Source organism: Pipistrellus hanaki (genome assembly GCF_964339955.1).
Source record: "Pipistrellus hanaki genome assembly, chromosome: 1".
Classification (NCBI taxonomy): Eukaryota; Metazoa; Chordata; class Mammalia; order Chiroptera; family Vespertilionidae; genus Pipistrellus; species Pipistrellus hanaki.
In genome coordinates this window covers 134,638,021-134,710,109 of record NC_140503.1, presented here as the reverse complement: position 1 = coordinate 134,710,109, position 72,089 = coordinate 134,638,021, and the positions used below count along the sequence as shown (strand labels likewise).

The 72,089-nt window shown below is 41.3% G+C and overlaps 2 long non-coding RNA genes and 1 pseudogene across 3 annotated transcripts; 2 read left to right on the top strand and 1 right to left on the bottom strand.

The window, feature by feature from the left end:
- Positions 1–17,626: 17,626 nt before the first annotated feature.
- LOC311629399 lies at positions 17,627–37,081 on the top strand. The gene is made up of 3 exons (XR_014796184.1): positions 17,627–17,726; positions 34,311–34,479; positions 35,166–37,081. It is a non-coding gene; the product is annotated as an uncharacterized lncRNA (long non-coding RNA).
- Positions 37,082–44,095: 7,014 nt separating this feature from the next.
- Positions 44,096–44,560, top strand: LOC311629385 (large ribosomal subunit protein uL23-like; annotated as a pseudogene). Its single transcript has one exon. The product of its transcript is annotated as a large ribosomal subunit protein uL23-like (transcript).
- Positions 44,561–49,622: 5,062 nt separating this feature from the next.
- Positions 49,623–70,697, bottom strand: LOC311629396. Its single transcript, XR_014796183.1, has 12 exons — positions 69,643–70,697; positions 68,877–68,997; positions 66,569–66,742; positions 66,016–66,141; positions 61,934–62,239; positions 61,588–61,697; positions 60,817–60,906; positions 58,509–58,612; positions 57,496–57,632; positions 54,014–54,186; positions 51,302–51,431; positions 49,623–50,024 (listed from the first exon to the last, which is right to left on the bottom strand). It is a non-coding gene; the product is annotated as an uncharacterized lncRNA (long non-coding RNA).
- Between the last annotated feature and the right edge of the window lie 1,392 nt (positions 70,698–72,089).

The following is a 72,089-nucleotide window of genomic DNA, read 5'->3' as shown; positions in this document are numbered from 1 at the left end:
AGCTGGTGTGGCTCAGTGGTAGAGTGTTGATCCTGGAACCAGGAGGCACATGTAGGGCTTGTGGGCTGAATCCCCAAACGGGGGCATGCAGGAGGCAGCCAATGAATGACTCTCTGTCATCATTGATATTTCTATCTTTCCCTTCCTTTCTCTTTAAAATCAACAAAACATACATTAAAAACAAAAGACTTGATACTGAAGTAAAAACATGTATTTCAAATACTATGTAAATAAAGTTACTTGATCTATACCTTGTTTCTTGCTTCCATATTTTCCATACAGGAAAGTAGCTTTTCCACTATAGCTGTGTTGGTACCAAGGAGAGCATAGTGGAGAGCAGTGTTGCCGTGGATGTCCATCACATTTGGATTGGCACCATGGTCTAGTAGAATGGTGGCACATTCTTCTTGCTCACATTGTATGGCCTGTCAGTATTATGCCAAAAAATTGATGGTAAGTTTTTGGAATGCAAAGTAAACATTCTACAAGTTTCACAATGGCTTTTAGTTAAATAAGATAAACTCATTGTTATTCTAAGTAATTAAATTAAACCCATCTCATGTTGACACAGTTAGCTAATACATACGTGAATCAGAGCAGTTTTGTTGTCTATATCACAGAGGTTCAATAGGCAACGTCTGCGTGCTAGCAGTCTCACCACTTCTGGATGGCCACTGCCACTGGCCACGTGCAGAGCAGTCCTATGAAAGTGAGAGGACTCCTTAGGAACTTAGAGGGCACCAGAGGAAAACATACAATTGTCCATGTTATTGTAAATATTTCTCCCTATGCCTTCAAAACATATATTTATTTTTCTTCTGCAGACAGTACAATATTTATTAGTTCTTGTTACTCACCACATTAGTGAAGGAGAAGCCTATTTGAATAGAGAGGATGACCTAGAGATTCAGCTTAACTTGGTTCTGATCCTATTTTAACTGTCACTTATTGACTGTCACTTGGCCTTTCTGTGCCTCAATTTTCTCATCAGCAAAATGGAGATAAAAATAATAGATATCTCACATTACACCATTGCTGAGAATCTATGCAAAGTGTTTACTACAGTTCTTAGCCCAGAAAAAAACAAGACACAACTCAATAATTGTTAGATAATATCGTATCATTATTATTATTACTACCAATTTACAAAAACAACATTGCAATTAAGTAAAATGATGTCATTATACCTACTTTGCAGAACAATTATAAGCATCAGAAAAAAAATATTATTTCAATGATTCTAAAGTGCTTATTTTCTCACACTTTAACATCTCTGCCATTGGAATCCAATTTTTAATTCAGAATATCTTACAAGAGGACAAAAAAGGAAATCAAGAAAATTTTAAAAGATAATTCTTACTTTGATTTTTAAGAAAACAACTCAAAGGAAGGTCAGGATTCAAATATTTTGGATGGCTCATATTGTTCAATATTTAGATTTATAGATTGTAAGGAAAGTAGAAGTTCCCAATGATCAATATTACTATTTATTACTATTATGCATTGTCAAAGGGCAGTCAAAGATTATATTTTACAATTTCCTACCTTCAGAAATACTTTTGTTTGAAAGCAGGGAGAAAAAGCTTCAACCTGATGATTTCCTAACACTTCAATTATAAATTTCTCATTTTGCTCATATTAGACAACATGAAGATTGTAAGGATGAAAAGGGCCTGAGAGTTGGAGGGAAAGGGTCCTGAGTAGAATATTTTTATTATAGAATAGGTATTCAGGTTATATTTCATGTAAAAAAATGGATTGAAAGAATGGGTACACATAGTGGAAGAGTTCAATATTTTAAAATAATTCTTTATAGCCAAAACCGGTTTGGCTCAATGGATAGAGTGTCAGCTTGGGGACTGAAAGGTCCCGGGTTCAATTCCGGTCAAGGGCATGTACCTTGGTTATAGGCATATCCCCGGTGGAGGGTGTGCAAGAGGCAGCTCATCGATGACTCTCTCTCTTCGATGTTTCTAACTCTCTATCTCTCTCCCTTCCTCTCTGTAAAAAATCAATAAAAAAATATATTAAAAATAAATAAATAAAATAAATTTTAAAAAATAAAATAAAAGCAATCAGGCTGTTTGCTTTAAAAAAATAAAAATAAAAATTCTTTATAGATTAAAAAAACACTTCAGCATTAGTAATAATTTTTTACATTTTCTCTCTTTTTAAAAAATGTTTATGGTTGAGAGTATTACAGATGTCCTCCTTTTTTCCTTCATTGTCTCCCTCCACCTCGTTCCTGCCCCGCCTCAGGCATTCAACACCCTACTGTCTGTGTCCATTGGTAAAATCTTAGGTTAATCTCATCCTGCCTCCTCTGTTCCCCCTTGCCTCTGAGATACAGCCATGTTTCTATGCCTCTGGTTCTATTTTATTCATTGGTATTTTCTGTTTATTAGACTTCTTATTCATTTATTTTGATTTTTAGATTCAATTGATGACATCTACACTAATAAAAGAGAAATATTCAACTTGACTATACCTCCATGACACTCACCAGCCAATAAGGAGTAAGTATGCAAATTAACCCAGCAAAGATGACTGCTTAATTTGCATACACAGGTGCGAAGAGGCTGGGCGGGGTCGGATGCCTGCTATGACCGGGAGGGGGATTGTGGAGGGAGCTACCAGAGTGGAGCTCCAATCAGTGCAGAGAAGACTCAAGGCTCTGGCTAGAGTGAAGACTCCAACCAGTCAGAGCAAAGACAGAGGTGTCAGAGGAAAACTGATGCCGACAGCCAGGGGAAGGAAAACCTATTGCACAAATCAATGTGGACAGACCTCTACTATAATAATAAAAGCATAATATGCTAATTAGACCAAATGTCTTTCCAGACGACCTTCCAGGTGAAGCAGGGGCTATAGCCACAGGATCAAGGAAGCCACCATGGCTGTGAGGAAATGATTCAGGCAGCTGTTGAAGCTGCAAAGGCCTACTCTTGCTCAAATTGCATGCATCGGGCCTCTAGTAAATATATATTTATTGTCATATTATTGTTTATGTATTTTAACTACTCCTCCTCTTTTTCTTCTCCTTTAATGTTCTTCCTTAAGAATACCCTTCAAGCCAAAATCAGTTTGGCTCAATGGATAGAGCGTTGGCTTGGGGACTGAAGGGTCCCGGGTTTGATTCCGGTCAAGGCATGTACTTTGGTTGAGAGCATATCCCCAGTAGGGGGTGTGCAAGAGGCAGCTGATCAATGACTCTCTCCCATCCATGTTTCTAACTCTCTATCTCTCTCCCTTCCTCTCTGTACAAAAATCAATATTAAAAAAAAAAAAAAATACCCTTCAACATTTCATGCATTACTGTTTTAGTGGTTGTGAACTCTTTTAGGTTGTTTTTTTGTCTGTGATGCTAAGAAATAAATTTTAACACATTTTGAACCTATTTTTCACTAATGTAAGATCATAATCTGCTTGTGTGTATGTATAGCCATAATGAGTTTTTCTTATTAAGACATTACCTTTTTAAGAAGTACTGAGTGAAACAAACTATATAACTTAGCTTATTGTATAAATAGAATTGATGTGTATAAAGAATATATCTGTACTAGAGGACCAGTGCACAAAATTTGTGCATGTGGTGGGTCCCTAAACGCAGCCTGAACTCTCTCACAACTGAGACCCCTCAAGAGATGTCCAGCTGCCGGTTTAGGCCCAATCCCACAGAGAATCTATAATAATAAAAGGATAACATGCTAATTAGTCCAGACATCATTCCAGACAAAGCTGAGGTCATAGAGAAGCCAGCCCGGGTCCCTGGTGCCAGAGGGAAGCTGGTGCCAGCAGTCGGGGGAAAGGAAGGCCTATTCTTGCATAAATTTCATGAATTGAGTCTCTAGTATTAGTATATCACTTTTTTATTAGATCTCTCACAATCTGAGATTGCTGATTTCTAACACTCACCCTCCTGCCAAAATCCCTATGCAAATGTCAAAAGCAAATTAATTTTAAGCATTAGTATAAGGACAATCACTGGTCATCTTCACAAACTTTATGGATAGAAAATATTATTTTCCTCTTTTAACTTATTCCCTTTTTTCCAGGGACATTAAATATTTTTTCATTTGTCCATTGGTTAATTATACTTATGCAAAAAGAACTTTGTTCACGTTCAAGTTATAGTTTTTTGTTCTTGATTTCAAATACTACTCTGTAAAAGGATGACATCTCTTCTCTGATACACATATACTGCAAACATTTTCTTTTATTTTGCTGAGACCATTTTCTGGTAGACCGAGTGTTTGAAAATTTTTTAAAATATACTTTTATTGATGAGTAAAATATATTTTAATCAATGTTGAGAGAGGATTATTGATTAGCTGCCTCTTCCACACTCCTACAAAAAATAGAGCCCGCAACCCAGACATATGCCCAGACCAGTAATGGAAACATGATCTCCTGGTTTTTAGGTCAGCACTCAACTACTTAGCCATGCCAGCCAGGCTTGAATTTTTATATTGCTCAATCAACTTCCAGAAATTTTTTACTTTGAGTCTTTTTCAACATTAATATATATATATTTATATATATAGACATTTGTGTATTCTCCTGGTACTTCTCTTTCATTGTGCACTTTTCTATAGTATGTAATATGATATAAAAATGTGTACAGTACAAAATCCTATATAATAAAAGGCTAATATGCTGTCAGTGGTCAGTCAGCTGTTCAACCAATCAAAGTATAATATGCTAATGATATGCTAAGGCCACTCAACCACTCACTATGATGTGCACTGACCACCAGGGGGCAGACAGTTGAGTGGTCGACCAGTCTCTATGATGTACACTGACAGTGGGGACAGACATTCCAACTGGTAGCTTAGCTAGGGTCAGACCTTTCAGGACTGAGGGAGAGAGGCCATACATGCCCTACAGCCATCTCATGGCCCCACCCCACTGGACAACCTCTCGTGTCCTTCCCTGTCTGCAATTGTGCATTGGTGGGGTCCTTTGGCCTGGCCTGTGCCCTTTCATAATCTAGAACCCCTTGGAAGGTGTTTTAAAGCCATTTACTGTCCAATCCTGTAGGCCAGGCTGAGGGACCCCACTGGTGCACCAAATCATGCAGCAGGCCTCTTGTCAAATAAATTAAAAAATGTTGAATATACTTAATTTCATTTCCATTATTGATATGTAGTTAAATCACTTAAATGTTGTCAGTGAAGTGCTCTGCAAGAGGAATTATGAGTGAGTCCATGTGTTTTTATTTTTGCTGCTCCTAAATTTGGTCTGCGCACTAGACCTCAGGTCAGGTGTCCATCAGGGAGATGCTGCTAGGCCCTGGGAAGGAAGTCAACCCAGTGCCCTGGCTGACAGGAGGCTGCGCTCCACCCACTGAGACCTGCAAGGGTGCACCTCTCCCAGGTCCACCCACCTCCTCTCAGTGGACCCCAGGCCACCAGCCTCCCAGTCCCCATTACCTGCTCATCATGTCTCTATCATTCCGAATACTTTTCCTGAACAATAGGATTTGCTTCACTCTCCGCAGGTTGCCCACACTGGCAGCTTTGTGGATCTCTCCCATGTGCTGGTCTTCATAGTGTGGGATTCTGGTTCCCACGCCACTGGTCCCAGGTTGGGTGGGGGAGTCCATGGCCGCCATGCTGGGACTTCTCAGAAAAGAAAAATTATTTTCCATGGCAGAGCATCTAGGGCTTCAGAGAAGCCTCACCTTCCCTCTGCTTTTCTCACCTCCTGAGCCGAATACGAGCTCTCTAGTCAACCACCTCATGCCACAGCATTCAAGCAGGGCAGTTTGGCAGTTTAACATCTCCTCTCGGAATCATAGTAATCAAGCAACAGCCTTTGACATCACGACCCCTGCGAATAGAACCTTAAGGTCAAAGGTAGCCAGAACACATGTGCAAAGCCCAAATATCTCAAATCTCAGAGACTGTCCGGGTGGGAGTGTCCCCTGGTTAGAGCTTCCACCCCAGCACCAGAGGGTGGTGGGTTCCATGACTGGTCAAGGGCATGAACCAAAGTTGCAGATTAGAGCCCTGGTTCCAAGTTCAGGGCATGCTAGGGGCAGTCAACTCAAGTTTCTCTCGCACCCATGTTTCTCTCCTTCCTGCGCTCTCTCTCTCTCTCTCTCTCTCTTTCTCTCTCTCTCTCTCTCTCTCTTTCTTTCTCTTCCTCTCTCTCTCCCCTACTGCTTCCTCCATTACCTTCTTTCCACAAAGTAATAATAAATATTTAAAAATCTTAAAAATGGGAAAAATATCCTCAGGTCAGGTGTCCATCAGGGAGATGCTGTTATAACAAAATTAAAAATTTAAAAATTAACAAATTTTAAAATTAACAAAAATAAAAATTTATATATATCAGTTATTGCCTGTGGGCAGGTCTGGGTTCTGCTCAAACATCCCTGGGAGTTGGCCAAGTGTTCCCAGAGGCTTGCAACAGTTAGTTACCCCAGTGAAAAAGCTGTCTTTGCCTAAGAAAAGAGCGAGGGTGGTGGGGAACTTCAGGATGCTCAGGGAATTGTGACGCAGAAAGCTCCACTAAAAGACAATTACTGCAACCAAAGACATGCATATAACCTTTACCACTGGACACAGACACTAGAGAGTGAGAATATGTGCTGGGGGTGGGAGAGGCCAGGGAGAGACCGATGGGGGCAAAATCATATTGTAATAGCTATGTACAGTCCAGGGAGGGTACTTGAAATATCAGGGGAAGCACTCTGTAAAGTATAAGATTGCGTAACCACTATGTTGTACACCTGAAACTAACCCTATATAATAAAAGTGTAATATGTAAACAGAACAAATGATGGAACAACCAAACAACCCGTCACTGTGATGTGCGCTGACCACCAGGTGGCACAGCAGCACGTGGCATAATGCCAAACATAGCATGTGTCAGCCTGCAGAGGGGATAGTGGAGAGGGTTAGTGGGGCGCCAGACCAAGGCAGAGCTTTGGTCGCTGTCATCAGGGTGAGCCTCTGCTGGTTACTGAAAAGTCTTTGTTCTCACATACCTTGGTCTCACCAGCGCTCTTACCTGCTGCTGGCATCGGCCTCACTCATACCCACTGCTGGCACCTGGCACTGGCCCCAATCATTTGGTGCCATCAGCGGATGCGAGTGGGGCCAGTGCTGTCAGCACGAGGGAGTGGCAGTGGAGGGCGGGGGGATTCTGACAGAGGACTGGGGGCTGTGGCAGGAAGGGTCAGGTGGGGGTTGGGAGGATGGGCCTAGACCTGCCCCTGTGCCCACTGCAGCCTCGAGGCCCACAGTTTCCATCAAAGTTCACGGATTTGCGCGCTGGGCCCCTAGTACAGAATAATATTGAAAAAACAGGGGGGAAGAGGTCTAGATACAGAATCCTGCCCAAAATCAACTGCAAACACTTTATTTTGAAGTGTTGATAAAAGAGTGATTTTCAGAAACACTATTTTTCAATCTGGCAAAACTCAAAGAATTCAAAACACATGTGTTCTACTTTTATTCCCGGCAGATACCCTCTAACCCACAACATTTTTATTTCCAAAGCAAAATGGATTATGCTCACATGAGCACACCTTTATGGCTCCCTTGCCCTCCTCCCTAAACTGTAAGGAGAAAAATGAAACAAGTAGTGTTAAGGATTTTCTTACTATCCACAAAAGAATTGTAGTACAAAGATCTGAGATCATTTTGCTGATATATCTTTTAAAATAATTTTTCTGGCAAATATACCTTATAAATGACTTAGCAAAGTTGTAAGATATTAAATATTTTGTAATATATTGTACTTTTACTATTTAAAAATTACCAGTTTATAGAAATATTTTTTTTTTTTAATTCTAAATCTTCTTGTGCCTTGGTTCATGTCTATTCCATATCCATCTAGGCCCCAGCCAACCTCCAGGGAATTTAGCAGACACAGCAGTAGGATCTTTTCATGGTTACTGAGAAGTGTCTGCAAGTACAACTTTATGGGAAACCAGTGCTCGTTCTCCAGATGGAAGCACCTTTCTGCATTCACCTTATTCCTCCCCTTTTGGCCCACCTCTTACATTTATGTTTTATTACGCCCCAATACATCCTTAATCAATCCAAGACTTGTTTTGGAGCATGGTGTTCACATTTAAGAACTTTTGAATAAATAGCAATCCTCATGTCCGAAACCACTTTTTCTCACCTAGTTTAAATTGTTACTTTACGGTGCACTAAATTCTCAGGTTGTGTGTTTTGTTTTGGGGTTTTCTGTCCTACTCCACTGAATGGTCTACCTCTTTCTGCATCAGCACTGCACTATTGTAACTTCTTTATAAAATGTACCTAAGTATATTACAGTGCCAATGATTCACTTTCTTATTCTTTCTTTTCCATCATCTCCTGACAATGTTTACTTTGAAATTATTTGAGATGAATTTTTAATCAGTATTCCAAGTTTTTAAAAAATCTTAGTGAGACTATTTTAATTAGCTTGAGAATTAATTTTAACTGACAATCTCTTGAATCAGTATATCCAGGTACATGTTAAGTCTCTTAAATGATTTAAGACCTACTATATGTTCATCTTTGCTTTTGGTACTTTTTAAAAATAAATCTCTTAATAATATTCCTATTTATTTATTTATTTATTTACTAGAAGCCTGATGTACAAAATCTGTGCAAGAGTAGGCCTTCCTTCCCACTGCTGCTGGCACCGGCTTCCCTCTGCACCTGGGACCCAGGCTTTCCTCCAGCCCTGGATTCATCCAGAAGGATGTCCAGAATGATCTCCAGAATGACATCCAGTCTAATTAGAATATTACCTTTTTATTACAATAGAATATATACTAGAGGGCCAGTGCAGAGATTCAAGCACTGGTGGGGTCCCTTGGCCTGGTTTGTGGGGATCGTGCTGAAACCAGCTCTCCAACATCCCCAGAGTGGTCCCAGATTGCAAGAGGCTGGTTCTCAGGTGATGCACCCAGAACTGTGCTCCCTTCTCTCTGGTTCCGGGTGTGTCACCCGAGATCCACAGCTGCCAAGTAACCGCAGCTCAGCAGTCCCTGCACTGAGTGTCTACCCCCTGGTGGTCAGTGCGTGTCATAGCTACCAGCTGGACTGTCAGAAAGTCGGCTGGTCACTTAGGTTTATATATATACAAATTTATGCATTTATTTATGTATTTTTATTTAGAGAGAAAGAAACATCGATATGTTGTTCCACTTATTTACACTTTCGTTGGTTGCTTCTTCTATGTTCCTTGACTGGGGATCGAAGCCACAACCTTAGCATTTCCTAACAATGCTCTAACCAACTGAGCTTCCCCGCCAAAATGGTATTTTTATTTTTGTTTTTGAGATTATTTTTGTTGTTGTTATTATTACAGATGTGGTACTTCTTTTTCTTATGCAAATCCTGTCCACTTCTAGACATATCAGGGATTTTTCATTTTTTATTGTAATGGAATATTGTTTCATTATCATTATAGATGTTTATTGTATTAATATCTGTACAGTTGACAATCAGTCTGAAGAAAGCTGTAATTTTGTAACTGGTGAAGGAGTTGAGAGTCTATGGCACTTTTTCAGGGAAGGCAAACTGGATGGAAAGATTTCATCAGAAAGATATAATATTGCCAAATGTTATGATGCAGATGAAAAAACAAATAAAGTAAAAGGCAATTAAGAGGGGTTGTTTTTATTGAAGAGCAAGATAATTACTAAAAATAAAATTATATAAAATGCCTATTTTTTCCACAAATCACATTAGCCTAATTTTCAGTAATTTGTTTACTGACCTTATTATCTTCACCATTATGAAGCCTCTTGTGCTCCTTACATGTTCCATATTCTTTAAGATTTACAAACTTAAAATCTAAATATTCATTTCCCTTGCATCCTTTTTTTTCTCTATCAACAACTCCTGTCTTTCCATCTTTATTCCATTTCCTAGGAAGATAAAATAGGTTGACTCCATTTCCCACAGAAACTGGTATAAATCTGTGAGTGCATACAGAGACTCCTTTTAGTGTAGTTCTTGATCCAGCAACTCCAATTGGACTATACCTGCTCTGGTGGTGGGACACCCAGGAGCAGGAGCTAGCCCACAGCTACAGCTCATGGAAACCCAGCTAACTCAGAACTCACCACATTCCTATTACATTTGCTCATGATTTCAAGTACTAACCAAAATGAAAAGGGACAGAAACCAACACTGCACACAAAAAATGCACCAGAAAAAATGTGAGTGATTGGCAAACACATCTTACAGCAAGACAAATACATAGGTTTTAATTTATTCTCCTGAGGCTATTTATTGCCATTTTGTTCTTTGTTGCTTGAAAAGTTTGCAAAATTGTTTGGAAATGGAAACTCAGAAGCTGAGTGCCTGGACCTTCAGCAGAAATTGCTGCTGGTGATGGATTCCCCGCTGAGGGATGAGCACCTTCATTGGTAAAGGAACAATGAACAAAACCAACAACAAATTCTGAGGCCAAGCTTTTATAACTCAGCCTAGCTAGGCCAACTGTTTTCGGTGTGTATGTGAATTGGGTAAACTATGATCACCAAGCATTTGCCTCCTACAGAAGTCCAACTAGAATTGTCTATTTGCACCCTATTTGCTCCTCAGATTTATAGGAAAGGCTCTATGTAGTGACATATGAAGAGGAGAGTCTGACATTTTCTGATGCAGCCTATAACGAGGATCAAAGTCATGATCCAGCTGCAGAGAGGTCAGACCCACACACCAAGCCTCCAGGTCAGTTGACCCTAATGTTTCTCTATGGATCAGGAATACTCCAAGTACTTGTTATGCCAGCACTAAGTTTCTGTGTTTCCTTGGCCAAATGAGCAATTGGAATTTAAAATTTCCCATTCCCACATTTCTGTGGAAACTAATTTTGGATCCAGAGCAGATGCCCTGTAGAAAGTTGTTGCTTGAAACGCTCATGCTTATCTGAGACTCAAATAAGGCCCTGGTTCAGCCTCCCTGCACACCATTTGAGTTATGCTAATGGAATTAATAATGTGTACGCTAATATTTCCTTTGTGATGAAAAATAACTGAGAGATGGATGCCTTACCCAATCCCTAAGCAAAGGTTTTCCAATGCCAATTCAAAGGCTGTCATTAATGTTTTTTCCTTGTAAGAGTAACCAAGAAACATGTAGAACACTTTTCTGCAACTGATTCATTTGTTCTCTGGGATGTGCAAAACCAAGGAAAACTTGAACATCATCTGAACATTGAATGTACTGTGAGCCAACACACAGTTCCATCAGCAGCATGAACGTCCTGACTGATGTGGTGTGTAGAGAACCTGGGTCCAATCATTGGCTAAGTGCTAAGCAATTGCAAACACAGCAACAAAACTTAGGAAGCAAGATTTAATTATTTTAAAACATATTTTATTGATTTTGTTACAAGGGAGAAGGATAGAGAGTTAGAAACATTGATGAGAAAGAAACATTGATCAGCTGCCTCATGAACACTCCCTACTGGGTATGTGCCCGCAACCAAGGTACATGCCCTTGACTGGAATCGAACTTGGGACCCTTGATTTCTCAGGCTGACACTCTATCCAAACCGGTCAGGGCTAACTTTTTTTTTTTTAAATGAACAGAGACCTGAATGGCTGCACACTCCATTAGGGTCAAATTTCACAAATTTGCTGGAGGCAACTTATTAAATAAAACAAGAACAGCCCTCACCAAAGAAAATTGATTTTCCCTATCTTCCTTTCATTTCCTCTCTCTGAAATCAATAAAAATATATTCTTATTTTTGCAACACTAGCTGAAATTCAATACGATTTGAAAGCAAATAAATAAGAAAATGTGACCATTACTAAGGAAGAAAATAGAAACTATTTATCTCCTTCAGATGCTGGATGTCTCATAGACATAAAAAAAAAAAAAAAGCAATTATGAACATGTTCCAAGAACTGGTGGAAGCCATGTTTAAGTAAGTCCCAAATTTTTGGTTTAGTGTTTTTTTTTTTATTTGTTTGTTTTCCCCAAATAACCTATGTGCTCTGACAAGGACCTCCTGTCACTTGCTCACAGCACCTTGGTGGTGTAGAATAGGTCTCCTCTCTCTTCACAGTGCCATCCGCAATCTTCTCTCGAAGTGCCTTGCTGACCTCCACCTCATTTTCATAGACATATGCTGCATCAATGTGAGGGAAACCTGCATCAATTGCCACTTTGGTTGCCTCAGCGGCCTTGCTCTTAGGAACCTATAAAATATGAATAAGGATGGTCAGCAGTTGACTTGGCTCAGAGAGATGCAACCTATTTCCGTAAGAGTATGTTTGCCAGCTGTTTCTACATGTCTTCCATTTCCCTGTTTGATGGGGCAAGCTCTGGCAACAAACCTGTACCCTCGGGGCACAGACTAAACTCCAATGAATTAGTGTAATGGACTTCACCAGGCAACGTGGAAAATTAAGTCATTCAATAAAGAATTTGTTCCACAGGCACACCCTCTCATCCTCACTCCATGTTTCCCACTGGGGAAATTTATGTTGCCACTTGCTCAACTTTAGCATCTGCCAGATTAAAGAACCTGGTTCCCAGTGGAGGAAACCTTCTACCAGGTGACACAGGGAAGGGTTGAACCGACCCCAATGCCATGACTACTCCTAGTCATTCTGGGCTCACATGCCAGGAGAGCCTGAGTTTAACAGCAGATTACTATATGGACGAGGGTACTTGATCCTGCTTTTCAGAAGAAGACAGAGTGGCCTGTATGTGATGGTGGCAAGGAGGAGCATGTCTGGAGTTCAGACAAATCACTAGGGCGGCTCTTGGTGCTTCTACAATTGGTAATAACTATGAATGAACAATGTTAACAAGTACCTCTGGGCAAGGAAGGGTGAGGTAACTAGGTGTTCAGACCTGTCAGTGATATGCCCCATTAGGGAAGCAACCTAAACCAGCAGAAATAGTACCCGAGTGTGTCCAGGATCTAGAATGGCTGGCTGAGAGGGCAAGAAAGATTATAATAGCCATGGACCCAACTGAAGCAGTGGAGAGTGTCCGTGTTATAAGTCTTGATTTTGTTGTAGTTGTTATTGTATTTATGGAGAGGTAGACAGATTACTAAATGACAGCATCAGAAATAATATTTTAACCTTATCCCAACTTTTTTGTTGTTACTATTAATCCTCACCTGAGGATATTTTTAAATTATTTTTTTTTAGGGAGTGTGGATAGAAGGAAGGGAGGAGAAGAGAGAAACATTCATGTGAAAGAGACACATGGATTGAATTGTCTCTCATGTGTGTGCGATCAAACCTGCAACCCCGGAACATGCCTTTAACAGGAATCAAAAGGGGAGATGAGGACAATTATGTGATACCTTAATCAATGAAGACATTTTTTTAAAAAAGAAGTTGTTTTACACCCACACAAGCAAGGCTGTCTCAAGCATAGCGGGCACCTCAGTAGTTAGTTTGGGGGTGGTGAAGAAACTGCTAACATTCTGTAGATGAAAATTCTGCTCCCCAAGGATTCTCGCTGAGAGTGCTGGGGGAGGCGGGGCTCAGGGACAAATCCAGAACGCCCAGGAGGCTGCTATGCTCTCGGTTCCTGTGTGGATGCTCAGGGTTGGGTGAAGGAGGAGATGGGGCAAGGGCAGCGCTCAGAAATAGGGCTTTGGGCGCAGAGCACTGCCAGTCGCCTGCTCGGAGAGGGTTCCCTTGGAGGCTGGTGTGGTGCAGTGCATTTGCAATGCAACTGTCAGTGATTTTCTCCCATGAATTCTTCCACCCAAGTCACAACTTCTTGCACTTTAGGTTTCACAAAGTTTCCACGCTGATTTCTCTCCATTCTATTTTCAATGTAGTCATTAATTTCCATGTGCAAATTGTCTTTGAATGGCTTGTTTATTGCAATATCAAGAGTCTGGAGATAAGCCATCATTCCTGCAGGAATCATTATCTGATCTACTTTTCTTTCGTGAAGAAATGTCTTCATGTCTTTAGTGCGGTGAGTGTTGGCTGCATCCCAGGCTAGAAGACCTCTTTGGCTCCCTCCCATAACAAGCGGCAGCATTAAATCGACCCACTTCCTTATAACTGCTTGTGTGGCCTAGGCTTTTTCAATTTCAAGAATAAAAATACCCAAAACAAGTTCAATCTTTTTCTTCTTGCCCTTAGGAATGATTAAAGGTGGGATTTTTGTGCCATCCAGACGAATTGCCAAAATACAGGAAACACGTGCACTTACGTAAGCAATGGAGGGAATGTACACTAAGGAGGCACCCCACTGTTCAATTGTTGTTTGAGATTATTGGCCCATAAACACTGCAGTTTCATCCATAGCAATCATGTTGGAAAGATTGTATTTAGAGAAGTCAGCATCATCAATAAAGGACTTGAATGCAAGTGCTCGCTTAATAACTTGAGTATCTTCCAACCTAAACAATGTTATACTGGCAGATCTTCTTAAAGACAGTTCACTTCGCTGAAGGAAAGTATCTAGCCAGTGTTGTGATGCTTTGAAGTCTTCTGTGGTGTCATTGCAAGGGCAAATTCTTGAATCTGAGCCCTATTCATAACCAAAGCCTTTGCTCTCCTGTCAACAACCCATTCACAGATCAGGTCTTCCAGCTCGGAAAATAATGGTTGCTAAACTGATCCACACTTGTGCTTTTTAGCATTTCCCTTGTCCACTTGTTCAATGAGGTTACCATACTCTGCTCACCATTTTCAGACCAATTGGATACTCAACATCTTCTCTTTGCAGAAAGCAGTAAGATTTTGGCCCCAGGAGTCTTCCATGATTCCTTTCTTGTACTCCACAGAGTAGCTTTTTCTTTTTGCGTTCATTTCTAGGGGTAAAAAAAGGAATTGGGGTATCAAGATGGGGGGAGGGGGGTCACTTAAAATGACACAGGGGGGATCAGAGGGGTAATCAAAATGGCACAGGAGAATCAGAGGGGGGATTACCATTTTAGTAACCGCTTTTGATCCTCCTGTGTCATTTTGATTGCCCCCTCTGATCCTCCTGTGTCATTTTAAGTGATCCCCCTCCACCCACCCCTGTGCCACTGAACACCTTCCCCAGACATCCCCCCTAACCCTTTATCAGACATTTACCCCCCTGGGGCCTGCCTGGGGACCATCACTGGGCTTGCTGGGGCCTGGATCTGGGCTGGAGCAGGGTCTGCCACTGACTGAGAACTTTCAGTCATCATGAGGGCGGCCGTGAGCATCAGGTAGTGTCACCAGAGACAGACCAGCACTCACCATCTTCGCTGCATCCTGTCCACTCTAATTCTCCTGTTCTTCTACATGCATCTGAGAAAGTTTCCTCCTTTCTCCCGCCCTGTACTCACCGCTCACTCTGACCTCCGCTCCACCTCCACACAGCAGTGAAGTCAGGACTCCACTTAAGTCACTGGTTGCTAGACACCAGTCCGGGCGGCCCTAGCAACCAGTTTACAGTAAATTAATTTTCATTCTGAGACAGAGCCTAGGGGGGGGCCTTATTTGCAGGGGGATACCTTATATTTCACTCAGAAGGAAACCTGTAAGTAGGTCTTATTTTCTTTCTTTTTAAAAATATATTTTATTGATTTTGTACAGAGAGGAAGGGAGAGAGATAGAGAGCTAGAAACATAGATGAGAGAGAGTCATCGATCAGCTGCCTCTTGCACACCCCCTACTGGGGATATGCCCGCAGCCAAGGTACATGCCCTTGACCGGAATTGAACCCGGGTCCCCTCAGTCCCCAAGCCGACGCTCTATCCATTGAGCCAAACCGGTCTCGGCTGTAGGTCTTATTTTCGGAGGACGTTTTATTTTCGGAAAAACAAGGTAGGATTGTGACTTGAATTGCCCTCCAGGCAATCTTCCTCGCATTTGTAAGAGTTTTTTTTTTCAACAGGGTGAGGCAGTTGCTTCTGCCTGGAGGCTAATTGTTACTTTTAATCTCTTAAGTAGCCTTAGGGCATGGTGTTTTCTAGCAGGATGTTTCAACTCTCTTCCCCTCAGACAGGGCAAATGTCTATGTGGGAAAGATGTTCTCTGCTGAGTGAGGGAATGACTCACAGGAAACTTGGGGTATCTGCCTTCTGAGCTCTATTCCCAGAGTCCCCAGTCCTGGCTTCTGCTTTCACAGCTCCAGTCCACTTCACCCTCCCTCTGCTGGAGCACAAGGTTGTGTGTGTGTGGGCCCTTTAAGAGGGTGCCTGAATTTGCAGGAGTTACTCCCTGGCAGATAGTACCCAGCTACTTTTCACAGCCAGATGTTATGTGGGTACCCTCTTCAGTTTTGGTATTCTCTGCTGTGATGTTTTTTCATAAGTAGAAATAGATTGCTGTTTAAAATGTCATATCAGCCTTGCTGGATAGCTCAGTTGGTTTGTCCCTATAGCCAAGATGCAGGTTCCATTCCTGGTCATGGCACATACTAGAGTCAACAATGAATGCATAGCCAAAACCGGTTTAGCTCAATGGATAGAGCGTCGGCTTGGGGACTGAAGCAACCCAGGTTCGATTCCCGTCAAGGGAATGTACGTTGGTTGCGGGCATATCCCCAGTAGGGGGTGTGCAAGAGGCAACTGATCGATGACTCTCTTTCATCGATGTTTCTAACTCTCTATCTCTCTCCCTTCCTCTCTGTACAAAATCAATAAAATATATTTTAAAAAAAAAACAAAAAACAATGAATGCATAAATAAGAGGGACAACAAATAGATGTTCCTATCTCTCTCCCTTTCTTTCTAAATTTAATTCAAAAAGCATGAAAAATTAAATGCCCTAAGTCAGTTACAATTTGGTGATCACTTAGCCTGTTCATATTTATTACATTCCATTAAAATATTCTACATTGTACTTTTATGGGAAAAGAAAACCTGCCACTATTATACTAAAATATTATTCTGTATTTTAAGTGTTTTCTATACTTTCATATTTCTGTATCAAACTTTTAATATAAAGTCAATCATCTTCCCCTTTTAAAAAAATGTTTTAGTTTAGCTGTATATAGTCCAAAAATTAAATATTTGTAAAGTGTTCATTCAAAAGGCATTGAGTAGGACTGAGAGGGGGGAGGGACATCAAAAAAAAAGTGCATTTTAAAAATATATGTTTTAATATAATTTATCCTATGTAATAAAGAGGTAATATGAAAATTGACTTATGTACAAGATGGCTGCCCCCATGTGGTCTAAAATGGCTGCCACAAGATGGCAGTAAAGAAGAAAACAGCCCCAAACCAAGAAACCAAACCCAACCTAAAACATCCCACCTCACCCCAAATAGCAATAACCCATTTTATTTACCAACTTCATCAGTGAGAGACGAGATGGACATCAGGGTACAACGTCATTGTATTCCACATTAATTGCAGCAAAGGAGCAGAGAAGAGGTGAGACTTTGGAAAGAATGCTCAAAGAACTACAACCTTCCTCCTTGATTGTTTACATCAGACTTGCAATCAACTACTAAAAATATGCCAGCTATAAATTGTTTGACCAACTCACCTGCTCTGGAGTGAATTGTGTCATGCCCAAATTCATGTGTTGAAGCCCCAACCCCCTCATGTGTTGGAGATGGGGCTTTTCAGAGATTGAGGTTAAATGAGGTCATAAGGGTAGAAACCTGATCTAATAGAACTGGTGCTCTTATAAAAATAGGAATAGACACCAGAGCTGGCCTCTCTCTCTCTGCCATGAGAGAACCCAGTGAGAAGGCAGCCAGAAGACAGTCTTCACCAGAACCAAACCATTCCAGTACTTTCCTCTTGGACTTCCCGCCTCCAGAACTGTGAGAAACAAATGTCTGTATGTAAGCCACCCATTTTGGGGGGTTCATGTTTCTTTTTGCTGTTCTGATTGGGTGTTTTTTGTTCCATATATTTCACAATTTTTATTTGATTCTTGGAATCCTCTACTCTACTGTTGATTTCCTATAAATTATTCTTTATTTCAGATAGTGTGTGCTTCATTTCTGACTGATCCTTTTTTTTGTTAATGTTCTCACTAAGTTCCTTGAAGTTCTTAGTAAGTTCCTTGAGTATCCTTATAACCATTGTTTTGAACTCTTTGGTAGTTTTCTGGCTTCCATTTCATTTTGTTCTTTTTCTATTGATTTCTTCTGTTCTTGAATTTGTGATATGTTTCTTTCTCTCTGCTTGTTAGCTGTTTCCCTGTACTTGTTTCTATGTATTAGGTAGATCTGCTATGTCTCCTAGACTTGGTAGAGTGGCCTTATGTAGTAGGTATCCTGTAGGGTCCAGTGGCTCAGCCTCCCAAGTCATCTGAGCTGGCACTCCAGATGTGCCTCTGTGTGAGCTATATGAAGTGTCCTATGGTAGTTGAGCCTTGGTTGATGTTGGAATCACTTGGAGGGTTTGACCCCTGGGCCAATCAGTTGTGAAGGTTGGTTGCAACAACAGAGGAAGAGCTGATGTGCAGGAACTGACCCCATGGAATTAGACTTGCTTCAGTGGGACAGTGGTGTTCACCAAGACTGCCCCTGAGTGTTTCATTCATGGAGGTGATAGGGTTATATTCAAGCAAGTTCAAAACTCATCACTGGGTACCTCTAGCTCAGGAGCCTCCCAGGAGGTGCAAAGTCAATCACTGCCTGTGTCAATTGGGGCCATCCAGTGTGAGCTACAAAGCAATCTGCGTATGGTTGCTACTTATGTTGGGCTTGGAGGTGCTTGGAGAGACAAAGCTATGAATCAAGGCAGGCTGCTGCTAGTGCCAGGCCTGAGACCACTTATTGAGAAGTACAGGGCACACTGAAGACAGCTGCTGTTTGTTTGAGAGGTTTTAGGAAAGTCCAAAGCATGAAGCAAGAGAGGCCAGTTGTATGGAAAAACCATTGGAAATGGCTTGGATGAGCCTATAAGTAGGAAGGAGCAGGGAATTTCCAGGACGGGGCAAAAAATGTGAGCCAGGTTGATGGAGATTCAGATATGGTGCCCTGCTTGCCAGCTCTGTGGTGGGGAGGGCTCAGCAAATGAACAGTAACCTTTGCCAGCGCTTCTCTCTGGGAGAAAACCTCCCCTATAGCACTCACCATGATTCCAAGCAAGTTAGATCCTCCCCAAAATGTCCCAGATTCCTTTCAAGCTGCTGTCCCAGCACTGGAGCTCAGAGGAAGTCTGAGTAAATCCACGCACTGGCACTTTAAGAGGAATTACCTAGGTCTCCAGCAGCCTCCATGTCACACAGCCACAATATTCTAGTTTTTACAGCCCAAAGTTTTGGGGACTTCTCTTCCTGGTACTGGAACTCTGGGCTGGGGGACCAGGTGTGGGGATGGAACCCCTCTCTCAGGGAAACCTCCACATCCAAGATACACCTCCTCATTTTAAACTGCCACACAATGGATGTGGGACCAGCTGGTTCCCTGATTCTGCCCCACGTCTCCGCCCCTCCTACCAGTCTCAATGTGCTTCTTCTTTAATTTCCTAGTTGTAGGACTTATGTTAAGATAGATTTCAGGTGGTTCTGAATGATGTTTGTTCTATATTTTTGTTGTAATTTTGATGTGGTTGTGGGAGGCATTTAATTATGTTGCCATTTTGACTGGAACTCCATTCTTATTTTAAAAGGATGAACATGAAAACATTTTCCTGAGCCCATGAAAAATATCATGAGTCCTCGGCACTGTACCTCTGGATCCTGACAAAACGGTTCATCCTTTGTTACCCGGGTCTAAGTCTGGCTACCATCACTTATTAGCTGTGAGATTGGGGAGAGTTTATAAAAATGAGATGAATGAAGGTATAACAATATGGAGAAAAATATTCCCTGTTAGCAAGAAACTTGTTTGGTTGGGGAGAGACTTTGATACATGCCTTAGGGGTATGTGGTAGGAATAACACATTGTGCATTGGAGCTGATAGAGGAATTTGGAGACAGTCAAGAACAGAAATACTGAAGGGCAAATCTTACAAAAAGGCTTCTCTTCTTCATTTCCTTGGGATATCTTTAGTAACACTTCCATTTCTCTTTAAACATTCTGAGAGTTAAATCTATTTGGGAGGAATCGAAGGTGCTGAGTTCTGCTCCTGGGTGAGCCTGAGTGTAGAACAGAGTTACCTGGAAGTTCCTTAGTGAGCCTAGTGACCTGGGAAGTTCCTAGTTCAGTGCCCAATAAATTCTCTTTTAATATTAACAGCTCAGCACAGGATTGAAAGCTCATTTCTGCCTCTCTTGCACCACCTATACTGTGTCTAACAAATACACTAACTAGCCTAGGTATTTATCTCAAGCAGTGGTCCAGTGGGGAATGATTTCATGCCTTCTCCCATAATGGATGTTTGTCAAGGTCTGGAGACATTTTTTGGTTGTCACAACCGGTGGGAGTGTGCTACTGGTATCAAGTACATAGCAATTGTGGATGTTGCTAAACATTCTGCAATGCTCAGGACAGCCCTGACAACAGAAAACTGTCTGTACCAAAATGTTCCTAGTGTCAAGTTCAGAAATCCTGATATGAGTCGTTTGTTTCTCTAATGACCACCCCCTTAAATAAAAAATGAGGTAGCACTCTATGAGTTTAGCAGACTCTAATTTAAAGAAAAAATACACAACTCCTTCCTTCCCACTGTCTCAGATGAATTAACTAACTTTAGTATATAGTATATATGTCCTGCAGAATAAATTGCTTTTTTCTCAGGACCGAAAAGCAAAGGCAATTTTTTTCCAGTCACAATATCCTAGCTGCAAGTTAGGCAGCCAAGATTTCCATCTTCATCTAAGCTACCATTGCCCTCTGCTGGAGAAGTTTATGACTGCTGCTTTAAATACTGAGAATAATAATTGACCCTTATTCATTTTAATTTAGCAAGTTAACTTTTCTTTGAACTTGTGAGTGCCTACAAGGGGTGGGTTTATATTGATTTATGGGATAAATTTCTTTCTTTTAAATTTTAGGCATTTTTTATAATGATTAAATATTCCTCATCCTTCTCTATGAGCACAGAATTTATTCATGAAGCAGTATTAAAGCTTAATGATAGATACAAGTGAAGCAGATCCTAGGATGTTCTTTTGAAAATTTTGATTACTTAACAATTATAGAAAATTGGGGGGCGGGGGGGCTCGGAATATAGAAAAGTGATGTTCAAACTCTGAGCCATGCCACCTGAAATAAAAAATGAGGGAGGCATGGCTCAGAGTTTGAACATCAACCTATGAACCTAGTGGTCACCGTTGGATTCCCCATCAGGGCACGTGCCCAGGTTGTGGACTTGATCTCCAGTAGGGGGCGTGCAGGAGGCAGCTGATCAATGATTCTCAGCCATCATTGATGTTTCTCTCTTTCCCTTTCTGAAATCAATAAAAACGTATTTTAAAAATAAAAATAATTTTTTAAAAAAACAAAAAGTAAAGGAGGAAGAAAAAAAATACGTGCAGTCCCACTTCCAGAAGAAAAAAACACAAAACTTTTTACATTTTGGAATATTTTCTTCTAGTTCCTTTTCTAGGAACGTAAAGATGTTTTTTAAAATGTTTTTATTGTTTGTTTTGCCTAGTTATTTACAGGCTCTAGATAAAAATGTGTGTCCTGTATGCTTTTCTCTCCAAACATCATAATCATTTTCCCATGTTAGTATGAGCATTTTCTCTTACTGCGAGGAGCAGGGCGGGGGGTGTCACCCAGACTCCCTTTCCAGGGGAGGACTTGGTGCCCCAACTGCTGTGGTGGTTAATTTTATGTGTCCACTTGCCTGGATCACAGGATGTCTGCATAGCTAGTTAAACATTATTTCCTAGGAGTGTGTTTCCAGAAGAGATTAGCATCGAATCAGTGAACTGAGTAAGGTGGGTGGCTCTCCCCAATGTGCGTGGGCCTCATCCAATCTGTTAAGGGCCCGACTAGAACAAAATGCTGGAGGGAAGGAGGACCCACTCATTCTCTGCCTGACTATATGAACTGGAGCATTGATCTTCTGCCCTAGGGCCTCCACATCCGGACTGGAGTCAACATCACTGTGTCTCCGACTCTCAGCCTGGAAATTGCACCACTGGCTCTCCTGTGTCTCCAGACTGCAGGCGGAAGGTCATGGGACTCTGCCTACATAACTGCATGAGCAATTTCTTATAATAAAGCTCTTTCTAGAGATATTTATCCATCATCCATCCTTCCACCCATCTATCCCACTATCCTATTGGTTCTGGTTTTCTGGAGAATCCTAATACAGATATATGTCACTTTATTATTATTTTTTTAAAATATATTTTATTGATTCTTTACAGCGAGGAAGAGAAAGGGATAGAGAGTTAGAAACAACGATGAGAGAGAATCATCAATCAGCTGCCTCTTGCACACCCCTTACTGGGGATGTGCTCACAACCAAGGCACATGCCCTTAACCGGAATTGAACCTGGGTCCTTCCAGTCCGCAGACCAACACTCTGTCCACTGAGCCAAACCGGTTTCGGCTATTATTATTTTTTTTAAACAATTCTGTATTTATGGAAGAGTTGCAAAAGTAATACAGAGTTCCCTTCTTTTCTTCATGCAGCTTCATCTATTAATATCTTGCAGCACCATATTCACCACAATTAAGAAATCAACAGTGTACAATACTGTGAATCAAACTACAAATTTAATTCAGATCTCACCATTTTCCAGTGCTTTCCTTTTTCTGGTCAGTGTGGGGCCCCACTTTGTATGGAGCATATCACTTTCAGTGGCTTCTATCATTGTGATCAAACTGTGATCTCCATAGGACCCATTGTCCATAGGTAGATGCTTAACCACCTAATTAATTCACATTCCTTCCAGCACATGTTCTAGAATTAACACACTTGTGTTGGACTCAAAGTAATTATGTTTTTTTCAATACTAATATAAATAACATGCTGGTTCACAGTGTTTTGTTTTTATAACGTTTGTTCTCAGTTTCTGGTTCTTTTGTGAGGAGGGCATGGCCGTATTTTAAGGGTGTTGATGCCTGTACCAACAAATTTGCCTCCTAGAGTTGCCTGTTCACTCCAGGAACAGATCATTGCACTTTCCCACCACCTCTTGTCAGCAGGATGACCTTTGATGTGACCTAAATAGGTACATGCTGTTTCAGTCCCTTCTTCCAGTTCTTAGGGCAATTTTCCACATCTCAGTCATATCCCGTATAAGTCTGTTGAGTTCCAACTTATCTCTCGAACACATCCCTCATGAGGCCTCCATACTCCCGTCTGGGCTTGGTACTTACTTGCCTCCAGCCCAACTGTCACTCTGGGCTGTCATTTTGGGGACTCTCTTTGACCCAAACTGGCTTGTAGGTAGTTTATTAGGGAAAGTGAGGCTTGGGAGCAAGAGTAGGAGTATGAAACAGGAGGGGCTGAGACTAGTTTGGTTCAGTGGATAGAGCATCGGTCTGCGGACTGAAAGGTCCCAGGTTTGATTCCGGTCAAGGGCATGTACATTGGTTGCAGGCACATCCCCGGTGGGGGGTGTGCAGGAGGCAGCTGGTCGATGTATCTCTCTCATTGATGTTTCTGGCTCTCTGTCCCTCTCCTTTTCTCTCTGTGAAAAATCAATATATATATATATATATATATATATATATATATATATATATATATATATATATATATATATATTTTTTTTTTTTTTTTTTTTTTTTAAAGAAACAGGAGGGAAGGGCATACAAGTGTGTTGTGGGAGTAAGAGACACTGATTGTACTGGCCTCTGCCCCACCCCTGGGCTCCCAAGACCCTTGTCCTTTCCTCAGTGACAAGAGCATCAGAAGCATCTCTTGTTCTAATATTTGCTCTTTGACCTCAGTTTCTGACACAGATCTCTTAAATCCCTTGGTATTTTCTGGGTGATAATGCTATAGGAGTCCGGGGCAGGAGGAACAGGGAAACAGACAGGAAAGTTAAAACAAGGCCAAACAGTGTAGGCCATTTGCAACCAGCTTGTAACTAACAAGCCATTATCTTCCCCAGCTGAGGACCGGAGAACAGATGGTTTTAAAAACCTCCGTAGTGAGAGAATCTAGAAAGGGAGCAGGAGAGGGAAAAGGGGGAAAAAGAGGCAATTTTACTTCCTATAGAGAAGCTAGCAGACTCAAAGCCTGGCAAGATAAAGTGCCAGGTGCTTCTCATGAATTCTGAGGCCACAGCAAAGTAAAGTAAAATAAAAAAGGGACCTTGAGAATTAATCTGTACCAAAATAGTCAGCAGAGGAATTTAGAGACCTATAGATGAAGCATAGTGGTCCCTCCTTTGGAAAAACTGCTGTTTGAAACTATTTGAACTACTCCGTCATTCTTAGACAGTCTTTTATTTTTGTGGGTCAACTCTGTTATTTTTAGACTGTAAAATAACTTTGTTTTTTGCTTGAATAAAAAAGATAAACTTAACCGATCTTGCAAGCTAGCCATCTATAGGGGCTGATAGACTATATTAATTCACATATTCTGCCAAGTGTTTGTTCATCCAAGGTTACAGGTGTTTGATTAGATATAATATGTATTCAAGGTTACAAGTTGTCTGTATAGATATCACAGGTAAGTTTGATTAGGTATAATATGTATTCAAGGCTATAAGCTTTCTTACACAAAGAACCAGAAGAATATAAAAAGGAAATACTCCCTCCTGTGTTGGTTCAGAATTTTACAGAGGAAATCTGCTCTGAACCTGCGCACAATAAAGATGACTCCTGACTAACTGGCTCATTAGGCGTCCTGTCCAGCTCGCCAATTTGCAATACAACATAGACAGGAGGGTACATAACGCCTCGGACCCCCACCCAACCTGCTCTTCAGATTAGCTGAGAGCCCGTCTGCACTTCATAAACCACATGTATAGGTTTGTTTTTTCAATAAAGGCACAGGCTTAAATTGCTTTAATAAATTGGCCTTTCACAACGTAGTCAAGGTCTCCCGTATAAATTCATTTATCTGAGACTAGGATCACCGTTGGGAACAGCCCTCTCTCACTGACTCAGGGGACGGTCTGGTAACACCTCTCTGTGTAGGTGAGAGGTGCCTATAACAATAGGAGTGTCTTTTGTTCTAATAAGGTTACTCTGGGATTCACTTCAAAATAGTCTGAGGTGGAAAGGGGGCAGATAATACAAGATTGGCCAGTATGATTGATAAATCATTGATAATTGTTAAAGCTGGGTAATGTGGACGTGGTAGTTTATCACACATCCCCCCAACTTCTCCTTGTGTGAAATTGTTCACAATGAAAACCCTTTAAAAATATGCTATTCCAGGTTAGAGTCATATATCTGACGGTAGGAAGGAGGAGGAGGGCACATGCAGGCTGGCATTGATGCTAATGAATGGCAGGTGCTCCAGATGTCTGCAGGTGCTTGATTGTGTTAAGACAGTGCATTTGGAGGGCAAAGAAAACAGTCCATTAACAAAAGTGGTTGCCTTCTTTTCCTAATACCTGCTAGTTCCAGTCTTTGCAAGCACACTTGTCAATCATGGTGAGAACATTTCATCTTTAAGAAATAAGTCCTGCCGAAACCGGTTTGGCTCAGTGGATAAAGTGTCGGCCTGCGGACTGAAAGGTCCCGGGTTCGATTCCTGTCAAGGGCATGTACCTTGGTTGCGGGCACATCCCCAGTAGGGGGTGTGCAAGAGGCAGCTGATTGATGATTCTCTCTCATCGATGTTTCTAACTCTCTATCCCTCTCTCCATCTCTCTTCCTCTCTGTAAAAAATCAATAAAATACAAGCAGACTGTCAAATTACAGCGGGGATGGTAAAGAGATCTGGGGGAGATAAGAGATCAACCAAAGGACTTGTATACAGGCATATAAGTACAACCAATGGACACAAAACTCTGGGGAGGGAGGGCATGTATGGGAGGGGGGGGCAATGGTAAGATATGTACACATATAATAATTTAATTTAAAAAAATAAATTATATTAAGTTAAAAAATAAATAAATTAAAGAAAGAAAGAAAGAAGTCCTAGTGGTTATTTCACCCAGTTCTTCATAATTTATTTTAAAAAGAAACAGAGAGAATCAGCCTGAAATATGTCCTTAAAGGAATAGCGAGGCACAAGAAGATGAGGCATTCATTAAAGGCTGGCCATTTGTCTAAATTCTCTGTGTATGCCATAGCAGCTGCCAGTGCAGGAGGAGCATTTAAGTAGGATTACCTGAGCTATTTGCTGCTGCAAAGATGGATGGTTTCTGAGTGGAACCTCTTCTCACAGTGACCAGGCATGGTAATGAGTAAAATAATTGTCAGCGAGAATATCACCAGACCCCTAATGAGAAGCTGTTGACAGAAAAATTGCTCTGATGTTCATCAAAAAGCCAATAAATGTCAAAGAAGGAACTAGAGTTGCAGCAGCTCATAAATTCCTTCTCAAGAGGCCTCTAGAGGGGGCTTTTAGGACAACATACTTGCTCTTTTTCCTGACTGTTGCTAACTGCACGTCCAGGAAGCTAAGCACACTTCAGGGTGGCTAAGCCTGATGGTTTTGAAGGGATATCAATAGGGAGGCTACTCCAACTTTTGGTCAGAGGATCCCGTTTTTTGGTTTTGATCCTGGTTAGGTCTATAGTCTTGAATCTTTTACTAGTATATCTTATCTGTATGATGTCACAGTTTGTACTTAACTGAGAGTCAAAATCCCATCGGCTGGAAAAGCCAAATATTTACATAAAAGATCCCACTTACTCACCAAAGAGTCCAAATGGATTGTTCCTCTTAAGTCCCATAATACTATCTATTGTGTTCATTTAGGAACCAATCCTATTGTTTTATGGCAACAGGTCTTCTGTTAGTAAATCTTGTTTCCACTTTTTTATTAGGGGAGGTGATGTCCACTGGGTGGCTAATGTGAACCTGCCTCTTTTTAAATATATATATATATTTTATTCAGAGGGAGAGATAGAAACATCTCTGATAAGAGAGAATCGGTGATTGGCTGCCTCCTGAACATTCCCCAGTGGGGATTGGGCCCATAACCATGGCATGTATCTTGACCAGGAATCAAACTGTGATCTCCTTGTCCATAGGTCGATGCTTAACCACTGAGCTATGCCAGCTGGGCTGAACCTACTTCTTGACTGAGTTTGGGTTCTTGCAGTGGCAGACACCAAATCAAGGACTGTGTGAACTTTGTGTACCTGGAAAGTGACCCCAGGAAGCACAAGTGAGATCATGGGCCAAGGTCAGGCAGGGAAGGAGAAAAACCAATGAGGTTTGCATTAACTAGCAAGTCAGTCTGTGGGCAACGAGGCTCAACCCTGCTGGGCCTTCTCAGGAAACACATCTCAGAATTGTTCCCTCCAATGATGCAAGGCTGGGCATTTATCCATGGACTCGTGTCTGTTATTGCTTGAAGAGTGTCCCTGGAGGACCAATCTCCTTCTACTTCTAGGTTGACCTTTTGAAGGCTGAGCAAGCTCCTAGATGTCAAAAATAACCCTCAGAGAGGGTGACAAAGGTGCTTGAGGGAGTGACTTAGGCTGCTCAGGCTGCTATAACAAAATACCACAGACTGGGAGGCTGAAACAGAACTTTACTTTCTCTGAGTTTTGAAGGCTGAAAGTCTAAGATCGAGGTGTGGCAGGATTGGTTTCTCCTGAGGTCTCTTTCCTTGGCCTGCAGATAGCCACCTTCTTTCTGTTCCCACATGGCCTTTCTGTGCAACACATCCCTGGTATCTCTCTCCCCCTTCTTATAAGGACACTGTTTTTTTGTTTGTTTGTTTGTTTTGTTTTGTTTTTTTAATATATTTTATTGATTTTTTTCAGAGAGGAAGGGAGAGGGAGAGAGAGCCAGAAGCATCGATGAGAGAGAAACATCGATCGGCTGCCTCCTGCAACCCAACTACTGAGAATGTGTCCACAACCAAGGTACATGCCCTTGACAGGAATCGAACCTGGGACCTTTCAGTCCGCAGGCTGATACTCTATCTACTGAGCCAAGGTTTCAGCAAGGACACTGTTCTTATTGGATTAGGGTTCCATCCTCATTTAACCTCATTACTTCTTTAGAGGCCCTTTCTCCAAATACAGTCACAGTAGGGGGAGTGGGCGGGAGGGAACGTAAATTCAGTCCATAATATGTGGAAGCTCTTACCTGTGGAAATTGCTCAGACAATTACAGGTGAAAGGGAAATGGGTCATCAGCAACATTGCTCCACATGTCTAGTTCAGTTTAATCCTCCCAACTACTTGGTGGTGTGCACTTGTACAGTTCAGACCTTCCATCAGCCACACTTTGGAAATATTCTTAGCACAGTGGGTTTTCAGAGGAAGGAGAGAGGTGAGGGGGCTGGCTGAGTAATGCACCCAAATAAAGGGTAGCTGCCAATTTTGATAGATATCTGCCTGCTTTGGGTTTTCCGAGCCATGACATCAGAAGGTTCAGGTGTGGCCTGAAAACCTCTGTGTATGTTACATATTTCTTGTTCTCAAATATAATAAGGTGTTTTCAATGTAAAAATAGAATGCTCATATTCCTCATTCATAAAAGAGCATTTTCTACAAACAAAAGTTTCCTGTTTCAAGTTTCAGGCAAGTTTCCCAAACCAGTATTGTAGAAGAGGAAGTGTCCCATCGGGCCATTTTTATGACCGGGCATCTGAGCGCTGAAAGTGGTTAGTTAGATCACCTGCACATGGTGACACAACTAGTTGATGGCAAACCTGGGACTAAGCGCCCTTTGTGTTCCCATTTGCAAGTTTTGGAATCCTGTTTGGGAAGCAAAACGGTTGACATGGCTGTGCCATTTCCGACTGGCTGCCATTGAGCACGGGCAGTCTTTTTCTCCAGGCCTCAGTGTGGTAGTCGCATTGGGAGGAATCTAATGTGGTAGTCAGGAGCACAGGCTTCAGAACCATACAGGTCCAAGCCCTCCATGGTGGCCGATGCCCTCACCCTCTGAACTCCCGGATGGCAGGGGGACAGGAAGAACTACTTCATTGCCTGATAATTCTTTTCCGTAAAGCTAATCAGTCATTCGCTCCATTTCTTTATATTTTCCAGCTGCCTAGAGCCAGCCTTTGGAATGGTGTCTTGTCCAGGTGAGCAGGAGTGAACACCTGTTTCACTGACCTTCCAGCCCCTGTACTGCTGGGGTGATGACTATTGGGATGAGCTCAGCAAAGCTCCCTGAGAAGTAAAATGACACAGGGAAAGACGAATATACTAGACTTTCCAGAGGCAAATCATGACATGTTAGCAGAAAATGTTCATTCTATGTCCCAGTGGAAGGGAGCTGATACATATTAACCCAAAATTTATATTAGCTTTGGGGTTAATTATATGACATCAGAAGGTAGGTAGCAGACTTTTATTCTGGATTATTTATGCACAAGAGACTATTAAGTTTTATAGCTAGTCTTTGAGGGCACATCAGTTCACAGGCTGGGAAGGCAGCCCAGAGGCCCCAGGATTTCATGGTTTGAGAGAATCTTGTGACTCACACAGACACTGGGAAGTTGTTAACCTTTGCTTTTCATTTGCCAAATGTGTGAGAAGGCTTTGTTACTTTCTCCAATGCACAGAGTTTATAACACCTTCTCCTCTACGCTGTGTGAGCTGGCACTGGCAAACAGTGAGTACCACAGCAGGCCCCTGGAGAGAGGGTGCAGTAGGGACCCCACTGACTGCACTGTCTGGCAACTCTGTCCTTCACCACCTACTTCAGAACTGCAGCGGCTCTTTATTAATTTTATAGGAACACTCCATTTGGCTGAAACCGGTTTGGTTCAATGGATAGAGCGTCGGCTTGGGGACTGAAGAGTCCTGGATTCGATTCCGGTCAAGGGCATGTACATTGGTTGCAGGCACATCCCCAGTGGGGGGTGTGCAGGAGGCAGCTGATTGATGACTCTCTCTCATCGATGTTTCTAACTCTCTATCTCTCTCCCTTCCTTTCTGTACAAAATCAATAAAATATATTTTTTTAAAAAGAAGAAAAAAAAAAGAAAAATTCCATTTGTGGTCTGCCAATAACTCAAATCCGATGTCGCCTGCACTCTGGCAGAATTCTGTAGCAAGGAGCGCCTGGTCTGTTCAGGTTGGAAAGCTGCCATGGAGCAGGAAAGTCACTTCTTTGGGCAGGCCTCTCCATAAGGCAGTGTGGCCAGAAGAAAGCATCCATGGCTTCACCAGGCAGATAGAGTTTGGAGCCCTCACTGTACTCAGTGTCAGCTGTTTGATCTGGGACCATGTGGGCCTCAGCTATTCACGTGTTTGGTGGAGATCACTTTAGGTCCTGCTCCCTGGGTGTGGTGAGGACTGAAGGAGAATGTAGCATGTCATGTGTCCAGCAGATGGTAGTTCTAATGATGTTTCCGCTCAGGAGGGGCACTCTTAGAACAACCTCTTCCTGACCCCCTGCCACCTGAGTCCCACCCTCTCTATTTTACTCTGCTGAGATGGTTGGTGTCCTGACTTCCCGGCAATCTGGGCCAATTCTCAGGAACAGATTGGATCTTTCCAGGAGCAAGGAGAAGGAAGGACCCTCCATGTCCTCCTGTTCCTTCCTCAAGCTGAACTCCCAGCCCTGCAGAGGCAGGAGATTTGAGCTGCCTCTTTCAAGCATCATGCACAGGACAGCGGACAGTGGCTGCATCTGATGGTATGAAACTAAAAACATGCATCATCTGGCACAAGCCAGTGCAGTGGTTACTTCCCAGAATAAAGGGATGTTCATAGAAGCCACCACCTCAGCCTGAGTTGAAAGAGCAGCCTCATCTCCCATAGAAGGAGGGGAATAAAAGGAAATGCCTTCTAAGGACAGATGGAGGGGTCCAGCATGATGTTATCTTATAAGGAGGGAATGCTCTCTTTCCACAATCCTCTCCCCCTCATTTCCAAGGCCCGCAGAAAGGGGGAGTACACCTTTCTCATTCTACAAAGTGTCCTCAGTTCTGTCGGCCTGCCATACTGTGCCTCAATTCTGTAATTCTAAAAGGCTGAGCTTCTTGAAACTAAAATGTATGATTTAGAAAAAGGGTTTCCAGATACACAAGAAATACAGTGCCTCTCCTATCCCTCTCCCCTTGCTCGCTCTCCTGCAGCCCAGCTGGCATCTTTGCTGTTCCTTGAACACATCAAGTGTGCTGTCACCTCAGTCCTATACTTGCCATTTCCTTGGTTTGCAATGCTGTGTCCCCACATAGCCTCAGGGCCTGTTCCCTGGTCTCCTTCAGGTCTCTGCTCACCTGTCACCTCATCAGTGAGGTACTCCATGACCATACCAGCCTAATACAATTGCAATCCAACCTCAGCACTACCTCATTTCTGGCTGTATTTTAATCCTTTGTACTTTAATCATTTAGCAAACTATATACTGTACCAATTTATTTATTATATTATCTCCTTTGCTGGCATGTAAATTTGACTAGGGCAAAGATTATTTTGTTGTTATTATTAATCCTATCCTGAGGATTAATTTTCCATTGCTTTTATTTATTTACTAGAGGCCTGGTGCACAGATTTGTGCACTGGTGGCGTCTCTCAGCCTGGTCTGTGGGGATCAGGCTAAAACTGGCTCTCCAACATCCCCCAAGGGGTCCCAGGTTGCAAGAGGGTGCAGGCCAGGGCAAGGAACCCCACCAATGCATGATCAGAGCTGGGGAGGGACCTTAGGAAGGCTCTAGGGTGTGTCCAGTCTGTCTTGCCCAATCCCTATCAGCTGGTATCCAGCAGCAAGCTAACCTACCAGTCGGAGCGTCTGCACACCATAGCGACTGGTCAAACAATTGAATGAACAGTTGAGACACTTAGCATATTAGGCTTTTATAATTTTTTTTTTTTTTAAGGAGCTTGCTCGGTCTCACTGTATCATGCTCTCAGGCTAACCTTGACTGAGATTGGTGTTCTGTTTTAAATCTTCACCCAAGGATATTTTTCCATTGATTTTTAGAGATTGTGGAAGAGAGATGGAAAGACAGAGAGAAAATTGACAGAAATATATTGATTGATTGCTTCTTAAATTATATATATATATATATATATATATATATATATATATATATATATATATAATTAATTTTTTACAGAGAGGAAGGGAGAGGGATATAGAGTGAGAAACATCAATCAGCTATTGGGGATGTGCCTGCAACCAAGGTACATGCCTTTGACCTGAATGGAACCTGGGACCCCTTAGTCCATAGGCTGATGCTCTATCCACTGAGCCAAACCGGTTAGGGCTTCCTGCATGAGTTCTTACCAGGGCCCGGGCGAGGGAGGTGTATGCAACTGAGGTACGTGCCCTTGGCCAGAATCAAACCTAGGATACTTTGGTATGCAGGCCCATGCTATAGTCACTGAACCAAACTGGCTAGGGCTATTTTTTCATTGCTTTAAGCTAGAGTGAAAGGTGGGTGGGAAGGGGTTTGGGGGAAGGGAGAAGGACATGGCTGGCAGCGGGACAACACATTGATGTGAGAAAGATACATCCATTGGTTGCCTCCCACACCCTTGCTGACTGGAGTTGAGCAAAGAACCTGCAACCCAGGTATGTGCCCTGGATTGGGAATCAAACTCATGACTCTTTGGTGCATGGGCCGACATTTAACCACTGAACAACACTGGCAGGTTGAGTTTTCTTTTTAGTGTTCTGTTCATTTCTATGTCTCCAGCATCAGAAGAACACCTTGCACGTGGCAGACAACCTATTAAATGGTTATCAATGAATGATTTAATGAATAAACCGATGAAGGCAAACAGTACAGCCAAAGTGGCACTTTAGCTCTTTAAAGGCTAGGTCAAAAGGTGATACAGCTTCCATCTGGCTCTTTCCCTTGGCAACACAGACTGAGAATCCAGCTGCCTTGCTCTGAGGAAGCCTAAGACACGTGGCCCAGAGGCTGCACTAAGTGCCTCTGAGTCCCCGCTGAGAGGCAGCCTCAGCAGCCAGCATGAGTGAACATGCCTTACACTGATGGTCCCCAGCTGTCACTCCCCAACCTTGAAGTCTCCTAGCTGAGGCCACACACACTGTGAAGCAGAGATCAGCTTTTTTCACTGACCTTGAGCCCTGTCCAAATTGCAGATGCATGAACTAAACAAACTGCTATTGTTCGGATCCACTAAGCATAGTGGTTACGCAGTGAGAGATAATGGGCACAGATATATATATATATATATATATATATATATATATATATATATATATATATATATATATATAATTGAGCTCATCAGCACAATCTACTTACTGTTAAGGTTTCTATGTAGTGGGCCCTAGAAACTTCCAGTGAGAGGGCATTTAGATCAGTTCCTCAGTCTCGGTGTATTGTATCTTTTGGACCAGATAATGTTTTCTTGTGTGGGTTTGTTCTGCACAGGGTAGCATCCCTGGCCTCTGTCCACTGGGTGCCAATTTGTGATGATCAGAAAAAGCTGTAAGTATTGCCAAATATTTCCAGGGTCAAAATTGCTCTTATTTTATTTTATTTTATTTATTTATTTTTTAATTGATCTTAGAAGAAGAAAGGGAGAGATGGGGAGGGGGGAAAGAGGAACATCGATGTGAGAGAAACATTGATTTGTTGTCCCCCGAACCTGGGGATGAGCCTTGAATGGGAATGAATCTGCCGCCTCTGGTGCACAGGACTCTTAACAGTTAGAGTTTAACTGAACCACACTGGTCAGGGCAACCTCCAGTTTAGAACCACTGATTTAGATGGTTTTTAAAATCATGAAACTAGATTATGCTTCTGCTATCCTGGCACTTCTCTGTCCAGAAGACCAAGGAAGTCTTAACGAAATTAAAGCTGCTCGTGAAAGACATTTTGACTGGAATAGGGTCAGGGCCCGAGTCCTGCACAGAGTACCTGGCCTACCTTTAGCTTCCTAAGTCACCCACGCCTAGCTTATGCCTCTTTCTGGGCCTTAGTTTCCTCACCTGCCTAGTGGGGCAATACTGTTTGGCACTGTGTTGATTTATGGGGACTTTATGCAGGCAGATCAGGTGATGGAGTGGCATTCCCTAAAGAAAAGAAAACCTGTTTATTTTATAGTGCACAAGCAACAATCTTTACTTGGGCCCCTGAAACTTGAGGTGAGAAAGAAGAAAATACCTCCTAATAAACTCTTGTTCATTTTAGGGGTACTTTTTGGGTCCCTCTAACAAGTTGGTGATTTACTACTTCCTCCTCCCAGGCTATTTGCATTAAAAACAATAAAAAGGACTAGAGCCCAGGCTTACTCACAGGGTGGTGGGACTTGTGTCTGGAGGTCCTTGAGGCCATTTACTAACCACAGACCTTAAGGGAACAATTTAACCCATCTGAGTCTGTTCCCTTATCTGAAAAACAGGAATAAGACCACCATCCTCCTGCAGAATTGTCAAGGTTATACTACAGTTCTGAGCACTCAGTAGCACCCAATAAGTGCAATGGCTATTATTCACATGCTTATTCCAGCTATAACCATGTCTGAATCTCTGTGTTTTAGGGATCATGGCCCCAGAAAGCAGAGCAGTCTTCCAGATCCCCTCTAGTCACACAGATGACAAGAACCAGCTGGTGGCAGTGGAGGGGCTGGGATGCTGGAGGACTCAGAGGGGAATGAAGCTGACAAGATAACCAGGCTAATTTAATTGGCTGGGAAGCTTGAGAAATAAGTAAATTTGGATGCTGAGCATGTTCTCAGAGGCACTAAGGTGCCTCTGACAGCCACAGGAATCACTGATAGAGCGCAGATTTGATGTAGTTGATCTGAGGGCTGAGACCAGCATTTCTCCAGGCTCTGATGAACTGCACACCAGCTGAGGGTCAGTGCCTTAACTCTCCTTCTAGCTTGGAAGTTCTACTCTGTTCTAATTAGACAACTGAGAAATCAGATTCTACAGATACATAAGTTACCGTAGGTAAACAGGTGGCAGCAAGTGTTCCTACCGCAGAGAAATGACTGGTTTGGAAGAAGGGGGTTTGGATCTTTCATGTGCTCCACAGGGGTGCCACCTGCTGAGGCACCGGCTCCACATTTCTGAACAAAGCCACATATGGGTCACCAGTACCCTCTGACAGGCGAAGGGAGCAGCTGCACCAGGCAAATTGTGTATATGGTGCAGTGAAGCTACCTTATTTAACTCACACCAGAGGAGAGAAACACTTTACAATTGTGGAAAATTATCCATGCCCAGGCTCAGCCTGGCTGAACACAAAGGTTCCATGCCATCATTTCTGCTCCCAGTGGACCAGCTGCAGCCCTGGGTCTCTGTCACAGCTAAGCAGTTTTCCATGGTGGCCAGCAGAGGGTACTGGTGACCATGTAAGCTGCCTGAAAAGAGCCACATTTCCCAATTAGGTCAGTTTGCAAAAAGCACTGCTTGCTACCCTGTGGATTTGCATTGGGATACCTGTCCAACCCCCCCCCCCCCCAAAGTTTACATGCCTGTGTATGGAATGTGCTCCTGTGGGTGCAATCAAGTAATGACAACAGGTAGGTGTGTTTTGTTCAGGTCTAGATCTTTATGAATCCCCAGTTTTCCTCCCAAAGGTGCCCACCCAGGGTAAAATCTGCAGTCCTGAAACCTGGCAAAGGCTTTGAGTGCCAACAGGCTTTTCACCCCACTAAATCCCCTTTATCACTACTGTGATTTCAGCTCATTAATCCAAAACCATATTTCTGCCTTATGCCTCCAAATAGCCCCACATGCAGGGAGACCTGTTACAACTGGAAAAGCTCTGAAGATTTCAAAATAAGAATGCTACCCCTGACTAGTGATTCAGAGGCCTCCTGGGATCAGGACAGGAGGAGTACAGATCAGGGATCTGAAAGGGACAACACTGGAGATCCTCTCCCTTCTTCTGAGTGGGCCTGGGACTGCCAGAACTTTCTGTGGGAGGCCAAAGTTACTTTGGTCTTACAACATCCTGCCCCTTAACCTCTCATGCTGGACAATCATGCAACGAGGTTCTGAGAATTGGGCTCTGTGGGAACTAAAGTCCTGTTTTTGTCACATTTTCCTTCTCTTTCTTCTCAAAAACTAATTTAAATTTGACAAATATGATATAATGTTTACATTTTTAGAACTCAATTCTAAGCCTTGATTTTTAAAAGTTTGTTTTAAGAGAGAATGGATTCTTATCCTGACAGGACAATCATAATTTAAAGGTTTCAAATGCCTTAACATGGTTGATGATGAACAGTTGCAGATGAGCTAACCAGACAACCACCCTTTAGTATGCAAAAGGCCTTGTGAGCTGATTTGCACAATTATAAGATAGTTTATTAATAAGCTCTGACAATGTTTTTAATGAATGCATTTTAATTTAATGTACTGGCACAAAGTAGGAAACACACACACACACACACACACACACACACACACACTCACCATATTTAAAGTCCATGTGTATTCTGACAGGCTGAAACCACCCCCTTGGGCTGAGCACATTTCAGAAGCTCTGTGTTTGAACAGGCCACTTTATGTAGTTGTGCAGCCCATGTCAGCCAGTTTTCATGTGTGTGTGTGTGCTGGTAGGTATCTCTATTCAGAACATCTGCAAAAGCACACACCTCTGTAAAAACTAATGAAGAGACATCGTGACCGAAAGGAGTGCTTCCCTAAATGTTTCTGAGCCTATGACTTGGTTTCGCTTGGGTCTCATTTCTTTTGTGCCTCAGGCATATGAAGAGCTGCTGACTTTTGTAGTAGATGCTAAATGGACATGATATCCTAGAAAGCAATTTAGTTTCCTACTTGCTATGGTATACAAGACCACCCCACTACCCATTTTTTAAAAGAGATTTCCCATTGAGAATGAAAATATATATATATTTCAGAACAAGGAAGCCACTGGTTTCTACTCACAAGATATTCAATAAATATTGTTTTATGCCTTATAGGAAGGGAGAAAGCTTTGTAAAGAAAATGGATTTAGCAAGGACAAAACAATATTTACAATATGGCTCCTGGGTCAGCCTCAACATGCTGAGCTCAAGATGTTAAAAAAATAAAAAAATAAATAAAAGAAAAAAAAAGATGTTCCATGCTCCTAAAATACAACCATCGTAAAGCCGAATCACTCATGAGAGCAGCTATTCCAGTCTGTTCTAGAATACGACAAGCTGACAGCAAACAATCAGCCAGTGACACTCATATCCTAGCCTCTTGGTACTACCATGTCACCATGCTATTACATGTTATGGACAACCTTCTGAGTGCAACAAAACTGTCTTCAACTGCATTTCAAATAAGATTATAAAAAATGTGTGCCTTTATGAAAACAAACAAAAAAATCCAAAACCATAACTAACCAGAGGGACAGGCAACAGCGAAATGCATGATTCACGGAGTAAAGTGAAAGGCAGGCACCTGTGAGAAGCTACACATTCCCCCCTAGACAAGAGGTCTTAGAAGGAAGCCTGCAGCGCATCCAGCCAGCTGTGCTTCATGCAGAACATCCTGATTCAAATGGTACTTTAACAAGCGAATTTGGAGCCAACCCTCCAGTGCATGTGAGGGTTACAACTAGAGAGGAGGCTGCAGGGGGTCAGATTACCTTTCTTGGCACTGCTCTCCCCAAGGCCACTCCAGGGGTGGAGCAGAAGAGCCCAATGTTTACACCTGGAGTGGCAAATGAAGATTTGTCACTGGCCACGGCAATGTCACAGCTGGCAACCAGCTGACATCCAGCAGCGGTGGCCAAGCCGTTCACCATGGAGATCACGGGGACGGGATGATTCTGGATCAGCATCATGACCTGAAGGAGCAAACATAACCAGTTCACATCCATCCAAGAGTGAGGTGCAACATTAATGCTATTTCATGTGACTTTACTTCAGAGCTTTTCATTCCCATTAGTGCATCAGATTCTATGGAAAAGGACAGAAGCAGGCACAAAGAGAACCTGAATTGAATACTGACAGTGGACCAGATTGTGCCGTTTGACTCCTGAGAAGCCCAGGAGGAAGGAACACTAAGTTACAATTGAGACACAAGGCTCAGGGGGAAGGAATTGGCCTAAGGCCACAGACCCACAAGTGGTGGCTGTGGGGTCTGATTGCACACATCTATCTGACTCCCAGGCCCTGGCCTCTTCAGGTTGCAGTCCCCTCCTCTCCAAATGTTTCCTCAGCAGCCCTAAAAAAGAGCTAAGCTGATTCTCTCTGCTGAACAATAGTTCTGTTCTCACTGAGCTGTGTGGTGCTCTAGTGTTAAAGGTCTGAAACTGGTATTTGGAATTTCCTTAAAAATTTAAGATGGAAAAGGGATTGGAAGGCAATTTCTCTAGTAATTTTCAAATTATCACCATGAATGTTCTCTAAGTTGTATTTAAAAAGTGGGGAACATCCTGCTGTCATCTAAATAAATAAAAGCCCAGCCTATGTTGCTCAGTGGTTGAGTATGCACCCATGAACCAGGAGGTCATGATTGAATTCCCAGTCAGAGCACATGCCTGGGTTGTAAGCTTGATCCCCAGTGTGGGGTGTGCAGGAGGCAGCCAAATGATTCACACTCATCATTGATGTTACTATTTCTCTCTCCCTCTCCCTTTATCTCTGAAATCAATAAAAACTTATTTTTAAAAATAATAATCCTAATATATAAAAAGAGAGGGGCCATCGGCACTGAAACAGCCACACAGAAGACTGAACAGCTGGGTGCATGGGGCAACAAGGCCAGCAGGGGGATTAGTGAAGGATGACCAAATGACTGAACAGAGGGCTATGTGGAGGGACCAGGCTGGCAGGGAGGCAGTAATGGGCAACCAGATTGGCAGCGGGGAGGGGGCAGCAGTTAGAGGCGACCAGTCTGGTGGGGTGAGGGGGGACAGTTAGGGGTGATCTGGCAGGCAGGCAGGTGAGCAGTTAGGAGCCAGTGATCCCAGATTGTGAGAGGGATGTCCAAGGGGTCCCAGATTAAAAAGGGTGCAGTCTGGGCTGAGGGGACCCTATCCCATGCACCAGGCCTCTAGTAATAAATAAAATTCCTAAAACAGTACTATTGGTAGAGAGAAGCCAAAAACGTGCTCATGTGATACCTAGTTCCCCTCATAAGTCTCCAGAACTTTAACTTATTTTTGCAGCTTTTGAAAAAATTTGATTTATTTCTCCATTTCTTTTTTTTTAATATATTTTATTGATTTTGTACAGAGAGGAAGGGAGAGAGATAGAGAGCTAGAAACATCGATGAGAGAGAGTCATCGATCAGCTGCCTCTTGCACACCCCCTACTGGGGATATGCCCGCAACCAAGGTACATGCCCTTGACCGGAATCGAACCCAGGACCCTTTGGTTCCCAAGCCGACTCTCTATCCATTGAGCCAAACCGGTCTCGGCTATTTCTCCACTTCTTGAAGACATGCTATACAGATTGTGTTGCTGTGCTAACTTCCATTTATAAATGGTTGCTCTTTGAACCCTGGCAGGAAAGGTGGGAGGCAGAGAGGAGCTTCATCTGGGCTTTCCTACTATGATGGCAACTCAAAGAAAGATCACCTTCATTGATTTTGCCCAAGGAACTTACCTTTGTCTTTATAAGCATTCGGTATTTGTCAGCTTTTCTATAACATAGCTAATTATATTTTTAAGGATATGCTGTCATGTTCTATAGGAGTGGCTCTTGACTTTTTTGGGAGGGTGGTCAACTTTGAGAATCTAAGTACTAGTGACCCTTTTCATAGAAGAATGTATTTTTTAGTACCAAGCCATGCATGGATTATGGGGTTCATATATTCTAAGTGAGAATGGGATGGTTAATGATAGAGCTCATTCATAGTGAAGTACAGTAAAAAGGAGAACACACAAGAAACTCAAATCTTACTGAAAAGAAAGACAAATTTCATTTTAGCTGTGCATGTCACTTGTCACCTAATAAACTTCAGTTACTTACGAAAAGTCAACAGACTGTGATTAATGTTGAACAGTTTATCTCTTGTCTGCCACCTACAAAAGGCTAGGATTTCATGCTACCTGGTGGGAAAATATTTAGGTAATCCATTATATATCAACAACATTAAAAATATTCATATATTTGATCTAGGAATTGTACTAACAAGAAACCATCTGGAAGGATAAGAAGCCACTGGACAAAGATGTTCACCAAATCATCACTATGTAGTAATAAAATCTAAATGAATAAGTATATAAAAATAAGGAAATGGCTATGTTAACTAGACTATATTCATTTCATGGAATATTGCATTCCCATTAAAATGAAATTTTCTAAGAGAAATATCAGTATGGTAGTCTGCACATTGTGTAATGGAGCCAGCTGCTGCGGTTTAATGCCCAGTCTATCACTCACTCAATGCCTAACACTCAGTCTTCACATCTGTAAAATGGATGTAATAATAATACCAACTTACAGAACATGACAATTACATAAATTAATATGTCTAAAGTACTCAAATGATTACCTGGAACCTCAGAAACATTCAATATTATATAATTACACAGTATAATCATTTCTATGTATGATTAATCAGAAAAATATGTTCATGTGGAAAAATTATTAAAAAGAAATGTGTAAGGTTTGAGGCGCAGGAAACTGACCACCAAGATATTTTAAAGTAAAGTTTATTCCCCAGTAATGAGCGGGACTCATTACGGAGGTAGAGAAATCAGAATTGAAGGAGTTGGGAGGGGGGATGGACCCAGCCGGGCTGCCACCTGGACATGGAGGATCAGCAGCACCTGGCTGGTCTGGGGGTCTCTTTAAGGGGAGGAACAGAAGAGGGTTGGACCCAGGGCAGAACAGGAAGGGGTGGGCCCCAGGACACTTTGTCAGGCGCTGATTGATGGCTCAATGTCTTGGAGATGTCTCTGTGACAGATGCCAGTAATGTCATAATTCCGCCCACCAGTTGGGAGGAGGAAGAACCTTATAAAATGTAGTGAAAATTTTTATTAATTATAGTTCTCTCTGGATAGTACGATCATGGTGTGGTATCAATAATTTATTTTTCTTTTGTTTTTCTAGATTACCAAAATTTTCTGTACTAAACATTTATTACTAATTCAAAATAATTGTAAATAAACTTAGAGAGCAATTTTGGGAATAAAGCTATATAACTGATCCCCTAATAGTCAAGAATTAATTGTTCCTCCTATTTTACCTCCTGATGAAGCACTTTGGGGGTCCAGTATACTCCAAAATGTGAAATAAACTTAACTCTGCTCTAGCCTCATTGAACAGCATTGCTGAGGGTCCACATTATATTCAAAAGCGAGAGGGCCTATCCCATCATTATTTTTGGGTGGGGTGTGAGGAGAAAGAGAAGGATCTCCTGAACTGGGGTTTCTACCATCAAACTTCATAGGATCCTGAAGAAGACGGACAAGAACAGGTGTCTAGTGAAAGCTGCCACATCAGCTCACAGACATTACTATCACTCTTCCACAACCAAGTACTCCTCATTCTCAATTTGCCCTCTTCTGATTTTTAAAAATATATATTTTTATTGATTTCATAAAGGAAGGGATTGGGGAGAGAGATATACATACATCAATGATGAGAGAGAATCATGATCGGCTGCCTCCTGCAGGCCCCACACTGGGGATCCAGCCTGCAACCTGAGCTTGTGCCCTGATCAGGATGAATTGCAACCTGGTTCATAGGTCTCATAGGTCAATACTCAACCACTGAGCCTTGCTGGCCAGACTGATTCTTGCTTCAGAACGAAATGGGCCGCCTTTTAGAGATCCTCTCTGTTAGCAGCTCTGAGGACCCCCTTCCATATTCATGGATCACACCAGCCCCAACAGCCATGGATTTTTCTAGGCACAGCTCCCACAAAGTGCACATTTCTCTCTCCTGTCGGGACTAGAGACCTCACTTTATCCCAGGCAAAATCTGACCTTTCCGTGGTGGGGTGCAGAGCTTCTCCGAATCTGTGTGTTGTTGCCAATTGGGGGTGATGTTCTGGCAGATGTTTGTGGCTGCCACAGTTGAAGCTTTTCAAGCCTCCAACAAGATCCACATTCCCCTTCAATATGGCACAGTCTGCGCATCCGAGCCCGCAGCTCTGGTAGAGGACCCAGCAGCAGTGGGGGCTACTCGGTCAGGGGAACCCCATCTAGCAGTACACCACCTTCTCCTGGAGCACAGCTGCCCTTAACTTGCCAACAAATATCCCCTGTGCGACCCTCAGCTGTTCTTTCCTTCTCCTCCGGGATAAAGCTTGGCACCTGTCTGTCTATTCTGCTGCCATTTTTTCTCCAAATTAATACATTTTTAAAGTCATCATACAAAGAAACAATTATGGTATAACAGGTATTATGCTTAAATCATATAATGGTTAATTTATGTAATGTTTGACAAAATTGAATGAGAATATGTTGCTTACATATCTCACATTTGATTAGGGTATTGTTATAGAGTTTTGGGAATGGTGTTGCCTTTGCTTATCTACACTAATAAAAGGGTATTATGCTAATTAGACCAGGAGACCTTCCGGATATCCTTCTGGACAAAGCCATGGTGGCAGGGTCGAGGCACAGGCAGTTAGGGGTGATCAGGTCAGGAGGGGAGGGCAATTGGGGGTGATCAAGCTGGTGTGTGTCGGGGGGTGGTGGGGAGTGAGAAGGCCGCTAGGCAGAGTGGTTAGGGGAGATCAGGCAGGTGAGTGGTTAGGAGCCAGCGGTTCCAGGTTGCAAGATGGATGTCTGGTAGTTGGACATCCCCAGAGGGACCCCAGATTGGAGAGGGTTCAGGCCAGGCTGAGGGACACCCCTTACCCTCATGCATGAATTTTGTGCACTGGGCTACTAGTTTATTAATAATTCATTAGAAGAGAGTTTTGAAATATGATCTTCACCTGTAAAATTATTGACATTGAAGTTAGACAATGTCCTTTTATAAAAAATTCATTTTGTTTAAATATTAATAATCTTAATTTCTGTGCAATGCAATAATTCATTTTGTGTAAATGAGCTAAATATATTATTGTGCTATGATAATCAACAGAATGATGCACTTATTACCTAATATGTTTTATTAATAATTAAACATGGACTCACAGCTTATCCAAAATATAATGTAGAAGCATAACATTAAGCAGTTCCCAAATATGTTTGAAATGTGACTATTTGAGGAGGGATATCTAGACTATTCAATGAATATTTGTGAAAGAAATAAAATTTATTGTTTCCTTTTCTTATGTTTATTCTACTAAAAAAAAAAATTGACACAATCCTGACTGTAAATCTGGAAACTTGTAAAAATAATCTGATGATTTCCCCCATCATGTGATTATATAATCTACTATAGTGAGGGAATTGTAAAATTGACTAGGGTATTGAGAAACTGAGAAAATAAGTACTTTTGGGAAGCCAAAAAATTGAAATGAAATTTCTGTTTCAGAACTTTCCTACCCATATGCATTTAATATAGTAAAAGAAAGTGGCTTGTAAATATGCATTTTTATGTAATTCTAACATTGCTAAATTTACCATTATTTAAAGAATTTCAGTGCTTAAAAGTGCTTGGAAATCTGCCACTGAGGAAGCTGCTCCTGGTAGCACGATGGTGTTGCTAGCAGGTCGCTCAGGAAGGCATCACACACTCCTAATAAGGTTTCCTGACAGAGGAGACAGTCTCAACCCACTGTGTCAGAAGTTGTGAGATCAGAAGGACTACTATCTCACTCTTCTTCAATTTCACAGCATTCTAAGGGAAGTAAATTGCAGATTAGCTGATACATCAGGGTCCACTAGACACTGCCGAAATAATAAATATATTATCTCAGAAGGAAAATAGTGTCTCAAGAAGTTGAATACATGCAACGTGGAGGTCCAGAATAATCACTGACACTGTGGCTGTTGTTTGTTATCAAACAAAAGAATAGCCTTTACAATAAAGGGCTTCCAAACTGAGAAATTATATATTAAATAACTTTAATATTCTGTAAAACAAAAAAAAACTTAAGAAAACTTAGAAAACTTAAGACACTTGTATTTCTTAATTTATGTATCTTGGTCAACTTCTCCACAAACTTACTTTATTGTTTATATACTTTGTACTTATTAAAGTACACATTTTAAAAATCTGTGGCTGCCCTAACCGGTTTGTGGATAGAGCATCATCCGGCGGACAGAAGGGTTCCAGGTTTGATTCCGGTCGAAGGCATGTGCCTTGGTTGTGGGCACATCCCTGGTGGGGGGTGTATAGAAGGCAGCTGATTGATGTTTTTCTATCATTGATGTTTCTGGCTCTCTATATCTCTCCCTTCCTCTCTGTAAAATATCAATAAAATATATTTTTTTAAAAATCTGTGGCTTTTTACGAAGATGGCGCCAAAAGCTAAGAAGCCCCTGCCTCTCCCAAAGCCAAAGCCAAAGCAAAGGTTTTGAAGGCAAAGAAAGCAGTGTTGAAAGGTGTCCCCAGCCACAAAAAAAAAGGTCCGCATGTCACCCACCTTCTGATCGCCAAAGACACTAAGGCTCCAGAGGCAGCCTTAATGTCCTGGGAAGAGCGCACCCAGGAGAAACAAGCTTGTCCACTATGCCATCAACAAATTCCCCCTGACTACCGAGTCAGCCATGAAGAAGATAGAAGACAATAATACAGTGGTGTTCATTGTGGATGTCAAGGCCAACAAACACCAGATCAAACAGGCTATGAGGAAGCTCTATGACATTGATGTGGCCAAAGTCAACACTCTGATCAGGTCTGATGGTGAGAAGAAGGCATATTTTCCACTGGCTCCTGACTATGATGCTTTGGATGTTGCCAACAAAATTGGGATCATCTAAACTGAGACCAACTGCCTAATTCTAAATATAAAAATTTTACACTGTAAAAAAATAATCTGTGACACTGAACTATATAAAAGTGATTTTAATGTTAAAAATTCATATTAAAACAAATCATTAATATTTGAATTCCACAAGGTATTTAATTTTACTTACTTTAACATCAAGAATATTTTATAAAAGGAAAAAAGAGTGTGAATCAGAGCTAACACCCCTGTTTCAATTGCCCACATTACCTTCCAGACTTCTACTTCTTCAAAAGAAGGGGGATTTGAGGTAAGAAATATTTAAAATTTCTACATGAAACTGGTTTTCCTATTTAATGAGAAAGTTAATAGTTGAAGAGTAAGAAATGTATGCAGTTAGTGAAGTGATTTCTGAGGCATGACATTGTGTCATTATCTCAACGAGCTGATAGATTGGATTAGTTCATTCAACAAACACATCATCCTATATAATAAAAGGCTAATATGCAAATAGACCAAAAGGTGGAACAACCAAACAACTGGTTGCTTTGACAAGGGCTGACCACCAGGGACATGGTGGGTGTTGGCCACAGTGGGATGGTAGAGCAGGTGAGTGGGGTGCCAGACCAAGGCAGGGCACTGGTCATTGTCATCAGGGCAAACATCTGGTGGTAACTGAAAATGTTTTGCTTCTGCTAGCCATGGTCCCCGCCCAGTGCTCACACCTGCTGCTGGCCCTAATCGCTTCGTGCTGTCAGCAGGTACAAGTGGGGCTGGCGCAGTCAGTGTGTGGGAGTGGCAGCGGGGGTGGCAGACAGGGGACTGGGGGCTGTAGCAGCAGGAGCCAGGCAGGGGTGTGGAGAATGGGCCAAGACCTGCCCCTGTTACCCACCACAGTTCCTTTCAAGGTTCATGAAATGGTGTACTGGTCCCTAATTAGTCTGTACTTACATATCTACATATGGAACAGATGCCTTGGGAAACATAAAGGTTACAATATTATGGGTGATTAAGGCAGTGTGAAGTATGTAATTAGTTTATCAAGAATGACACAAAGTAGCCCTGGCCAGGGTTGCTCAGAAGTTGGAGTGTCACACCAGAAGGTGGCAGATTTGATTCCTAGTCAGCGAACATATTTAGGTTGTGGGTTCAGTCCCCAGTCATGGCACGTATGGGAGGAAACTGATAGATGTTTCTCACATTGATGTTTCTCTCTCTCTCCCTCCCTTCCTTATAGAAATCTCTTTCACGACCCGCGTGGAAAGAGTTCCAATTCAGGGTTCAGGTTCTGGAGAAGGGCCGCACACAAATGAAGAGACTTGAGACTTGAAGAAATTCAACTTGGTGATATGGGGGACCAGTGGGAGAACTACTCCTCTGGCCCTGCCATCCCGTTTTATTAAGGCTTTGGGGAAAACATCTTAGGCATCACAAACAGAAATTTACATGTAGCCCTTAGGCAGGAAATAACAGAAACTTACAGGGGACAAACAAGGTGGAGGCTGCTTCAGCTAACAATGTCTCAACTAAAGGATAAGTGGTTAGAGCAATTAAGGTTGTGGACCAGCCTTCCTGGCTTCCTGTCAACATCTCTTTTTAGTGAAACTGATTTGCTTTCCAGCACTTTCTCTTGCTAGGATCAATTCAAAATAAATAAAAAATAGTGGGCTTTCAACATATAAAAATTAAAAACCAATGACACAAAGTACTTTCTTATTCAATAGGATTCAAAGGAGAGGGATGTTCCAGTTATGTTTATTACACAGAAATTTATGGAGTTTCATTTACAGTGGAGCTTAAAGGACTGTAGGATTTGGACAGATGGTCAGTGAGCACGTCAGTCCAGGCTGAGAAAATTAGGAAAGAGGCACAGAAGTATGAAAGGTAATTAGTCTCATTTGATTGGACAATGAAATAAATTGAGTGCTTCTATAGGCTAGAACTTTTAAACACTTTATTGGAATTATTTAGGAGTATTACCTTTGTTTTCAAACGATGGAACTATGGCTTAGAGAGGTTATTTGTCCAAGCTATTTAAATGGTTGGAAAATGGCGAAACAGGACTTGGACTTGAGTGGTTTGGCTCAAGAGTCTATATATGTATCGCTTAGATCATATCTGCCTTCTTCAAGGAGATATGAGCAATAAAGTAAAAAGTTAGATTTGGTGTGGACTCTAGGCAGTGATGAATGTGGGGCCAGGAAAAGGAACAATCAGTGGAGAGTTAAAAAAAAAAAAAAAAAAAAAAAAAAGGATCATTAGGCAGCAGTTTAAAAAATGGGCTTGAGCCGAAACCGGTTTGGCTCAATGGATAGAGAGTCGGTTTGGGGACTGAAAGGTCCTGGGTTTGATTCCCGTCAAGGGCATGTACCTTGGTTGTGGGCATATCCCCAGTAGGGGGTGTGGAAGAGGCAGCTTATCGATGACTCTCTCTCATCGATGTTTCTAACTCTCTAACTCTCTCCCTTCCTCTCTGTACAAAATCAATAAAATATATATATATTTTTTAAAATGGGCTTGAAGTAGGTTAAATATGAGCCAGTGGAGATTAGTTAGTAATTTCCTCGAGTGACATAGGAAGGCTCTCACCTAGAAATAGACTAGTGGGACAGATAGGATGGATGGATGCTATGAGGATAACTGCAATGAAGATGATCATGTTTTCCTGATCCTACTTAGTCACTGATCATTAAAATAGGTCTATATTTTTTGCATTCTGGCCATGAAATTTTAATTGATATTGTTAATTAAAATGATTTGATAAAATCTCCTATTATAATGTTATAAATACAATGGAACCTTGGTTCTCAAACTTAATTCATTCCAAACAGCTGTTCAAGAAGCAATTTGTTTAAAAACAAAATAATTTTTCCCCATTAGAAATAATGTAAATTGAATTAATTCCTTCTAGACCCCCCCCCACATGATTCTATTAACTTTATTTATATTAACAGTACCATATTTCTTTTTAAAGCTCTGTTTTTATTCACACAGCTTTCCTTTTCATTTTGCTGCTATCACTAAGCTTCATAGGACCCATGGTGATTTACTATATTTATCTATATACACCTAGTGGCCAGATTATTATGATCTCTAAATGCATAATAATCTGGCCACTCAGTGTATGTGTGAGTGTGTGTATGTGTGTGTGTGTGTGTGTGTGTGTGTGTGTATAGAGGTCTGGTGCATGAATTCGTGCATGGGTGAAGTCCAGCCAGCCTGGCCAGGGGAAGGGGACATGGGTGGTTAGCTGTCCTGCCTGCTGGTCAAACTCCTGGTCAAGGGGACAATTTGCATATTAGCCTTTTATTACATAGGATATACACTGAATGGCCTGATTATTATGAATTCAGAGATCATAATTATCTGACCACTCAGTGTATATAAAAGCCAAGTGACCTGAAGGTCAAAATGGCCAGGACGACTGGAACAATTGGTCAACCTCCTCTGGCCTCTACCCCTGGCCAGCCCCGCCCCCAATCAGCCACACCCACCTGATTGGGGTCAGGGCCAGCCGGCCAAACTCCTGTGTCCCCTCTCCTGCTAGCCTGACCTGATTGGCCTTCATTGGGGTGGGCTGGCCAGACCCCATCTGTGCACAAATTCATGCGCTAGGCCTTTAGTTTAATAATAAGCTGCAACAAAAGCAAAAATTCATAGCATAATTTCCTGAGATGTAAACAATGTGAGGTTTAGCAGTAACTGACTCTTATTACACCAATGCTTGGCATATAGGCATTAGTGTGAAAGGGCTGTTGGGCAGACAACTATAAACTATATTTAAGTTTTGTTTGACAACAAGACACTTTTTTCTGTCAAGAAAAGAATTGCTTGAGGTGGGAGACATTTGAGAATCAAGATTTGACTGAAAAAGAAAACCTGTAGAGATCAGGGATAGCAAAGTCATGACCTGATGTTCCTCCTTTAAACTTTCTTTACTTCCTTCTTTTTTTCCTTCTGTTCTTCTTAATTTCCTTCCTTCTCTAACTCCTCCCTTCCTTCTTCCCTTTGTTTTTCCCTGGTATTGTCTATTATTCTTTACTAGAGGCCCGGTGCATGAAATTCATGCATGGGGAGGGGGGGAGATGTAGGGGTGGGAGTTGAGTCCCTCAGCCCAACCTGCACCCTCTCCAATCTGTGAGCCCTCAGGGAATGTCCTACTGATGGTTTAAGCCTGCTCACTGTGGTTCTCTGCTCTCTGCCTGCCTGACTGCTCTCTGGCTCACTGCTGCAGCCAGGAGCAAGCAGGGCCTTGCTATATGCTCTCTGTGGGGTCCTGTTTGCCCCTCGCTGCCACAACCAGGACCAAGAAGGGCCCTGTTGTCTGTTCTCTGGTGACTGCCATGCAAGGGGCAAGCAGGGCTCTGGTTTCTGCTCTTGGCAAGGAGAAAGCAGAGCCCTGCTGTCTGCTTGCTACAGGGACCCTGTTGTATGCTCTCTGCAGGGGCCTGCTTGCCCCTCACTGTGGCAAGGGCTAAAAGGATGACTCTGGCAGGGTTGGGAGACTGGGTGCCACCATCTTTGTGACAGAGTGACAATTTGCATATTTTGCCTTTATTAGATAGGATGGCTGGCAACAGTAGAAAACTACATCTTACCTAATAATAGACAAACATGTAAATTGACTGTACCTCTGCTATGCCCACAGCCAATCAGAGTGAATATGTAAATTAGAAGGCCAAAGATGGCAGCTGCCCAGCTGCTCCAGGCATGGAGTGGCCAGGCAGGGCAGGACGCCTACTATGAGAGGGAGGAGGCGGGGGGGGGGGGGGGGGCGGGGGGGAGAGAAGAGCCATGAAGGGATCTACAGGAATGGAGTGCCACAGTGAAGACAAGAAGTCTGCAGCAAAGATGAAGATGGCAGACTCCGGCTGAAGTCTGCAATGAAACAATGAAGATGAAGATGGTAGACTCCAGCCAGAGTCTGCAGCAAAGAAGAAGAAGACAGACACTGGCTGGAGCAAAGGTCTAGGTCCCAGATGCCAGAGGAAAACTGGTGCTAGAAGCCAAGGGAAGGAAGGCCTGTTGCATGAATTTGCATTGGGTCTCTAGTTGGTATATAATTGCCATTATCTTACATACAACATTTTCTAGTTTCAGTAGCAAAAAACACATTATTTTAAGTATTGGGAAATTGGTTAAAACTTCAGTATAGGCAAGCTTGTCCATGGAACCACTTGGTAAGATTATTTTGTTTTTTTTATACATATGTTTACTTTTCACCTTACCTTGAACTATAATAGGAAAATGCCTAGAACTATGCCTGGTACAAAGCAAGTAGAGCAAGTGTAAGAAAAATTTCACAAAAGAATTTTAGTGTAAAAACATAGAAAAGTACTTTCTACAGAACCACTTCAACTTTTAAAGCTCTTGCATTCACACTGTGTTCCATCTTGTCCTCTGTAATCAGTTGCATGTTTTCCCCATCTCATCTCTTGTGAAGGAATTTTGTTGCTTTTTTAAAATAATGACAAGTTCCTCCTCTAAACGGGTTGTTTCTAAAAAATTAAAGAAAATTATTGGTTAGCATCAACTTGCTATATAGAAATGTAAATATTTATAAAATGACTAGAGGTCCAGCACATAATTAAATCACATATATGTAGGGTCCCCTAGGCATAGCCTGCCATCAGGGCTATGTCCGCCACCCCATGATGCCTTGCATGCACTTTGGACACTGCTGATGCCCCACCCCGTGGCACCTTGCACGCTTTACAATCGCTGCCAACACTTCACACATTCCATGGACATTGCCGATGCCTCACACGCACCATGGATGCTGCCAGCACCCTGTCCCACCTGCTGCTCATTTGTTTGGTCATGGTGCTGTTACAGCGTCATGACCATAGGCCTTTTATGATATAGACTAGAGGCCCCAGTGTATGAAATTGTGCACTCAGGGCAGACTCCCTCAGCCTCATTGTGAGAGGGTGCAAGCCAGGCTAAGGTACCCCAACAGGGCTGGGGAGGGACTTAGGGAGGGCTACTGGGCGTGTCCAGCCATCTTGCTCAGTCCTGATCAGCCAAACCCCAGATACAAGTTAACCTACTGGTAGGATTGTCTGCCCCTTAGTAGTCAGCGGCCATCATAGCGACGGGTTGACCAGTTTACTGTCTGTGCCCTGGTGGTCAGTGCACATCATAGTGAGCAGTTTAGCAATCTTAGCATATCATTAGCATATTATGCTTTAATTGGTTGAATAGCTGAATGGACAATTAGCATATTAGGCCTTTATTATATCAATATTATATTAGAAAATGGATAGTTATTCCTGTCTTGTGGCTTATAAGGTTATCTGAGTACAAATCTGGGAGTGTTGTATTAAGAGGTAAATTTCCATTTGTGGTCAAACATGATGAATATACATGTTTATACATAGATGCAATTTACTTCACTGCACATATTTAAGGAACAAGTCCAATTTCAGATCAGAGAAGTTCTCTTTATCCATAGCTGTCCTGGGAAGCTGAGAGAATTTCTAAATCAACTTCAATTGGCGGATGTCTGAGGGACTTAACCACAGTTATGTAGGCCGAGCATAGGTAAACAGGAAATGATACATGAAATGTGACTTCCCTTGTATCTCAGAGCTAATATTGATCCTGGATGTACCAGAAAGGTTATGATTTCACAGAGAAAGAACCCCAGATCTCCTCAGACGGTTCCCTAGCATATTCAGCAAGAGAATGGATCAGTACATGCAAGTGAAAAGCTATCCAAGGTCACAGAAAGGCCCATCCTAAAGGATTAGGGAGAACAGCGCTCCTCACCCACCTGTCATGTGTATCCTCAACAGCCACTCTGGAGACATGTTATTCATGGAGCACTGGGTAGAGTATTGAAATGGGTCTTGCCTCAGTAGTGGGAACAACTAGTCGCAGATTAAACATGGCTCTGGCTCCATCTAAGTAATTTTAAAAAGCAAGTCTTATAACTAACTGTTCCCAAATAAATCATCTTCATCCAAGGAAAAAACTAAAAAATTTTTAAGAACATAAAAATACTCAGCATCCAAAAGGTTAAAATCATGATATCTGGCATCCAATCAAAGAATAATCCTATCTAATAAAAAAGTAATATGCAAATTGACTGTCACTCCAACACACAAGTTGGCCACCTTTATATGGTCACAAGATGGCCATCACAAGATGGCTGGCAGGGGCGGGTAGTTGTGGACAATCAGGTCAGCAGGGGAGGAGAGTTTGAAGGGACCAGGCCTGCAGGGGAGGGCAGTTGGGGGACATCAGGCTTGCAGGGGAGGGATGTTAGGGGGACCAGGCCTGAAGGGGAAAAAAGTTGGGGAAAACCAGCCCTGCAGGGGAGGGCAGTTGGGGGTGACCAGGCCACTAGGGGAGGGAAGTTGGGGGTGAACAGGCTGGTAAGGGAGGACAGTTAGGATTGACCAGGCTGGTAGGGGAGGGAAGTTAGGGGCAATTGGGCCAGCAGGGTATCAGTTAGGCATTGATTAGGCTGGCAGGGGAGTGGTTAGGAGGTGATTAGGCTGGCAGGCAGAAGCGGTTAGGTGCAATCAGGTAGGCAGGCAGGCAGGCAGGCAAGTGGTTAGGAGCCAGTAGTCCTGGATTCTGAGAGTGATGTCCATCTGCCAGTTTAGGCCCACTGGGATTGGGCCTAAACAGACAGTTGGACATCCCTTAAGATGTCCCAGGTTGTAGAGGGTGCAGGCTGTGCTGAGGGACACCCCACATACATGAATTTCGTGCACTGGCCCTCTGGTGAAAATATAAAGAAGCAGGGAAATATGGCCCATAAAATGACTAAATTAGTCAAAATTGACCCAGAAGTGACACAAATTTTAGAATGAAAGAAAAGTAACATAAATAACATAATTGCATTCCACATATTCATAAGGCAAAGAACAGATATGAAAGAGAAAAGCGACTAACCTAAACTTTTTAAATGTATGAAGTAGTAATACAATGGATACATTAAAGGCATAGTAGACAATTTAAAAGAAAGATTAATTCATTCCTGTTGAGGAACAGAAACCATAGAAAGGAAAAGACTAAGAAAAAAAATGACAAAATGAAGAATATCAGTGAGATGTGGACAACACCAAACAGCCTAATATTTCCATAGACATAGATATTATCCTATCTAATAATGAAGGAATATGCTAATTGACCCTCACATTGTCACAAAGATGGCAGCACCCACAGCCAATAAGAGAGAATATACTAATTGGCTGCCACATCCTCAAAGATAGCGGCACCCACAGCCACAAGATGGCAGTGCCTAGGCCCCTCAGCCCCACCTTCCTCTGGAGTCTCACAGTACCCTCAGCCCTCCAGCCTCCCAGGGGCTGGCCTGAGGCACAGGCAAACCTTGGATGGTGGCTGCGTAGCTGCCCAGGGCCACTCGAGGCTCAGGTAACCAGGGCCGACTGAAGCTTGTGCTGCTGGCAGTGGCAGCATCAGAGGTGTGATGGGGCAGTGTTCCCCTGATCACTGGGTTGTCTCTTGCCCCTGAGAGCTCCTGGACTGTGAGAGCTGGTAGGCTCGGCTGAGGGACCCCCCCCCGCCCCTCTCCTTTAGTGCATGAATTTTCATGCACCGGGCCTCTAGTTTGATAATAATGTTTATTACCTTTGTTTCCATTCTACATTATACTAGAGGTTCAAGTCCATGCAATCAGGCAAGAAAATAAATACAAAGAGTAGAGAATTTGAAAAGAAGAAATAAAACTCCCTTTATTTACAGACCATATGATCATTTGTATAGAATATCAACTGGCTTCTGGACATATTAGAACTAATATTGATTTTCTATATACTAATATCTCATTTGACAAAAGTACAAATACTAATAGTAAAAATTGTAAAATACCTATGAATGAATATATAAAAATATATTTAAGACTTGTACACTGCAAACGTATAACATTGATTAAAAAAAAAAAGCAAAGAATACTCAAATAAATGGAGTGAGATATTTGGTTCATGAGTTGAAAAACTCAGTATTAACAAGAGATTGATTATTCCTGAACTGATCTATTGAGTGAACACAATTCCAATCAAAATCTCAGCAAGATTTTTTTCGTATAAATTGATAAGCTAATTCTAAAATGTCCATTAATATGCTAGAGGGCTTCGATTAGCCAAAACAACTTTATAAAGGAAGACCAAACTTGAAAGGCTAGTACTACTTATCTAACGAGTTATATAAAAACATAATTATCAAGACAGTAAATTAGACAAGTCACAGAGGAAAAAAGTTAAAAAATAATAATTTTTACAAAGATGCAAACACAAAAACCTTTTAGAGATTTTTGTTTGTAAGTCTAATTTAAGTCCATTATTTGGAGAAAAAATAATCAGAAGTCAAATCTGAAAGAAAGGATATAAAAATATTGATAAACACATGCAAACGAATTCTAAGGTTCTTGTAATAAAACATGACATAAAAAAGACAATTTCGAATAACTCCATTTGAAATGTCAATACTTCAAATAGCTCTGCTGTTAACACACCTTAAGCAGCCTGTGATGTTTCATGCCTCCCACCAGGTGTCATATCTGATGGCACTCCCCATGCCAGGATATATCCATTGTATTGGCTGCCTTTAACATTGGCTAGGACTCATTGGAGAGAAATTGGCATCATGCAAATATTAAGGGGAAAATAGCAATATTTTCAGAGGTATCTAGAAGAAAAATGAATTACAAAATAAAAGCCAACTTGGAGAGAACCCCAGTCATAAAAATGGAGTGTAAAATTAAATATGAGAAAATAATTCTATATAATAAAAGGGTAATATGCAAATAGTCCCCTCCGGAGTTCAACCGGGAGACTGGGAGTTTGATCACTTGCTATGAGGTGAGCAGTGGCAATGGGGTGATGAGAGAGCAAAGAAAGGAGGAGGTAAGGAGGCGGGGAGACAGGGAACCTGATCGGCGCTGATGGCCAGCCAGGCCTAGGGACCCTACCCAGCACAAATTTCATCCACCAGGCCTCTAGTAATTAAAATTGGAATGAACTGAACTTGCCATCTTAGCAGTGAGTACTTAATAATAAATACTAAAATGCACATGAGACAAAAGTATAATTAAAAGATTGTCAAACATATTTGATTTCCCAATATTAATAAGATTGTGATATGGCAGTATATATCAATATAACCAAAGTATGTAATTCTTAAACTTAGTTGAGTTTTGTAAAAAATAATTGACTGCCATTAACAGATTTGGCTCAGTGGATACAGCATCGGCCTGTGGGCTCAAGGGTCCTGGGTTCGATTCCAGTCAAGGGCATGTACCTTAGTTACGGGCACATTCCCAGTGGGGTGTGTGCAAGAGGCAGCTGATCGATGCTTCTCTATCATCAATGTTTCTAACTCTCTATCCCTCTCCCTTCCTTTCTGTAAAAAAAATCAATAAAATATATTTTAAAAAATAATTGCCCTAAGATGATTTATAATTTTAGACCAAAATTTCTTGACATGGCAAATTGTCAATGTTATTTAAAAAAGCAATCTACAAAACAGCCTATGAGGTATATAACATGAATTTATTTATTGGAATACATACACATTGATAGAATATTATAAAAGAGTGTGTGTATTTACCTATAAACTGATAAGTATACACACTGAAATTGCAATTTATCTTTCTCTTTACACAGATTTTGACTTTAAATTGTAAAATATTTTATGTTATCTGAAATTCAAAATACTAAAAAATTAACTAGTGGGTAAAATAAGAGCTTTTCCATAGAAATTCTGATTCTAAGAAAAAATTCAGTTATGCAATTTTTTTCTATGGGAATTACAAATAAAATTTATAGTGTGAGATAAAGTGAAAAACATTTACATCAAATAATAGGGCAATACTTTTTATATTAGTCAGAATATAAAATGGCCCAAACAGTAAAAACTGGCATATCTTTCAGTTTTGTGTAACGCATATCATTCCTGGGAGCCGATACACTGCCTCTTGAATAGGGTACTTTTGAAAATCCAAGCTAGCAATAGCTTGTCTTCTAACAGCCCAGATTAGAGGTGAAAGTAATTCTACCTGCTTGTCACTCTCTCCTCTGCTTCTGTCCCATTATTCCTCTACTAGAGGCCTGGTGCATAAAATTTGTGATTGGGTGTGTGTGTTCCTCAGCCCACCCTGCACCCTCTCCAATATGGGACATCCCTCTCACAATCCAGGGCTGCTGGCTCCCAATCTGCCTTCCTAATTGCCCTTAATTGCTTCTGCCTGACAGCCTGATCACCCCCTAACCACTCCCATGCCAGCCTGATGGATGTCTAACTGCACCCCTGCCAGCCTGTTTGCCCCCATATTCCCTCCTCTGGGGCCTGTAAACCCCTAACTTCCCTCCCCTTCAGGGTTGATCACCCCCAACTTCCCTCCCTTGCAGGCCTGATCCCTCTCAACTGCCCTCCCCTGCTGGTCTGATCACCCACAACTGCCCTCCCCTGCAGGCCTGGTCCCTCCCAACTGCCCTTTCCTGCTGGCCATCTTGTGTCCACATGGGGGCAGGATCTTTGACCACATGGGGGCAGCCATCTTGTGTGTTGGAATGATAGTCAGTCTGCATATTACTTTTTTATTAGATAGGATAGGGGCCTGGTGCATGGGTGGGGGCCAGCTGGTTTTCCCTGAAGGGTATCCTGGATCAGGGTGGGGATTCCCTTGGGGCATGGGGCAGCACGGGTGAGGGGCCTGTGGTGGTTTGCAGGGCAGCCACACACCCCGGCGACCCAAGCAGAGGCCCTGGTATCTGTAATTTATCTATCTTCTACAATTGAAACTTTGTAGCCTGGAGTGAAGCCAAGCTTCCTGCTTGCTCCCTGGCAGCAGGCATTTCTGTTGGAACTTATTTATCTTCTATAATTGAAACTTTGTAGCCTGGAGTGAAGGCCTGGGCCTGCCAGGGTGTGTGGAAAGCTTGGCTTCCTCCATTGCCAGGGAAACCCAAGCCTCCCTTCTGCTCTCTATGGCTGCAGCCATCTTGGTTGGGGTTAATTTGCATACTTGCTCTGATTGGCTGATGGGTGTGACTGGAAGGCGTGACTTATTGGTGTATAGGACTGATGGTTAATTTGCATATTACTCTTTTTATTAGGTAGGATCACAGCTTCTCTGTTAACACCTTCTACAGTCTCTATTAGAAGCAACATCTCATTTGTCTTTCATTCCTGGAGAGCACAGTGTTACTGTGATTAGTGTTTATAGTAACCCCTTGTATTTTGTCCACCACCACCAAGAAAATTAGTACAAGTCAAGAGCCTAACAGAAACCAGGTCAAGTGTAGGTTAAGTCACACATGGTTTTTGAATGGGCTTTTTTCCTTCCTGCATTCACTAGGAATGCAGGCATGGTTATTTATGGCATGGCTATCTTTTATTAAAACTAACTTTAAAAAGGTATCCCCCTCACACTGAGGGCAATCAAGGAGTTAAATGGTATCTAATAACTTCCACAATCCTCTCTTTAAGAGCAACTATTGACTCATATACACTGAGTGGCCAGATTATTATGATCTCTGAACTCATAATAATCTGACCACTCAATATGTGTGTGTGTGTGTCCTCAAATTTAATATATATATTGGAGGCCCAGTTCATGAATTTGTGCATGGGTGGGGTTCAGCCAGCCTGGCCAGGGGGAGGGGACATGGGTGATGGGCTGGCCTGCCTGCTGGTTGAACTCCTCCTCGATGGGACAATTTGCATATTACCCTTTTATTATATAGGCCATACACTGAATGGCCAGATTATTATGAATTCAGAGATCATAATAATATGGCCACTCAGTGTATATAGTTTGTAGTGTCAGCCTTATTATTTTATGTTACAGCTTATATATCATGACTATGAAGAATGGTTAATGTGGGTAAATTATTTAGACCTGAAATAACTTCAAGAAGTATGATAGAGAGCTAAAGTTATTTACAAATAAAACACTGCACACAAGTTTTCTCATATTTTAAATGTATCTCTTACCTCTTCACAGTTTAGGAAGACTAAGTTTTCTTCTTGTTTGTTCCTGCTGGCGTCCTTCTTTGTCCATCCAGAGGAGGCGCTGCTCTTCTCCTGTGCCCTCATGGTAGTCTAATTTCCTTCTTGCCATATCCAAATATCTAAATAAAGTGCAAATGCAGGTGAAGGTGAACTGGGTGTTTACATTCTAGTGACATCAGCTGCATAAAATGCCAAGACAACCTCCTTGCTCAATTTTTACTTCTTGAACTACAGGAATTTTACAGTTTTTCTTTCAGTTCTGATCAGGACTTGTAAGCCAGCTTTCACCACGCTTGGTCATACAGATCTCCCTACTGTGTCAGTATCTGTTCTTATGGCCAAGACAGTGGTAAAATGTGGAGCAGATTCCTTCCAAACATTGTGAACAGGAGTCATTCATAACAGTGGGTTTAGGAATGTGAGTTTGCAAAGAAGGCTGGAGTATCTGAAAATTGATTTCAAATCTAGAAGAAAAAAAAGTTTGAATTTTCTGAAGAAAAAAATATATATCCTGGGTGCCCTGTGACTTACAGAGCCTTCAACAAATCTATCTATAGTCTGGATCTCTGGTATGTTGATATGTTTATGGAACTACTACAAAATGGACCCACAGAATATAAAAGTTAGGCTGTGCAGCCCAATCCCTCACCTTAATGGAGGAAAGAAGAGCAGGAGGAAAAATTATGATAATCCCTTCATTTCCTAAGATATAGGCTTGAGCATGGAATAGTAATCACTGCACATGAGCAGGTAATATCTGAACAGCTTACACATTTTCTTTTATTGACAATGCATCTCTATATTGACATTAGATTTAATCAAACCTCTATTTTTAACTTTGTAGGAACTTCCTCAAATTTAATGCTGTCAGCCCTTAAAGATGAGTCATTGAAAGCTACTGCTACAGGCCTGTGCTAAAATGTTATTCTCCCCCCTTTACAACTTCAGGAATAATTTCGGTTCGGATTCATCTTTTAGTTTTCAGTTTGGATTACCTCTTGGACTCCCAGAAACTTTGTCATCTCTGGTAGAAATTGCTCTTCCTTCTCTTGACATCCAAGTTCCCAATTTCTGTACTTCTTGGTCCCCCTTCTTCTCTCTACCGAGGGCAGTAGTGGAATTAAAAGATTATCTAGTATGTAAAATAATTCCTAACTCCAAATCTTTCAAGTATATTTCTAATTTACTTGAATCTACAATCGATATGTAAGATATGCATTCACTTCACTCTCACGTGGTCCTTATTAGTCACTCCTGGTCCTTAAAAGATTGGGTGTCCTCCCCTAATGACCAGTTTGGAACTGTGCACCATCAGAAAGTCCAGGTATTTGACTGTTTTCTTGTAGATTATTTGTTTTGCAAGCATTTCCTATTTTAAAAAGTGTGGATCATATATTTGCATATATCTCTATATTTGTTTATATATACATGTATAGGAACACTTTTTAAATTTACTGAAATAAAACTGTCCTTTGATATGCCTTTTTATATTTACTGTTTAATAAACTTCCTGTACTTTCTAAATAACTAAGTCTGTTTAACTGCATTTAAATCTATTTTGAATCCATTACAGATATAGGTAAATGAAACAAAGTAAAAATTTCTCTCTCTGAAAATAAAAGATATATAACTCATTGTACATGTCAAGCTATTTTGAAAAAAAAAAGTATGAAAGAAGGGCAGGAGAATTCTAGACACAGAATGAGAAATGGGAGAAATGTTCAACAATTAAAGGTAAGTTATCCTCTTTTCTATACCACTCTCTCAACTTTAGAACATAAATGTGTACATGTACATATTTGTAAATGGACACATATACATACCTAATTTTTATTCAACCATCTGAATCCTAAACTTGAAATCTCTCATGGATGTGAGTGTGCATGACACACACACAAACATTGAGTCAAATGTGGAAAGGAGCTAGGCCTATATAGCTCATTGGTTGGGCATTGTCCGTACATGAAGATGTTGCTGGTTTGATTTTTATTCAGGATGTTCTGGGGTTGTGGGCTCCATCCCCAGTAGAGTACATGCAAAAGGCAAAGGATTGATCTTGCACTCTCACATCACTGTTCCCTTTCCTCTCTTTATCTCTCTTTCTATCAAAAACTTATAAAACTATTATTTCAAAAATAAAAAATTTAAAGGAAGTCACTATTTGTACCCACTCTCTCTATACCAAATCATTCCACTTTACCTTCATAGGTAATTTTGTACTGGATGAACACAGCTGCATGTGTATGAGTACAAAGACACAGTGTACATGTTCTTGAGTCACCCATACAACATTGTAAGTATTCACACGGTACCTTTCCTGTTACTCAAGCTATTTTAGGTTCCAGCTTCAGAATATTTCTGCCACAATAGACTCTTCCTATTGGCCCCAACTCAGACAGAAGGAACACACTGGAGTAGCAATTTAATTATTAATTTACTAGAAGCCTGGTGCACGAAATTTATGCATGGGTCTGTGTCCCTCAGCCCAGCCTGCACCCTCTCCAATCTGGTACCACTCAAGGGATGTCTGATTGCCCATTTAGGCCCGATCCCTGGTGCAATAGGGCCTAAAAGGGCAGTCGGACATCCCTTTCACAATCCAGGACTGCTGGCTTCCAATTGCTCACCTGCCTGCCTAATTGCCCCTAACTGCTTCTGCCTGACATCCTGATCACCCCTAACCATTCTCCTGCCAGCTTGATCAACACCTAAATGCTCCTTTGAGGGCCTGATTGCCCCCAAATGCCCTCCCTTGCAGGCCTGGTCACCCCTAACTGCCCTTCCCTGCTGGCCTGGTTGCCCCCAACTGCCCTCCCATCCAGTCCTGCCACCCCCCCACAACTCTCGCCCCTGCAGGCCTGGTTCTCCCAGACTGCCCTCCTCTGTAGACCTGGTCTTCCCCAACTGCCCTTCTCTGCCAGCCTGGTCACCCCTAACTGCCCTTCTCTGCTGACCTGATAGCCCACAACTGCCCTGCCCTGTAGGCCACCTTGTGGCAGCCATCCTGTGTCCACATGGGGGCAGCCATCTTGTGTACTGGAGTGATGGTCAATATGCATATTACTCTTTTATTAGATAGGATGCTAACTATCACTGACATATAAATGACCTGTTCCTTTCTCTTTCTTGGCCCAATAAAGCAACCTCAAATTATTCTTTATCCCTGTTCTAAATTTTACATTTCGAAAAAATACTTAGTTTGTCATAATCAAAGGTAAAAATATTATAAGAAAATCCTTTTCATATAAATACATCTTTTTTCCAAACTCTATGTAAGGAAACAAATTTAAGTATTTAACTTACTTGTTCTTTTATGTACTTGTTTTCAAACTCTAACTCTAGACTCATAAGATAATGCCTGTACTTATTAAATATTCTCAGGTTACAGACAACCTAAGAAAACAAAACAATAACAAAAAAATATAAATAAACATTTAAAAATCATAGCAAACACCTTTAGGAGGAAAAATAGTAATAATATACAATCTGATAAGTTTGGTATTCAAAGTAATAAATTGCTAATTGTTTTGTAAGAAGTCTATCTCTACAATTGTTAAACAGGACATTTCTATTCAAGTCATTACATTTGAAAATATAATTTATGAATTTAGTATACATCACTGGAATTATTAAAATAAAATTTCCATGTAATAATAATATTCAAGAAAACAAGACTATTCTTATGTTCTCGCAAGATGCTATCTAATATTGCTGTCTTTATTTTGCCTCATGTTTTAAAAAATTTTATAGGACATAATTCTTGACAAGCATACAGAACTATTAGAAACATAGAAAGAGAACTATACTACAGTTGGGAAATTATATTCTCAAATTATTTGGTAATCAGATTTTGATATTAAAAGTAAAAAAAAAATGTGGGTATAGTATCATTTATAAACAACTGTTGTCTAATTTCCCTTGACCAAAATACTAAGTAATTTATAGAATTTCACATTATGTATCTCTCATGATTGAGTTAAAGGTGAAACTACAGCGTCACACCAGTGGTTATAGCCAGCTTATCTCAAGTGTTGGAAGTCTTCAATGATTAAAAAGAAGTTATCTTCAACCCACTTTATTGCTGCTTATGTAGCTTCCTTCCTTTAATCTCCTCTGGAAATCTTCGTGTGAATGGTTGCTCTTAACTGTGGATCCTGGAGATGATTATATTGCTTGTCCAAATGCTGACAATAAAGATCAGTCAAGTTAAAGCCATAATGAGAGAAGTTAGCTTGACATGTAGGCAGACAGGGCAGGTGTCCAGTGGAAAACAAAGGCAAGTGGAACATAGGCAGGGGCAGACAGGGCAATTTAGGCAAGCCTAACCACAGTCAACCATGCAGGAACAACAATGTTTTTTAGAATCAGAGCTGGAGGTTTGTAAACCTAGGGAAGGGCTACAGCAGTAAGGTGAACTTACACATAGGAAAAGTTCAGGTCCTTTTCTGGGCAAGAACCACCGAGAGAATCAATGAGATGGTGAAATTGGTAGATAGAGAGCAGGCTTGTAGCAAATGTATATCCCTAGATGACAGGGCTTCAGTGGCAATCCATTATTGAGCCCCTTCCTATTTGGGGAGTCTCGATAAATTTTCCATGCTTTTACTTAAATCTTCGGGTCCACAATTTCATTCTTCAAATTCTTGAAACAGGAACCCAGGAAGAAAACCTTGGCTCACTATTCCGGTTATCAGCCATAAGAAGGTAAAAAAAAAAAAGCTGCAAGCTGATTTAAAAAGACAACAAATATAAACTTAGTGAATTTTAACTTTAAATATTGACCTATTCAAATGACCAAATTTTTCATTTAAGACAAAGCATGCAAGAAGAATGTGAAAGGGGGAAAATCAGCATCAAAAATATTTGGATTATGTAATGCTAATTGCTTATTCCTACTTTTCCCCACATTGACCTGAATTATTCTAAAAACCCACCCTCACTCAATTCCTCCACTGATCTCCATCAGTCCCTAGTCCTGACCCAGAGAAGAAAGGAAGAGCGGAAAGGAAAGAGACTAGGATAAAATGTGTTTTAATGGATAACACTAATGCTAACTTTTCTTCATTTCCCTTTGGACCCTTCATGTCAAGGCACTGCATTCAAATTATAGAGAGATAATATCAATTATGACTATGTTATCTCAATTATCTGAAAATGAAGAAAATGGGAAATCTTTTTCCAAGATGCAAGGAAGCAAGTTTGTCTAAAAGATAGAAGCAAAACTCAGATGTTAAAGATGGATTAAAGAGTTATTGTATCTTGGGGTCTTATCTAATACAAGAAACCCTGCAATCTCTGAATAGTACAGTCAGGAAAAAAAATTCAAGTTATGAATTATAAAATTCAGTGTATTGAAGAACCAGTTATAAAGGTTTTGACAGGAATTGAGATTTCTCCATATGTGAAAGACCAAATACAACCTTTTGCAATAGCCTTAGCATATGAAAGAAGAAAAATATCAGCTAATAGTCATGTTTCTATATGTGATACTAGAGGAAACAGCTCAGTTATTTAATTTCATTTGTAAATTAAAACATTACCAAAGTGGTGTGGGGTTTTTTGTTTGTTTGTTTTTGGTGTGAGTACTTAGTCTACTTTCATTAACAGGATGGTGTTAATGCTTTAATGAGTATCTGTGAAAAGGAAAAGGTAGAGAACAGATGTATGCATGGACTCTGTCCTAATGTTATTACATTATTTTTCTTTTCATTTAAGTGTTTTTGCTCAGGAAAACAGAAGGTTTAGTCTAAACTTTAGACTCTAAAGTAACATCAAAGCAGGAACTGGCCCAAGTGAAAGGAGGCTGGAATGTGTGGGGATGTGGCAAACCTGAGAGCACCTGTCTTGTTTGCAGGCCCCTGATTCAATGTACAAGACTCCACAGTCCTGACCTGTCTGAAGGGACCTGTGTTGCTCTGTCTGACAGCAGCTACGTCAGTCATGTGCTGAACACTAAGCAGCCTGGCTGGGTGGGATCCTGAAGGACCTTCCTTAATGTAGGTGGGAGGCTGCTTCTCATGTGGGCAAAAGGGCAGATTGGTGGGAACTGGTAGGATGCTAGCTTTGCTTTCCATTTAAAGCTTCCTTGGAAAGTTTCTGTTCTCAGGCTCAACACTAGGCTTTAACCCCTTCCAAGGGGTCTAAATCACAGTGTAATCATTCCTTAATTGCCAGTGCTTTTCTGAGAAGGAAGAGAAAGGAATAATATGGGGCAATGTCTTGAGTTCAGTGAAGCCAGATATGAAGCAGCCGACAGTCATGAGTCCAGGACTGGTCTGACTGTTTCTTTTAGAGGTTGACATTTAGCTCGTGACTTCTTTTAGATATTAACTTTAGGCTGTGATGAGAGATTTTTCAAGATCAAACCTGGGCTACTCAACCTATAAACGAAGAACACCTTTTAAACATTCCATTCATTGGAGCCGGGATAACCCTATGTTGTCATTTAAAACAACTGCCTTGATTTCCTTCAAAAAACAAAACAAAAAACTGAAAGTGTAAATATAAAGCATTACTTCATTGAGGAGCTTTTATGGAAAGAAAAGGAAAGTTCTCACAAATTCAGTCTTCAAAGAAATAGCTTGGTGCCTAATTATAATTAAATGAAGACAATTTGGGGGAGGGGAGAAGAACAAATGTAATAAGAATAGAGAGAACATATTTTTAAAGGTACTTTGATAAGCAAATTGATATTTGGCAGAAAAGAGTAATACCCAACTATGTCAAATTTGCAGTAAACAATATACTTGAGGAAGCAGGCAAAAGAAATACAGGGCTAAGTTTAGACACAAAAGAGTAGTAGTATAGGAATAGGTGGCAAGCATGCTGTAGGAAAGCTTGTGTCTGTGAATATACCCAGTTAAATTGTGAGAGAAAGGTATGTTTTTAATCAGCTTGCCCTAGTACAGTGGTCGGCAAACTCATTAATCATCAGAACCAAATATCAACAATACAACAATTGGAATTTCTTTTGAGAGCCAAATTTTTTAAACTTAAACTTCTTCTAATGCCACTTCTTCAAAATAGATTGGCGCAGGCCCACACTCAAGGGGCCAAAGAGCCACATGTGGCTCACAAGCCACAGTTTGACGACCACGGCCATAGTAGAACAGATTAATAAAAAAAATAAAAAAATAAAAATAAAAAAAAATTTTTTAAAGCCGAAACCGTTTGACTCAGTGGATAGAGCGTAGGCCTGCAGACTGAAAGGTCCCAGGTTTGATTCCGATCAGGGGCATGTACCTTGGTTACAGGCACGTCCCTAGTAGGGGTGTGCAAGAGGCAGCTGATCGATTACTCTCTTTCATCAATGTTTCTGACTCTCTCTTCCTCTCTGTAAAAAATCAATAAAATATATTAAAAAAATATTTCCCAGATGCAAAACTTGCTTTAAGAAATCATGTTTACTAGGCAAGTATCAAATATCAAGGGGCCCTTCTCATTTCTGACATCACAGAGAAAGGTAGAGGATTACTCAGAATTCTTCTTTGTAGAATTTTTTTCGGTATTAACCAAAGAAACCATTCAAAAAAAAATGTAGTGAAACTCCTTCAATGTTAGTGATTGAGTCAAGGACTGAGGAGGTGTGACAGTGTGTGTAGTGCTGAGGATTGTAAACAAGAAAGGATTTGAGGGAAGTACATACCATTACCCAGTATGATTTAAGTCATAAAACTATAATTATATAATTATAGTATTGAGTAAAATTATACAAATCACAGGCAATGCAAATTCCAGGGAAATATAAGCTCACTGAGGCTATGATAGTTCAGAAAAAATATTGGAATATGGTTGAATTCCATAGACTGAGGAGAAGAGGAAAGGGTACGCCAGGTTTAGGGGAAGGTGAGGAAAGGCACAGCATTACCATGAATGTGAGAGGAGGTATGAAAGACCCCAACTGGAGGGAGCAAAGGTTCTGGGTGGGGAGTAAGACTGGACAGAAGGTTGGGGAAATTATGGAGTGTCTTCCCAGAGGCAGAGCCTTCTTCCATTAAAGTGAAGTTACAGTACTGAAGGAAGTCAACTCATCTCAATTCCATTTTATCCTCACTGTTGTGTATGAGATGGTATTTGTCTTAAAACATAACCATAGAGAAGGTTGTATAACAATTTATTGGTTAAAATCATCAAATAATTAAATGTCAGCCAACAACATTAATTTTCTACCTTTGAACCAAACAATATTTATTTCTAAGTAAATAAAACTTCATTAAATCAGTATATCTTGTGTTGTTACCAAAAAAAAAAGTTAACATGCTTCCAAAACTTAAGAGAGAACTAAGAATAACACCTGTCCATCCCATGATTCTGTGCAAGCCACACTAGAGGAAAGTGCTTGGCATGAATATTAAACAATACCTTGGATTAGATGTAGGTTTGATTTTTTTCCCCCTGATAATGTTAATGCAAATTGCCTTAATGGACTTTGTATAATATAGGACCCGACTTTCAAAACAAGTAGAAATTGGCAAAGAAAACCAACGTCAAGGCTAAAATTACCTTTCCACTTAACTTCATCGTATGGTATAGATTATTGATTCCTGGGATCACGGGCAGCTTAACCCCAAGGGGCAGATCAAGTAGTGCAGCCACTTCCACAACTGGAAAGTGGGCTTTGTGCTCACCCTGTCAGGAACAAAGAAGAGTTTTGTCTTTCCTTTTAAATTTATTTCCTTAGTTCGGGCCTATCTAACCCTACTACTGTAACTAAAGGAAGCAAAGGGTCATACAGTCAGGGTTGAAGGGGCCCGGCCTGAAGCCCTCCTGGTCTGTCCACCAGCCAGTTGCTGCTCCCCACTGTGCTGTAACAGGGTACCCCAAACATCACAGTTATACCCATGGGACCTGTCTGTGGCTCTCCTGCCTGGCCCCATGGAAGACAGGGCCTCCTGCCACTCTCATCTCCATATAGCTGGCTGTCTTTCTGTCCTTGGCAAGGCTGCTGGTGGCTTTCTTAGTGGTGGCAAAGCCCCCAGCCTTAGAGCAGGTGCTGAGGTAGCTCTCCATGGAAGACCTGGGCCCCTGCCCTCCTCATCCCTTGTACCGACCGCACCTGGAATGGCCAGTATGCCCTTTTTCCTGAGGCTCCACTGTCTCAAAGTTCCAGGTTGGAATGTGGGGCCCCACAAGGCACAGCCTTCAGAGGCTGGCTCCTCTTGCTTGAGGCTTGAGCATCCAGAGCTGGGGAAATCAGTCCACGGGGCCTGGTCAAAAAAATCATTTGTCTCTGAAATCAACACAAAACAACAATTAAATCAAACCCAAATCACAACATATAATGCTTTGCTAGTGCATAACTGGCTAATGTCTTCTGGCCTCCAAGGAACTATGATTGCAGAAAAAGAAAACTCCAGGATTGACTGTGCCAACCATTCTAGAGCCAGAGGCCTGGCTTTCGACCTGTCCCCTGGTACACACTATGACCACACCCTGTCCCAGGCTCCTGCAACCACTTCCCACTCCAGGTCTCAATGACCTTTCTTTTAACCCTTGTTTCTCATCCAGTTACTCTGACTGCTACCTTTTATCCTTCCTGATCCTTTGGTGTCCACTGTCACCTCTCTTACTTTAAACTCTCAATTTACAATCCAAAAGTTTAAAAATTAAGAGTTAAAGCAATTTAACATTCAAAAGGCTCAACAACATAGTATATTCATGTATCAAATAAGAACAGGCAACACTTAAGAGTTAAGGACTGCTTCTACCCTGCTTTGCTCCATAACAATTACTGCTCTCAGCTCCAGATCTCAGGCCTGCTCTGCTCTGCACAGCTAATTCATCCAAAGGCTGATCTACCAAGCATGCCCAACTCCTTTCCTGGGTCTCAAGTAAGATCAAGTGCTTAGTTGTTAATATTACAATGGTGACTTTAATTGTCTAATATACATACATGATTTCAAAAAATTTTATGGTATCTGCATACCATAAAATCAGTGAATATTCACTTCTAATGAAAACTGGATTTGAAATTCTTCCCCAGGATAATATCCTAATAGGGAAATCAATTTAATTGTTCTAATTCACAGCATCTACCTTCCCAACCACTCCTAAATGAGAAATATCTGCAAACATTTATTCAATAAACATATAGATTTGCTTTCCTTTTCCTTAATTTTCAGCTTCCCCTGTTATCTCTCTTCTTCCCCTAAAAAGAGCCATAAAGGGAAAACTTGGTTAAATGAAGCCAAAGACATGGTTTTGAATCCTAATTCTTCTTTTATTCTAATTTTGACAAAATAAAATCTAAAGTATTTCTGTATGATATACAAGGACCTTCATATTCTAAACCTTATTTATATAACAGCCTAGTCTCATCTCCTACAGGTGCCTTTCTGGTGTACTATGCTGCAGTAAAAGCTGGAGTATGTTTCTCCAGACATGTTACATCCCCATTGATTATATCTTTATACTTGCTATTCCCACTGCTTGTGAAATCTTCCCACAGCTTTTATGTCTAGGAAACTTTGCTTCATCCATCAAATGATCCCTACTATATAAAGTCTCCCTTGATTTCACCAACTAAACTTATGCATATTTTTACTATTTTCCCATTTGCTTTGTGCATTCAACAAAAAACCACACACACCAAAAAAATGCTGCCATAATGAAAGTGATCATTAATTATCAATTGTTGTTTACAACACCGAAGAGGAACCATTAAACACATTTCTATCCCACATTAGCAGCCCAGGGCTTAATATAGGGTCAATAAGTCTTTGTCAAGTGAAAGAAGTCTGACTTCAGCAAGGCAAGTCTAGTAAGACAACTGAGATTAACAGGCCACTAAAGATATGAGATTGGCACTTGGTACTGTACATATTGGATTAAATACCTAGAGGTTATCTGAGAGAATCAATACCCATAAAAGAAGCAGAATCCAGAAACTGGGGACTGAAATTTATGGAATATCAAAGCTTAGAGGAGAAAAGAAAAAACCAGGAGAAAAAAAGGTAAAGATGGAAAGAAAGATATAAACAAAAAAGTAATTATGAAACATTACCGAAAGAGAACTTAGTACAGTGATTTATCACATAAGGTAAGAAAGGAGGTGGGGGTTAGAGAGAGTTTCCAGAAGGGGTTAAGGTGTCAATTGCCAGACATTGCTAAGAGCAAAGAAAATAAAATTCAGAAGAACTAAGCTCATTTTATAATTAGCACATTATTGATAACCCTTGCAGTCTGAAAGAGTAGGGGTGAAAGTAAGTTTCAAAGTGGTTAAGTATCAAGTGATTGGTGAGGAAAGGGAATTATTATCAGATGAGATTTTTATTCTGAGATTCAAAAACTATATTAAGAGTACATGTTTCAGGAAAAATATACTAAACTCAAACTAATAAAAGCCAGCAGAAGCATTTTCTTACACAAACCACTGTCAGTAACACAGAATTCAGGAAAAGCAATGCTCCAAGTGTGCTTTTCCACACCAAATACTGGTGCATGGCAGCATCTTCTCATGTGGGTAAACTTCTGAAGGATCTTTTTCTAGGGGGTGAAAAGAAATTAATATGAGTACCATCATGATGTTTACTACATCCAAAGATGGGAAAAATCTTAAATTGTCTTATACATTAAAATGTACCTATCCAGAAGGAGATTTTTGTAAGTGTCTAAAATTTTCAAATGCAAATTTAGCCATTAAAAACAAAAGCTATTGCTGACAACTATCACTATTCTATGTAATAAAAGCCCAGCAACCATAATGGCTTAATGACCAGAACGACCACTCAAGCAGTTGCTATAAGGTGCATTGACCGCTTCTCAGTCCCACCCTCTCCCCAGTCCCTCTTCTTCCCTCCCCACCAACTCGCAGGTTCCAGTCAATGGCAGCATGGAGAACAGAGAACCACAGGGAACCAGGTGGGTGGTGGTGGGGTGGGACTGGGGACTAGTGAGCAGGTGAAATAGCTGACCTCTTAGTCCCTCTCCTCAGCCCACAGGCTCTGATGGCAGCATGGCGAATGAGGAACCAAGGGAAACTGGGTGAGTGGGTGGGGATGGGACTGCGGACTGGTGATTGGGTGGAAGATGGTCCTGATCGCAGACTAGGCCTAGGGACGCTACCTGTGTATGATTTCATGTGCTGGGTCTCTAGTATATATAATATATCCAATTAGATAGAATGCCTACCTAGTAGGGAATCTCTTCATCTCTTAGGTGAAGTGTCTGGCATCAATAAATTCTTCAATAACTATACAGTTATTTAAGGAATAAGGTGAACCTCTTCTAAGGTAACTTCAAGAACAAACAAGTCTTGAATTTTTAAAAGCCTGAAAATCATTAACAAATTTCTGAATACCAAAGATAAGTTGTACATTTATTATTCTAACATTTTAAGTCAAATACTACTATACTTCTATCACCATAGCTATCCTGACTGTTTCTTTTGGGATAAAAAGTTTAAATTAAAACATGGCCCTTGAGGATAAACCAAGATGGCGGCATAGGTAAATGCCTAACTGCAGCCTCACACAACAATTTCAAAAATACAACTAAAATACAAAATGGACATTATCCAGAACTACAGAAAAGTTGACTGACTGGAAATTCTGCAACTAGAAGGAAAGAGAAAACCAGAAGGAAAATCAGAGGAGCTATAAAAGCCTAAGGTATGGAGACACAGTGCATATGTGGGGAGAAGATGGAGCCAGCGAGGAGGGGTGGCTGAGTGCCTGATTGGCGATCCCTAGCGGGAAGGAGATAAAAGCTCCAGGCTGCACTGAACCCCAGTTCCTACTGCACTGAATCCCAGTTCTGGGCGAGACTCTGGGGACCCAGGCTCATACAGAGGGAATCTAGGCTGTAAGGTGGAAACTCAGGCGAGCAGCAAAAGGCAGAGCCCCAGAGGCATGCATGTGAATGCACGCAGAGAACGGACTGTTGACTGTGCTGCTAGATTGCCCTAATGGGAAGGAGACAAAAGCTCCAGACTGTGCTGAGCCCTAGTTCCATGATAGACCCTGGGGACTCAGAGTCATACAGAGGGAATTTGGGCTGTAAGGCGGAAACTCAGGGGAGTGATAAAAGGCAGAGCTCTGGAGGCACACATGTGAATGCGTGCAGAGGATGGACTGTTGACTGTGCTGCTGGATTGCCCTAGTGGGAAGGAGACAAAAGCTCCAGACTGCACTGAACCCCACTTCCAACTCCACTTCGAACTGCACTGAACCCCAGCTCCAGGCTCATTGGGGAGAGGAGGGAGATCTGGGGGAGATAATAGATCAACCGAAGGACTTGTATACATGCATATAAGTACAACCAATGGACATAAAACTCTGGGGAGGGAGAGTATGTATGGGAGGGAGGGAGGGGGGCAAAAAAAATCAATAAAATATATATTTTTTTAAAAAGTAAAGAGCGTGAATAAATAACAAACACTTTTTCAGTTCAGGTATGCTGCGATAGTTGTTAAAATATGACAAATTATTGGCAATCATAATGCTTCACACATCATTGTAATGTGTCCTATACTTTTAAAACATCTGTAAACAAGTGTGCATTACAAGAAGCCAAAATTATACACCACACAAGCCAATGAAATTAATGTTTGTACAGAATGTAATACTGACAATGGGGAAAATATCTCATAATTAGACTTTTGGGATAAGATAAAATTCTATCTAATAATTTCCAAAGTATACAACTTTTTTGTACCTAGTTATCTAAATAATTTTACTGTGCATATACTACAAAAGTTGTCATAAAGAGCAATTTAGAGAAAGGAGGCAAGCAAGGTATAAAGGTTAGCAGGCAGAATGGTGGGACATATAAAACCTGAGAAAAAGAACATAGCTTGGAAAGAAGGAAAAAAAAACTGGTAAAATAGATTGTTACATGGAATAAAAATGTTCATGTATTTATACTTTGTTGACATCTAAGATAAATTCTCATATTTCCACTTAACAAAACTTTTCAAATGTATACCACAATATAAAACAAATTTAAAATCTGGTTTTATTCATGTCCACTTTAAAAATGAGGCAAAGTAAATTGAAAAAGTATGAAACTATATTTTTCAAAGGGGAACTCACTGTAGTATGCCACCTAAATTAGTTACTGAAGTAGCAAACTTAATGTATTATGAAACCTTTTAACCTATCACTGTGGAACTTACAGCAATGTCCATAGTAAGTATGCAGTATATACTAAGATACTGATAAACAAAAAAAAGTTACAATAAAAGATCTTACTATTTCCTTTCTTTTTAATATAGATACTGGCTTTAAGCACCTAATCTTTACAAAAATTTTAATTACTTCAACTATTCCTGCCAACATTTTGATAACTCTAATGAAATATTAAATATGCTTACATGCAACCCAATAAAACCTGAAAAATATTTAAATCCAATCTTACTGACACTTTTGACTGTCATCCTAGTGAATATTTTCTACTCACTTCCTTCAACTGTATTATCAACTCTAAACGTGCTAAATTTTTTAAAAGGTTATGCTTGAAAAGCCTCAAGAAGAAACATCACGGAACTGTTCAAATTTTAAAAATTCTTCCTTGCTAATGTGCTATTAGAATTCGCCATTGTAATTGCAGAGGAAGGAGAGAAAATGCTGACATCACAG